The following is a 72,089-nucleotide window of genomic DNA, read 5'->3' as shown; positions in this document are numbered from 1 at the left end:
GTCTATGCATATACCTAGGAATTTACACTCACTGCAGATTTTCCCTATGCTATTGCTATCTTGAGAATCAATACAAGTTTGCAAATCACCAACATTGAAGGGGATTATATTTGTTTTTTGTAAGTTGACTTGTAGATTGTCATTTTCAAACTTTTCCTTTGCAATATCTATAAGTTTTTTTACCTCTATGCTGAGATTAAGAATATCATTTCCCCAACAAAGGCCTGAAGTGTCATCTGCATACATTGTAATGAAGGTATAATTTTTTACTATCTTTGGGAAGTCATTGACGTAACATATAAAAAGGAAGGGACCAATTATCGATCCCTGAGGCACACCAAATTTAATACTCCTGACCCTTGATGTATAACTTTTTAATGTTTCTCCACTATTGTGTGAGATTGAGGTACACTGTCTCCTGTTTTTTAAATATGATGTGATGAGGTGGAATAATTTTCCACTTATGCTATCTCTGGCCAGTTTTGACAGAAGTACCTTATGATCAACCCTATCAAAAGCCTTTGGTAGGTCTAGGAAAACTCCAGCTACTTGCATGCCTCCATCAATTTTGCCAAGAGCTTTCAGCATAAATTGAAGTGTTGCAGTCACGGTGCTATGACCACTTCTGAAACCGTGCTGAAAATTTCCCAGGATGTTGTGCATATTATAATGCTCTAACATATATTTCAGAATTATTTTTTCAATTAACTTGCTACTAGTTGTTTATCACCTTTTTTGTAGAGAGGTTTAACAATGGCTAATTTTAGTATGTCAGGGAACACTCCTTCTTTTAAGACACTACTTATTAGATGCACCAAAGGATGCGCTAGATTGTTTTCGCACTGTTTAAGTAAAAATGGAGAAATTTCATCCCATCCAGTGGATTTTTTGTTTTTACATTCTCTGATGAGCTGCAAAATATCCTTGATTTCAAGTTCATGGAGTTGATTAGCTTCAGAACTGTCCTCAGCAAGACTTCCAACAGGTACTTTATCTGTGGTACAAAAGTCAGATTCTATGATATAGTCATTAAAAATGTTACTGATCTCTTGAGGATTGGTGAGATCAATATTGTTATTAGATATCTGTATGCTGATATTACCTTTTAGTTTTGTTTTACTGTCTCTTATTTCATTTACTATTGACCAGCAGGTCTTGGAGATACGATCTTAATTTTGTATTTTCGAGTTAATCTTTTCAGCCTTCAATCTTTTGACTTTCTTGTAAAACTGGTACTTGTATTGTTTGTATTTATCCCTGTCCTCATTGTTTTTGGTCTCTCTTTGTATCATATACATTTCTTCCATTTTTTCTTTCAGTTCTTTGGTAGAATTATCAAATTCCACGGGCCTTGACTGTCTTGCCTTATTCTTATTATCATTTATCTTTCTGATGGGAATAGTATTATTTAGATGATAAGATAATGTATCTAGAAGGGCATCCCATTTATTATTCACTCCTTCAGCTTGAAATACTAGATGCCAAGATTCATGACCAAGGCTCTCTCTCAGTTTGGCAATGTTGATAACAGAGAGATTCCTTTTGTATTGATAAATTTTCTTTGGTTTTATACAAGGATCTCCCTTTAGCACTAATAGTTGGCCTAGATGATCAGAGATGTGATCATTTACAACAGCAGCTGTGGCAATATTTTCACAATTAGTAACAACATGGTCTATAGAGCTTATACTAGTTGGAGTGATTCTAGTGGGTATGTCTCCCAACAGATCTTTTGCGCCATAAGAACAGATACAGTCTTTGAAGTGTTTGCTTTCTTGGGAATCTTGTAACGTGTTGACAAACATTTATATGCTCTTGTTTGGACATTAATTTACATAATACCATATCAAGGGAATTAAGCAATAATTCAAAATTTCCATTTGGTGATCCTTACAATGCTAAGATAAAGTATACAACAGACAAGAATTTTAACATAATTGCTACAATTTCACAGTGCAAATCAGTGGAATACTCTTTTACACAAGTGATATTTTCGTAAGATTCTTCTAGGTTATTTGTTCTCAGGTAGATAGCCACTCCTCCACCTTCATGGTTAGAACAACAGTAAAAATCAGTCAATGAATAATTTTGGATTTTAAACAGGTGTATCTGCAGATTTTTGGTGTTCACTGACAACTAGTATGTGGGGTGTAATATCTAAAAGATAGTGGTCGAAAATAACAATCTTATTGCCTAATCCCTCTACATTATAATGAAGGGAAGAAATATTGCTTTCTTCAGGCACATTTTGTGCATGATCATCCCCTCTTCTGCTTTTTAGTTTCCCTTATTATTTATAATGTTGCAAATATCAGTGATCATCTTAGTGAAGATCTTGGAGCCTAACCTGTTTAAGTGAGTACCTTCTTTCCCCAGACATTTGTTGCTTAAAAACTTATTTGGATCGATAAATATTACTCCTAGATTATTACAGATCTCATGAATATTACAATTTATCCTCTCTATATAAGTATCACTCACAGACCTTCTGTAGATTATTCCACTGACTACAATTCTTGAAGACCTGTATAAGTTTCTTGCTAATTGGATTAAGTTTCTAGTTTCACTGACAATTTCTTCCTTGGTGGTGGTGCGTAGTGAATTTGTTTCTACATGAATGTAAACACCTTTGTAGATTCTTGTGGCTTCACCTTAAGATCTCGGATTTGAATTTCGAATATTGATTAAGTGATTATTTAATTGATGGATCCTGATACCAGGGCAAATGTCGAGTCTTGATTTTGACACATCAAAATTTTTTAGTAATGAGTCACCTATAATGAGAGAGTCTTCTTGATTTTCCTTTTCAGTACTGTGATGACAAATTGGTTTTTTTTCTGTATGTGTTGTTGTTCCAATGATATTTGTTTCTTGAATGTGTGTTTTCACTTCACACCTCTTCACGAACAGTGGATATTAACGGTTCAGAAAAATGAGTATTGTCACTTCGCGACTTTTCACTGTTAAGATTGCTTACAACGCCTTTCCTGCTTTTGATAGAAGATTTTACAGTTTCAGTATGTCCATCACAAACCGTGGCACTTAATGATTCAGTATACTGGATATCATCACTTTGCAAGTTTTCACCGTTAAGTTTGCTTACCACACTGTTTCTGCATTGGGAGGAGGGTTCACTTTCATTTTCTACACATATAGCGCAGCTAGAAGATTCCGTCATCTGGGTGTAGTCTATTTGCAAGTTTTCTCTGTAACGTTTGTTTACAGATCTGTTACCGCTTTTGAGATGGTGTTTTTCATATTTGCATTTTTCACAAGTACAATTATGAGCTATAATGCTGAGATTGCTATGGATCCCAGAATCTGATGACACTTCCCTCTTTGATTCTGGCTCCTGAGGAAGAAAGGACTGTCATTCCTCCACATACATTCAGACACCTCACTGTAAATGGCTCCAGCAGAGTTCAAGCCATGGTAAAGGTAGGGAGTAGACACACTCCACATTAATGTCCATTAATATGTGTCCAGATACTTTTGATCATATAGTACACATGAAAGCAGGTATCATCACTGAACGCTGGACATCACACTCTGAGTCTGTGTCTATACATGACTTCGTTGTGTGAGGCACCTTTCTAATCTTTGCAAGTATGTGTGAGTGGTTAAGAAAGGTCATCATCAAGGGCATTGGTGCAAAAGTCATTATAACTACTTTTTCCCCTTGCAGATATGTGAGCACATCACAAACTGCTATTTGTCACATGGAAGCTATGCAGGCATAGTGTGTATTCACAAAAATATATGACTCTGTGTTTGCTGATAGTAACACAGAGTGCACAGTAAATTCAGTTGTGTGGTGAGCATTGTGTGACATGGAAGTAACCCATCTTTAGCAGTGCACATACATAAAAATTCTCTTAGTGAGTCAGTGGAAGCCCTTGACAGTGATGGTTTCCATACTACGCACTTGCATGGTAGATGGGAAAATTTCAGCAAGGACATGTTGCACCTGTGATCAGCAATGCTCAAGGTGACCTGTCAGTGTGCAGACCAACGAGACATGTGGAGCCATTGAGCAGCTCCTGGAGGAAGACAACAGTCGGTGTTACTGGAGTTAGAGAGTGCAAGTAGCATCAAGAATTGCACCATCCACAGGATATCACAGACAGAGCTGTAACTGCATGAAACTGAATTGGAGTAGTTACCGCATGAACTGACAGAAATTCATTGGTCAATGTGGTTTTGTGATGTGTTCCAGCCACTTACCACATAGGCAAGAGGACAGAAACCATTTCCTGACATGAATAGTCATCGTCATTGAACTTTGTGCCTGGTCATATAACCAGGACATCAGTCCTTGTAGTGGCAAAATGCTGGACCACTAAGTTGGCAGAATTCTTCAGTTTTAGCATTTTGTTGACAGGAAACCAGCAAATTATTTATTAATGATTCTGTCAACAGTTGCAGTATTTTTATTTGGTGTCTAGTTCCAAACTTTACAGGTTCATTTTCAAGCCTGGTCTAAATTGGGGAAATAGCAGAGTTCATGGATCTTCAGTCTAAGTTACAATTACTTTACATTTAATGGTAAGGTATACCCATAGAAAAACAGTCTTGCAATGGCAGTTGTCTCTCTGGTATCTTGGCTGATATTTTCATTAACAGCATTGAAACTAAGGTTTTTTCTGAAGGCTCTGTTTTGGCACGAAAGGTAATATTATACAAATGATATCTGGACAACACATTTGTAGTACTTGAGGGTGATCAGAACAATCTGGTGTCTGTGCACTCAGTTTTTAACAAACAATTTAGCGGTGTCAGGTACACACTAGAGGTTGAGAAAGACAGGAAAATTAATTTTTTAGACTTGACAGTGACCAGGCTTGATGATAAACTCAATTTATCATAAACCAATGCATTCTGACACAACAATTAATGGTATTTCTAACCATCCCCAGCAACATAAGAAAGCCTACTTCAGTGAAATTATATCAAGTCTATTGAAGCTATACTTGGAGGAGGAAGAAGTACAAGGTGACTTGAATATCTTAAAGCAGTTAGTGGTGTCCAGTGGATTTAAAAGGAGAATGATAAACCAGGTTTTAGATAAGCATGAACACAATTGGCAGGATAAAAGTAAGAAATTTAACACTTTACAGTGTCATTGCCCCTTATATCAAAAACTGGCATATGCATTCCGTTAGAATTATAGAATCGCATTCCATACCTCTGGGTCATTACAATACTGGCTAAGACACAAAGTTGTGGAAAAAGTTAGGAATAGTAGATCAAAATTTGAAGCATTAGGAGTGTATAAATTGAAATGTGGATTGTGTGAAAGTTATTACAAAGGCCAGACTGGACAAAAATTTCTAAAATGATTTGGGCAATACATTGGCTCCAATAACAATACCTTCTCTGGACAGCATTTAATTGCCACAAAACACAAAGCAGGTGGAAATGATATGATCTGGAAATATTGCACAAGGCACCAAAAGGAATCAAACTGGTTATTTTAGAGGAACGGGTAATTTATACATGTAAAGTAGAGGAGCCAGATAAACTGTTCAATGAGCAATCTGTTTTTAGGTATAATAACTACTGTGGCCTTTTTAGAAGAGAAATTCAGGGCAATAAAGCAGAGACCACTTAGGAAGCACCATGACAAGCTATGTCTTGAATAGAGCGTTCATGAAATCGCCACACACAATATTCATCTACAGTACATTTTAATTTGAATATTGGGTTCAAGTTATTGCATGAGACACAGGTTGTCTGTTGTATCATTAACAACATTATGTAGCTGGGTTCCTACATATTAAAGTATTGGTCTAGCACTTTTTTGAGGAGCAGCATATTTGGTCAGAGATTATAGTGAATGGGTCCCATATTAGGCACACATGCACATGGTGTATTGACAATCATGATGATGTAGGCATGAGGCATGATGTAACCATGCTACTGCTTCACGTACAGGCCACTAGCAGGTACATTATATTATGGCTTACCACTAGGATAGGTGCCACTGTGTATGAAGTTTAGGATGCTGATCCCACAATAGGCTGGGTTATGCATTGGTGATACACAGGCAATGAACCCTCCACACACAAATGTTTCTTCTTAGTGTGTTTGCATGTTTTTGAAAGTGCAACTTAAGGATTAGAATGAATTTCCAGTCTGTAGCAGATTGTGTACAGATATGAAACTTCCTGGTGGATTGAAGCTGTGTGCCAGACAAAGACTAAAACTTGGGAGGACCTTTGTCTTTCATGGGCAAGTGCTCTACTGACTGACCTACCCAAGCATGACTCACAATCCGTCCTCACAGCTTAAATTCTGCCAGTACCTCATCTCCTACCTTCCAGACTTCACAGAAGCTTAACTTAAGGATTAGTTTCTGTTAATAGTACTTTGAGTACAATAAGAGATATATATATATATATATATATATATATATATATATATATATATATATATATATATATATATATATATATATATAATAGAGGGAAACATTCCACGTGGGAAAAATATACCTAAAAACAAAGATGATGTGACTTACCGAACGAAAGAGCTGGCAGGTCGATAGACACACAAACATACACACAAAATTCTAGCTTTCGCAACAAACAGTTGCTTTGTCAGGAAAGAGGGAAGGAGAGGGAAAGACGAAAGGAAGTGGGTTTTAAGGGAGAGGGTAAGTAGTCATTCCAATCCTGGGAGTGGAAAGACTTACCTTAGGGGGAAAAAAGGACGGGTATACACTCGCACACACACACATATCCATCCACACATTTACAGACACAAGCAGACATATTTAAAGACCAAATGTCTGCTTGTGTCTGTAAATGTGTGGATGGATATGTGTGTGTGTGTGTGCGAGTGTATACCCGTCCTTTTTTCCCCTAAGGTAAGTCTTTCCGCTCCCGGGATTGGAATGACTCCTTACCCTCTCCCTTAAAACCCACTTCCTTTCGTCTTTCCCTCTCCTTCCCTCTTTCCTGACGAAGCAACTATTTGTTGCGAAAGCTAGAATTTTGTGTGTATGTTTGTGTGTCTATCGACCTGCCAGCGCTTTCGTTCGGTAAGTCACATCATCTTTGTTTTTAGGTATATAAGATATATATAGTTGTACAATGGAAGGACACTAACAAGTTAACCTGATTACTTTATATGTTTATTATAGTTGCTTTCCCTGAAGGTGTCTTGTGAGCTGGATGAAAAACTATTTGCTGCAGTAAAGATAGTAATTCTATAAATGGATGTGCTGGTTGACCAACCAGGGCTTAGCGTCATACAGTCATGCTCCCCAAATTGGTTTTGGGTGTGTAGTGACTTCCGTTTTATGGTTTCCTGAAATGCTTAAGGCCGTGCACATTGACAAGATTGGTGGAATGTAAGTACTCCACGCCTACCCATTATAACAGAACGTAAAATTATGTATGTCTGTAATTTCTTTACATGTAATGTTTTATGTAACTATGGCCTTTGACTGCAAGTTTAACAACTCAACAACGAAGAGACTGTTATCTTTGGTCATGCGGGAAGGAGGTGGATCTTTGGAAGAGGTGGTTGGCGGTCTTTTGATCTGGAGCGGGGGTTGCAGGAGGTGGAGATACAGATATGGTGGAAAACAATGTCTTATTTCATATTAGCGTAGAAGTGTTAAATGTGAGTAAATGAATTAAATAGTGATGTGCAAAACTAATGTAATGCTTGCTCTCTAAAAATCAAAATACCACATCACCCTACACATCAGTCTCATCCAAACACAAAGAAACAAAGAAAACTGTGGGAACTTCACACTGGAATCACCTCTAGACTTCATGAATACAACAACGCAGCCATCGATATGAGTTAAGTACCAGACTGTTCGTACTTGTTAATGACCTTGGACTATAAATTTGAATCTCCTGTAGTTCCTGAAGTCACCATGTGGACAAAGGAGTAGGACAACTTATAGACTGTGGAAAATTTAGGAAGAGATCTGTTAAACTTGGGGGCTCGTTCGGGATATTACAGTTAAGTGTGATGAGACTAATTGTGCTTTGTTTGCAGGACAGTATAAACTTTATAATTCGTAAAACATGAATAGCATTGTACACATTTCCTGGACCAGAAACAGTAGTGTGAGAACCAACAAAGTGCTGGCTTACCGGAGAGGTGGACCTGTGATTGATGTCATGATGTGAAAAGATAAGTACAATTCTTCCTTGTTTTAAACTTTTCGTCAAGACTGTCCAAACACGTGGTGTCATAATGATGCTATCAGAAGAAATTAAAAAGGAAGTGGGAGAGATATTAGACTCGAACATTTGTGGTGTAAGGGACGATCCAGGTGACTCATAAACCAAAAGAAAACCGGAACAACAGGACTGGGTAAGGTTACTCTTTGCCAGAATGGGACAAATGCAGTCCGAATTAACAATGGCAATGAATTCAAATAGTGAATTCATAGAATTGAAAATAAATGCATCCAGTGAATCGCTAGAAGCGAAATTAAACTTAACTAGTGAATTGCTGGAAGCAAAAATGAAAAGAAATGGTGATGTACTGAAAGAAGAGATCTCAAATTTAAAACTTCAATTAGGAGAAAGTTTGAAGGGCGTTAACTCCAAAATTGAGGCTATAGAGAATAAATTTGTGATCTTAGAACATAAATTGGCCACAGTTAGCTCAAGTCAAGGGAAAGAGATTGAAAGGTTAACGTCAGCTCAAACAACTGTGGAGGACAGGGTAGACAAATTAAGTCTAGATACAGAATCAAAAGTTAATTTCTTAGATGCTGAATTAAATAAGATACAAGAGTCTGTAACATGTAATTTAAGTGTAATAGACAAGAGATTCACTGAAATGCGAGATAATTTTGTGTCTAGAAATTTATGTATGAATAGTGGAAGTGTGTGGAGTTCACCTGTAAAAAGTTTTCCTTGTGATAATTTACATCCTGTAGACTTCTTACAACACTGCTCTGACAATCTTGTTCCTGGTATGTCTGATAATCTAAAGATTAAATTTTTCAAAAAATTTCTTGAGGGAGAAGCTTTGTCTTGGGCAAACCAACATTTTGATGAGTGGAAAACATTTGATGATTTTAAGAAGAGTTTCTTAAATAAGTTATGGTCTGAGACTGAATAGGGTAGGATAAAAAGTGAATTTTTAAATGGGCCTAGTTTCAGGGGCAGAAACCACTCAATGAAAGACTTTGCAGGGATCAACTTAGGAAATTGGTGCATCTAGATAAACCCTTTGATGAAATGACGCAAATTGATGCCCTTAAAAGAAGGTTACCTGAAAGAATACATTGAGAATTAGTGCATGGACCTGACGACTGTTTAGACCAGTTTCTAAAATATATAGACAAATTAGACAGGGGAATGGAGAGAAATGTGCAACAGTTTAGTAATGGAAACCATTATGGTGGGAGGTGGAATTCTGATTAGCTTACCATGGGGAGAACCCTAAAAGGGACGATAGAGATTTTCGGAATGAACACCAATATGATAGAACAAGAGAGTACAATGGTGATGGGAGAGGAAGAAACTGGGAAAACAATGGTGTAACTAGGAACAACAGATGGGAAGGTAACAACAGAATGAATGCAAATTGGAGGAGTGACAATAGAGGTAGCCATCCGGAAAACTCCGGACCACCTCAATGAGGGTCCACAGCTTTGGGGCGAACAGATTTAAACATAATAGGACCACTAACTTTCACACAAAACCAAATAGTGTAAATAACTGTATCATTAACAAACAGGTTAAAAACCAGGAATATCAAGTGAATTATATAAGTTTTGATAAAAAAATTTGGGATGCTATGTGGCACAGTAGACCACCACAAAATAAACATAGGAGAGATCAAAGTTCTGATTCAATTCTGGATGAGGAGATGTTAAGTGATTTTTACAGCGTGGCAAAAAGGGGAGATCAAGCTAATAATGAAGAGAGTAATAAATGTTTTAGTTCAGAATTGGGGGGGGGGGGGGGGGGGTTGTTCATACAAGATGGTAATAGTGAGTCAGCAACAGGAAAAAAGAATCAACCATAGAAAGTGAGAAACAGAGAGAAATAGATGAAACTGGTAGTAAAGTTTACCATAGTAGTGATTATGCTAGTATTATTGATGTGAAAAGTATGGTAAGCAAACCAGAAGGTGAGTACAATGTTTTTATTGAAATAAATAATGAAGTGTTGAAACTTGATGATAGTTGTGGTGACGAAGCAAAGAAATATGATAAGTGACAGTTGAAAATCAATTGTTACATGTCTGTCCTGATCAGTTCATGGTTAATCAAAGTGGTGATAACAAAAGTGAAAATATTGTGAAAGAATTAGATTTGCGTGATATTATTGAAAGTAAAAGAAGCCAATTTTTAGAAATTCTGTGGAACCAGTATAATGAGACTAGTAGTAGCAAAGTGTTTTGGTATCATCTAGGTATAATTAGTAGAAAGAGTCTGAGTGAAAGGTACATAAACAGTAGTGAGTTATTTTGTGTGCAGCCAAAATGTAAACTTGATACTAGTAACTTAGAATCTGAAACTCAGGTAAACTTGATGAAGACTGAAAGGGAGGAAGTAGATGGAAATTACAAAGAAATTGAAAAAGATTTATTATATGAAGTTCCCAAGGGGAAGGCAGATGAAAATGAATTAGGCTGTCCATACATTAAGAGTAAATCAGTGGGAAGGAAATTGCCTTATTGATACAGGAAGCCCCATGTATGCAATATCAGAAAAATTTAGAGATAAAATTAGGGATGGTAAGAACTCTGTAGAAATGCCAGTTGTAGGGCCATTTTAGACATGGATTGGGTTTTAAAGTGGGTGTAAGTGTCTCAGTGTTATAATTACTGAACCTGAGAAAAATAGTATTCTGAAAACAGAAATGTTCATCCTTAGCTGTAGTAATTCTTGTAACCATATCAAAGCTGTTGTAAGTGAGGTAGATAACCAAGCCATAAGTGGTAACACATCCTTTGATCTTATAAATGAACAAAATTTCAAAGAATTAGTTGAAGTCAAATTGAAAGAAGCTGTAAATCTAAGCGAAACTCAGAAAAATCAGTTAAGAGAAGTGTTATGGGAATTTCAGGATACATTTAGTGAGAGACCAGGGAAGGTAAAAGACTATCAATGCAGACTTCAACTCAGAGATCATCATCCTTTCTCCCTAAAACCATATGGCAGTCCATTCTCCAGGAAAAAAGATGTAGAAAGAGAAATCCAAAAAATGGAAACTTGGGGGATTATAGAAAGAAGTGCATACAACAACCCATTAGTAGTTGTGTCTAAGAGAAATGGTGGGGTTAGACTTGTACTTGGTTCTAGGCACCTTAATAAGTTTTTGGTTAGAGAAAATGGCCTTCCTGACAATATGGATGAACTTCTGCACAAATTTGATAATGTAAAATTTATGAGTAGCCAAGATTTGACATTTGGTTTTCACCAAATACCACTTGAACTTGATTCTAGGAAGTATACTGCCTTTTTGTATGGTGGCAAAAGTTACCAATATTGTGTTGTCCCTTTTGGATTGAATGTATCTGCGGCTGAATTTATCAGAGCACTGGATTTTGTATTAGGTGATGAATTGTCTTCAAAATTAATAGTATATGTAGATGACATTCTTGTAACTGGAAAAACCTAGGAAGATCATCTAAACCTGCTGAAACAAATCTGTTCAAAATTGAGGGAAGGGGAATGACTGTAAAATTGGAAAAATGTTGTTTTGGAGTTAATGAACTGAAATTTTTGGGGCATAATATTTCAGAAAAGGGAATCTTACCTGATAAGCATAAACTTGAGGCCATTGTAGACTTCCCTACTCCCAAGAACAAAAAACAACTCAAGTCCTTTTTTTGGTCTCACTGGATTCTATAGAACATTTTTTAGTACCCAAGCTTTAAATGCAAACTGCTTATGTAACTTACTAAAAAGGAATACTGTTAGGGATTGGACACAAGAATGTCAGGATGCATTCGTGGAAATAAAACAACAACTGTCCCAAAGTCAGATGTTGTATAGACCTGTTATGTCGTTACCATTCTGTATAATGACAGATAGTAGTGAGACAGGTTTAGGGGCACACTTGTTTCAAAAAATAGAAGGAAAATTAGAAAACCATTCTATTGCTTTTGCGAGCCATGTTTTACAAAAGAATGAAAAATCATATACGGTCACCAAGAAGGAACTACTTGCCATCCACTGGGCATTCAATAAGTTTAAAAATTTTCTGTTAGGGGACATGGTAATTGTCTTCTCTGACGATAAAGCTCTATCTTATATTCAGGAGTGCAGACTCTATCATGACCATATAACAAGATGGGTTTTATTCCTTCAACAGTTTGACTATGAGAGCAAATTTATTCAGGGTAAACATAATGTCATTGCAGATGCCCTTTCCAGACTACCAGTAGGTGCAAATGTTGAAAATATTTATGGAAAAGAGGAGAAAGAGTTCAAACTTATGTACTTAAGGGGTGTAAAAGATGAAGCTGAAATACTAAAAATCTGTAATGATATTCGTAGATGATGTGTCGGCAGCTGGGCCAACACCTTGTAGATAGAGGTGGCTTAATGCACGCTAGACTAACGCAGACGGGCGTGAAGTACTGGAACAGGATACGTAATTAATGCTATGAAGAAAAGTACGTAGCTGGTATAATACTTATCTTTACTCATTCATTGTGGTACATCGCACAAAGGAGACTTTATATACAATCACTGTAAGGCTAATGGCGCCTTGCTAGTTCGTAGCCATTAACTTAGCTGAAGGCTATTCTGTCTCTCGGCTAATGAGAGAGAAAGGCTTCGTACGTCTAGTCGCTAGCTCTGTCGTCCGTACAACTGGGCTGAGTTCGAGTCAGTCTCTCGAGACCTGCCTTGTGGTGGCGCTAGGTTTGCGATCACACAGTGGCAACACGCGGGTCCGACATGTACTACAGGACCGCGGCCGATTTAAGCTACCACCTAGCACGTGTGGTGTCTGACTGTGACACCACATTCCTCCCCCGCAAATCGGCAAACGGTCGTGAGATAAGGCTTCCGCCTGCCGTGGGGAGGACCCCATGTTGACGTATGCGATGAGGAGGGGAGCCTAACAACAGGCGAGGCTGTGCCACCCGCACCCGGCCATTCGGTCCGAGGGGAGCTAGGAAACGCCTGAAAACCTAGTCCAGGGTGCACGTCAACATGCGGTGTATGCGCCCGTAAAGAGACAGGAGGGGCCGAAGGGTCGACCTCCATGTGGTGGGAGAATCCAACGCGCGATGACGACATCTGGTCCGGAGCGGGCAAGAGTTCCATGGCGGAGGACAGCTGGTCACGGGAAGCGATCGGCGGCGCGTGACCCAAGGAGGCGCGTGGCGGCTGCAGCGAAGCGTCCACTGCGGGTGGCGCCGGAGGCGGCTGCGGCGGCTGCGGCGGCGGCGTGACGCCATGAGGCAAAATGGAAGGCAGCGTCGGTAACACCTGGGGATGAGGCGAGCCAGTAGATGGGTCCCCAGGGCGCTGACCTGACGGCTCCGTCGCTGAAAGCAGACGGGGAGCGGCAGAACCCGGGCGACGACAGAGGTGCAGCTGATTGAGATGCCGACGCACCTCACCAGAGGCCCCCAAAACCAAATACATCGCGCGGCCGAGGCAGCGAAGAATGCGCCCTGCGAGCCAACGCCGTGAACCGCGATAGGTGCGATAGAAGACAACGTCGCCAGGAGCAAAAGCAGGAGTCTGCCGCTGCACAGGAACCTGATGCGGCGGATGCAGCAAAGACATCAAGGTTCGATGAGAACGACCATGGAGCAACTCAGCCGGCGAGCGACCATCGCGGGGCTGAGAGCGATACAAACCAAGATGCGTGTTTACCACCAAGACGCGCTGGGATTCTTCGTCCACCGGTATTTGCAAGTACGCATCTGCTAGGTCCAACTTTGAAAAATATTTTCCCGGGCACAGTTTGTCAAAAAGATCTTCCAGGCGGAGCAAAGGAAAAGTTGCAGTCACAAGTTGTGGATTCACAGTTGCCTTGAAGTCCACACAAAGTCTCAATTTTCCGGAAGGTTTTGGCAAAATTACTAAGGGTGAGGCCCAGAGAGAAGCCTGCACATGTTCAATTACACCTTGAGATTCTAAATCGTGTAATGTTCTTGCGACCTCATCACGCAATGCGTGGGGAACATTGCGTGCTCTGAAAAATTTCGGTTGCGCGTTCTCTTTCAGTTCCAATGTGCTGCATAGTTCTTAGCGCAACCAAGGCCCGGTGCAAAAATGTCTGCAAATTCTTCACATAGACTAGAAACACTGGCGGAAGGCACAGTCTGAATCACTGAGAGGACCTGATTTACTATAGACAAATTAAACAACTGAAATAAATCTAAACCAAACAAGTTCACTGCAGTAGAAGAACGAAGAACGTAAAATGACACAAGTTTTGTTTGTCCCTTGTATGTTGCAAGAAGGCTGCACTGTCCTAACACTGGTATTTTCTGGCCTGAGTAACTAGTGAGCTGAACATTTGCGGCACGCAACGGAGGTTTGCCCAGTTGGTTGTATGTGTCGTGATTGAGCAATGAAACTGCAGCTCTGGTATCGAGCTGGAATGGTATCACTTTGCCTGCAAAGTCTAAGTCTACAAAAAGTATATTGTCCTGTTGACGACAAAAGCGACTGTGTTGTGCAACTGGAACAGACACTGGGACAGAATCACGTGCGACGTGACGGGACTTCCGTCGACGTCGACGCACACTTTTTGTGGAATGAACACTGTCACCGGACGGGGTGGAATGAACTACATGAATATCCATGGGCGAAGGGTCACGAGCCTGAGTTACCTTGGTTCGATTCCGGCGCGAAGCAAAGGGCCTGGAATTGGTGTGAGTGTCTGATCGGAGCTTTTTCTGGCAAACACTTTGGACATGTCCTTTCTTATGACAGTAAAAGCAAAGAGCTTGGCGTGACGGGCAATTTTCACGCGAATGTCTACTTGCACACCGCGGGCATGATTTCACTGCATTAGCTTGCTTACGCGGCGCACGTGTTTGCGAGCTAGGCTGCCGCTGCGCTGACGGGCGCGAGGGCCGCCTAGCGTCCCGTGCAGCGGGCCCGATGGGCCGGTTAATGTGACACACTGCTGGCGAAGTTTCAAACGAGTCCTGAGCAAAGTCAAGTGTGTCTTGCCTATCCAATATGTCTATCACTTGTTGAAGGGAGGGATTAACTAGTTTCAAAATCTGTTCCCGTATGCGAACATCAGAAACGTTCTGTGCTATTGCATCACGCACCATAGTATCTGAATAAGGAAGTCCACATTCGCATTCAAACGCACACTCCCTAGTAAGTCCTTGCAATGTCGCAACCCACTCCCTATTAGTCTGACCGGCCATACGTTTTGTATGAAAGAACGTATACCTTTTTGCAACGACATTTACTGTTTCCTTGAAATAGGCATCTAAAGCAGACAAAATTTCTTCGTAGGACAGAGTTGCTACGTCGCGCCGGGGAAACAACTTCACTATCGCTCGGTAGGTGGACACACCGACACAAGAAAGCAAAAACGGCTGCCGCTCATTACCTTGAATTCTGTAGGCGGCGAGGTGAAAGCTGAACTGACGGGACGACTCGTGCCAGGACTCTTGGGTTGCGTCAAAGGGTCTGAATTGAGGTGCAACCGCATGTTGTGGCGGCGGTAGCGATGAAGCGGCGGCGGCCGCATCGGTGTGCAGCGCACGTTGACCCTGGACGAGCTGTCCAAGAGCATCCAATAACGCCTGCGTCTGCTGATTCTGCAAGCGACAAAATTCGGACAGTACATCTGGAGATTGTGGCGAAGCCATGACACAAAGAAATTAGGGCAAAGTAAAACACAAGAGCCTTTGTAGACTCGTCGCCATGTGATGTGTCGGCAGCTGGGCCAACACCTTGTAGATAGAGGTGGCTTAATGCACGCTAGACTAACGCAGACGGGCGTGAAGTACTGGAACAAGATACGTAATTAATGCTATGAAGAAAAGTACGTAGCTGGTATAATACTTATCTTTACTCATTCATTGTGGTACATCGCACAAAGGAGATTTCAATTACAATCACTGTAAGGCTAATGGCGCCTTGCTAGTTCGTAGCCATTAACTTAGCTGAAGGCTATTCTGTCTCTCGGCTAATGAGAGAGAAAGGCTTCGTACGTCTAGTCGCTAGCTCTGTCGTCCGTACAACTGGGCTGAGTTCGAGTCAGTCTCTTGAGACCTGCCTTGTGGTGGTGCTAGGTTTGCGATCACACAGTGGCGACACGCGGGTACGACATGTACTACAGGACCGCGGCCGATTTAAGCTACCACCTAGCACGTGTGGTGTCTGGCTGTGACACCACAGTAGAAACCAAAATCATGATGAAAATTGAAAGTTGGTTAAAAGTTGTATAGGGAAAAAGGGAGGAGAAAAGGTAGATCAGTATTATAAAGTACAAAAAGGGATTTTGTTTAGGAAACCTATACCTGACTTAGACAATTGGAAACTATGCTGGCCTGAGCAATGTATTGACATGTTACTCAGTTACATACATGAAAGCTTCAGACACTGCGGAGCAACAAAATGTATACAGAAGATACAGGAAAATGTATACTTCTATAATATCAGTAGGAGAGTGAAGAAAAAACTTGAGAAACCTGTGATCGTTGTCAGAGAGTAAAAGTGAGTAACCAAACATCTAAAGGATTGATGCAAAACATTTTGCCAAATAAAAACCTTGAATTGACAGCTATCAATTTATATGGAACACTACCAAAATCCAGAGGAGGGTACAGTTACATCTTTGTTGTAGTTGATGTTTTCTCTAAATTTATAAAATTGTATCCATTAAAGAGAGCAACCAGTAAACAAATTTTCATCAAGCTAATGAATCATTATTTCACAAATGTTGGTATACCCCAGGCCATCATGTCTGATAGTGGGTCACAGTTTACATCTAAATTATGGAAAAATTTTATTGAACATACAGGAATAAAACATATTTTAATTTCGGTCTGTCACCCATCAAGTAACCCAGCAGAAAGGTACATGAGGGAAATTGGAAGGCTTTGCAGAACATATTGTAGTAAAAATCATGTTAATTGGATTGAAAATATTACTGACTTCAAGGATATAATGAACAGCCTAAAGCATTCATCCAATGGTTTTTCACCTTATGAAGTAATGTTTAATAGACGACCTGCAAATTTGATTTCTGAGAATGTTGATTTCCCAGCTTGTCAAACTATGACACCCCAAGAAAGGGAGACAGCTGTTAGGAACACTATGAAAAGACAAGGAGAGATAAGAAAACGGAGACATGATGCAAGAAGTAAAGGAGTACAGTTCAGGGCAGAAGATCTGGTTTTAGTAAAAACACAGGAAAAATCTAAATTGATGACTTCAGAAATAAAGAAAATTTTTGACATCTATATAGGCCCCTTTGAAATCAAGGAAAACCCGCACCCTAATACCTATAGGTTAATCTACCCAAAATCCACGAAGTTATTTGGACTGCGCAATGTTGCAGAGTTAAAACTCTACAAACATGACCCATAAAATAGTCATTAATAAGTAAAATGCTGCTCGTAAAGAACTTGTTGACTGGCCCAATTATATCACTTTACTGTTTTATCATTCAAGGAAAGGTTCCTGTCAAAGTGTGGTACTATGTCAGCTAAAAGTATGAAGTAGATTTTGTGTTAATGTGAATTATGTTTGTACTAATTTCTCTTTGTTCTCTAATATACCCATTCATTAAATTTGGTATGAGATCAGTGTGACAGGCTATGAACCATTCTACTGTTTCATAGTAATGTCTCTTAACAGCAACCAAAGTTAATGATGTGCACACTTTTAAAGTAATAAGATATGAATAATGATTGTGTGTAAGAGGACAAAACCTTGTCATTTGTAAGCTATGTCAGATGGAACATTATTTAATGGATAAAGCAAACTGGAGGTACTTGTCAGATTATGAGAGTGTGTTTTGAAAGACCAGGTATGTTGTAGTGTGTTAAAAATATGGTGGATAGTCATGAAATTTAATTATGTAAATTAAGAATGTATTGTGGTTTAGAGCATTATGGAGACAGTTGTTGATGTGTTACATTTGAAACTCTTGTGATGGATTGAAGGTTATGTGAGAGTTTAGATAATCTAATGTTAAAGTGAATGAAAAGCTGTTAGGAATTTATCCCATGATCTGTTACACAATATGAAATAATTTCTATTCATGGCAGTATGCTATTTGAGCACAGGAGAGTAAATCAAAATGAAATACTGTTTAATAATGATGTAAAGTTAAGGTATAAATACTAACAATCTTTCACAATGTAAGTGTAGAGTTTGTCATAATTTGACCTATAAAGCCGACATAGATGTACAATGTGAGGACACTGCAATGATAGAGACACAATCATATAAGGAACGTCTCAGCTACCTTATTATAAAGGAAACATTAAATCATAAATATGTAAACCAGTCTGACTCAGAAAATACAGTGCTGATCATGCATAATGGAATTTGCACTGGAATCACCATGTGATTACATTCATCACGTGAACATGAATTTGCCCTAAGAGACAACCATTTAACATTGTGTATAAGTATTGCATCAGTTTGAACTATGTCTATTTTGTGTATGTGGTTAAAAGAACTTGTTTATTTTAGAATGTGATTCCTTTAGATTTAATGGTTGTTTTGGGCACAAGCCATGCCATAAGGTATTTTATTGAAACACTTATATTAAAAGGTTGTGAGAGATGCCTTCATTCCACAGTTCACTTAATATATCCTAAAGAAACTGCTGACAATGTTTTTTGCTATCAGAAGAGTGAGTTTAACTAAGATGAATTAAGACAGTATTGAAGTAAACTTGAGTTTATACATATACTATATAATTATGTACCCATCTTAACACAGCTCTGCAGCTACCATGATCAATTAAATATAAGGTGCCATATTTTGTTGTTAGCTATAAGTCCATTACACCTATTTCTCAATACAGCCAATGTAACCTTTAAATTGTATATTATGGAGAGTATATATATAAGCTTTCGCAACAAACTGTTGCCTCATCAGGAAAGAGGGAAGGAGAGGGAAAGACGAAAGGATGTGGGTTTTAAGGGAGAGGGTAAGGAGTCATTCCAATCCCGGGAGCGGAAAGACTTACCTTAGGGGGAAAAAAGGACGGGTATACACTCGCACACACACACATATCCATCCACACATATACAGACACAAGCAGACATATTTAAAGACAAAGAGTTTGGACAGAGATGTCAGTCGAGGCAGAAGTGCAGAGGCAAAGATGTTGTTGTATGACAGGTATGAGTGGCGGCAACTTGAAATTAGCGGAGACTGAGGCCTGGTGGGTAACGGGAAGAGAGGATATACTGAAGAGCAAGTTCCCATCTCCGGAGTTCGGATAGGTTGGTGTTAGTGGGAAGTATCCAGATAACCCGGACGGTGTAACACTGCGCCAAGATGTGCTGGCCGTGCACCAATTCATGATTAGCACAGGGTGATCCTCATTACCAACAAACACTGTCTGCCTGTGTCCATTCATGCGAATGGACAGTTTGTTGCTGGTCATTCCCACATAGAATGCATCACAGTGTAGGCAGGTCAGTTGGTAGATCACGTGGGTGCTTTCACACGTGGCTCTGCCTTTGATCGTGTACACCTTCCGGGTTACAGGACTGGAGTAGGTGGTGGTGGGAGGGTGCATGGGACAAGTTTTACACCGGGGGCGGTTACAAGGGTAGGAGCCAGAGGGTAGGGAAGGTGGTTTGGGGATTTCATAGGGATGAACTAAGAGGTTACGAAGGTTAGGTGGACGGCGGAAAGACACTCTTGGTGGAGTGGGGAGGATTTCATGAAGGATGGATCTCATTTCAGGGCAGGATTTGAGGAAGTCGTATCCCTGCTGGAGAGCCACATTCAGAATCTGATCCAGTCCCGGAAAGTATCCTGTCACAAGTGGGGCACTTTTGTGGTTCTTCTGTGGGAGGTTCTGGGTTTGAGAGGATGAGGAAGTGGCTCTGGTTATTTGCTTCTGTACCAGGTCGGGAGGGTAGTTGCGGGATGCGAAAGCTGTTGTCAGGTTGTTGGTGTAATGCTTCAGGGATTCCGGACTGGAGCAGATTCATTTGCCACGAAGACCTAGGCCGTAAGGAAGGGACCGTTTGATGTGGAATGGGTGGCAGCTGTCGTAATGGAGGTACTGCTGCTTGTTGGTGGGTTTGATGTGGATGGACGTGTGAAGCTGGCCATTGGACAGGTGGAGGTCAACATCAAGGAAAGTGGCATGGGATTTGGAGTAGGACCAGGTGAATCTGATGGAACCAAAGGAGTTGAGGTCGGAGAGGAAATTCTGGAGTTCTTCTTCACTGTGAGTCCAGATCATGAAGATGTCATCAATAAATCTGTACCAAACTTCGGGTTGGCAGGCTTGGGTAACCAAGAAGGCTTCCTCTAAGCGACCCATGAATAGGTTGGCGTATGAGGGGGCCATCCTGGTACCCATGGCTGTTCCCTTTAATTGTTGGTATGTCTGGCCTTCAAAAGTTTCCCACCTCCGGAAAGGCAACTCACTCACCCTTCACAACCTTTCCAGCAAACCTCAACCTCCTCTCATTGCACACAAACCCAGTCTCTCCCATCTACTCAACCTCCCACTTCCACTCCCTCCAAAACCTCAAAATTCCAATCAACGCAATCTGGAACCACAACACCCTAATTCAGTAGCTAACCTTTCCTCCAAACCTCTCTCCCAATCCGAAACCTCTGTCCTATCCAAAGGCCTCACCTTCAGCCCCACTCCCAGATTCAACCAAACAGCCCTCGTCAAAGATTTACTGTCCTACACTCGTACTCTCTGCTGGAAGTATCACTTTGCCACGAAGAGAAATGATCCTAATCCTACTCCTAATGATCCAACTCCCCAAGACACTATCCAAATTGAACCCTGCCTGCAACAGTTCCGTCCTCCGTCACAGTGGGACCCACCTCCTCTTCCTCAAAATCACCCTCTCCAAACCTTCCAGGAATTTCTGACTTCCAGCCTTGCCTCTCAATCCTTCTTAAAAAACCTTAATCCTACTCCCAACATCACCACTGCTGAAGCCCAGGCTATCCGTGATCTGAAGGCTGACCGGTCCATCGTAATCCTTCCGGCGGACAAGGGTTCCACGACCGTGGTACTTGACCGTCGGGAGTATGTGGCTGAGGGACTGCGTCAGCTTTCAGACAACACCACATACAAAGTTTGCCAAGGTAATCCCATTCCTGATGTCCAGGCAGAGCTTCAAGGAATCCTCAGAACCTTAGGCCCCCTACAAATCCTTTCACCTGACTCCATCAACCTCCTGACCCCACCGACACCCCACACCCCTACCTTCTACCTTCTTCCTAAAATTCACAAACCCAATCATCCCGGCCGCCCCATTGTAGCTGGTTACCAAGCCCCCTCAGAACGGATCTCCACCTATGTAGATCAACACCTTCAACCCATTACATGCAGTCTCCCATCCTTCATCAAAGACACCAACCACTTCCTCGAACGCCTGGAATCCTTACCCAATCCGTTACCCCCGGAAACCATCCTTGTAACCATTGATGCCACTTCCTTATACACAAATATCCTGCACGTCCAGGGCCTCGCTGCGATGGAGCACTTCCTTTCACGCCGATCACCTGCCACCCTACCTAAAACCTCTTTCCTCATTACCTTAGCCAGCATCATCCTGACCCACAACTTCTTCACTTTTGAAGGCCAGACATACCAACAATTAAAGGGAACAGCCATGGGTACCAGGATGGCCCCCTCATACGCCAACCTATTCATGGGCCGCTTAGAGGAAGCCTTCTTGGTTACCCAAGCCTGCCAACCCGAAGTTTGGTACAGATTTATTGATGACATCTTCATGATCTGGACTCACAGTGAAGAAGAACTCCAGAATTTCCTCTCCGACCTCAACTCCTTTGGTTCCATCAGATTCACCTGGTCCTACTCCAAATCCCATGCCACTTTCCTTGATGTTGACCTCCACCTGTCCAATGGCCAGCTTCACACGTCCATCCACATCAAACCCACCAACAAGCAGCAGTACCTCCATTACGACAGCTGCCACCCATTCCACATCAAACGGTCCCTTCCCTACAGCCTAGGTCTTTGTGGCAAACGAATCTGCTCCAGTCCGGAATCCCTGAAGCATTACACCAACAACCTGACAACAGCTTTCGCATCCCGCAACTACCCTCCCGACCTGATACAGAAGCAAATAACCAGAGCCACTTCCTCATCCTCTCAAACCCAGAACCTCCCACAGAAGAACCACAAAAGTGCCCCACTTGTGACAGGATACTTTCCGGGACTGGATCAGATTCTGAATGTGGCTCTCCAGCAGGGATACGACTTCCTCAAATCCTGCCCTGAAATGAGATCCATCCTTCATGAAATCCTCCCCACTCCACCAAGAGTGTCTTTCCGCCGTCCACCTAACCTTCGTAACCTCTTAGTTCATCCCTATGAAATCCCCAAACCACCTTCCCTACCCTCTGGCTCCTACCCTTGTAACCGCCCCCAGTGTAAAACCTGTCCCATGCACCCTCCCACCACCACCTACTCCAGTCCGGTAACCCGGAAGGTGTACACGATCAAAGGCAGAGCCACGTGTGAAAGCACCCACGTGATCTACCAACTGACCTGCCTACACTGTGATGCATTCTATGTGGGAATGACCAGCAACAAACTGTCCATTCGCATGAATGGACACAGGCAGACAGTGTTTGTTGGTAATGAGGATCACCCTGTGCTAATCATGCCTTGGTGCACGGCCAGCACATCTTGGCGCAGTGTTACACCGTCCGGGTTATCTGGATACTTCCCACTAACACCAACCTATCCGAACTCCGGAGATGGGAACATGCTCTTCAGTATATCCTCTCTTCCCGTTATCCACCAGGCCTCAATCTCCGCTAATTTCAAGTTGCCGCCACTCATACCTCACCTGTCATTCAACAACATCTTTGCCTCTGCACTTCTGCCTCGACTGACATCTCTGCCCAAACTCTTTGTCTTTAAATATGTCTGCTTGTGTCTGTATATGTGTGGATGGATATGTGTGTGTGTGCGAGTGTATACCCGTCCTTTTTTCCCCCTAAGGAAGTCTTTCTGCTCCCGGGATTGGAATGACTCCTTACCCTCTCCCTTAAAACCCACATCATTTCGTCTTTCCCTCTCCTTCCCTCTTTCCTGATGAGGCAACAGTTTGTTGCGAAAGCTTGAATTTTGTGTGTATATTTGTGTTTGTTTGTGTGTCTATCGACGTGCCAGCACTTTCGTTTGGTACGTCACATCATCTTTGTTTTTAGATATATTTTTCCCAAGTGGAATGTTTCCCTCTATTTTAATATATATATATATATATATATATATATATATATATATATATATATATATATGTTCACTTTTGTTTGGTAAGTCTCATAATCTTTGTTTTTAGATATATTTTTCCTACGTGGAATGTTTCCCTCTATATATATATATATATATATATATATATATATATATATATATATATATATAATAGAGGGAAACATTCCACATGGGAAAAATATATCTAAAAACAAAGATGATGTGAGTTACCGAACGAAAGCGCTGGCAGGTCGATAGACACACAAACAAACACAAACACACACACATAAAATTCAAGCTTTCGCAACAAACTGTTGCCTCATCAGGAAAGAGGGAAGGAGAGGGAAAGACGAAAGGATATGGGTTTTAAGGGAGAGGGTAAGGAGTCATTCCAATCCCGGGAGTGGAAAGACTTACCTTAGGGGGAAAAAAAGGACGGGTATACACTCGCACACACACACATATCCATCCACACATATACAGACACAAGCAGACATATTTAAAGACAAAGAGTTTGGACAGAGATGCCAGTCGAGGCGGAAGTGCAGAGGCAAAGATGTTTTGTATGACAGGTATGAGTGGCGGCAACTTGAAGTTAGTGGAGATTGAGGCCTGGTGGGTAACGGGAAGAGAGGATATACTGAAGAGCAAGTTCCCATCTCCGGAGTTCGGATAGGTTGGTGTTGGTGGGAAGTATCCGGATAACCCGGACGGTGTAACACTGTGCCAAGATGTGCTGGCCGTGCACCAAGGCATGTTTAGCCACAGGATGATCCTCATTACCAACAAACACTGTCTGCCTGTGTCCATTCATGCGAATGGACAGTTTGTTGCTGGTAATTCCCACATAGAATGCATCACAGTGTAGGCAGGTCAGTTGGTAAATCACATGGGTGCTTCCACACTGGACCAGACTCTGAATGTGGCTCTCAAGCAGGGATACAACTTCCTCAAATCCTGCCCTGAAATGAGATCCATCCTTCATGAAATCCTCCCCACTCCACCAAGAGTGTCTTTCCGCCGTCCACCTAACCTTCGTAACCTCTTAGTTCAACCCTATGAAATCCCCAAACCACCTTCCCTACCCTCTGGCTACTATCCTTGTAACCGCCCCCAGTGTAAAACCTGTCCCATGCACCCTCCCACCACCACCTGCTCCAGACCGGTAACCCGGAAGGTGTACACGATCAAAGGCAGAGCCACGTGTGAAAGCACCCACGTGATCTACCAACTGACCTGCCTACACTGTGATGCATTCTATGTGGGAATGACCAGCAACAAACTGTCCATTCGCATGAATGGACACAGGCAGACAGTGTTTGTTGGTAATGAGGATCATCCTGTGGCTAAACATGCCTTGGTGCACGGCCAGCACATCTTGGCACAGTGTTACACCGTCCGGGTTATCCGGATACTTCCCACCAACACCAACCTATCCGAACTCCGGAGATGGGAACTTGCTCTTCAGTATATCCTCTCTTCCCGTTATCCACCAGGCCTCAATCTCCGCTAATTTCAAGTTGCCGCCACTCATACCTCACCTGTCATTCAACAACATCTTTGCCTCTGCACTTCTGCCTCGACTGACATCTCTGCCCAAACTCTTTGTCTTTAAATATGTCTGCTTGTGTCTGTATATGTGTGGATGGATATGTGTGTGTGTGCGAGTGTATACCCGTCCTTTTTTCCCCCTAAGGAAGTCTTTCTGCTCCCGGGATTGGAATGACTCCTTACCCTCTCCCTTAAAACCCACATCATTTCGTCTTTCCCTCTCCTTCCCTCTTTCCTGATGAGGCAACAGTTTGTTGCGAAAGCTTGAATTTTGTGTGTATATTTGTGTTTGTTTGTGTGTCTATCGACGTGCCAGCACTTTCGTTTGGTACGTCACATCATCTTTGTTTTTAGATATATTTTTCCCAAGTGGAATGTTTCCCTCTATTTTAATATATATATATATATATATATATATATATATATATATATATATATATATATATATATATGTTCACTTTTGTTTGGTAAGTCTCATAATCTTTGTTTTTAGATATATTTTTCCTACGTGGAATGTTTCCCTCTATATATATATATATATATATATATATATATATATATATATATATATATATATATATATATATATATAATAGAGGGAAACATTCCACATGGGAAAAATATATCTAAAAACAAAGATGATGTGAGTTACCGAACGAAAGCGCTGGCAGGTCGATAGACACACAAACAAACACAAACACACACACATAAAATTCAAGCTTTCGCAACAAACTGTTGCCTCATCAGGAAAGAGGGAAGGAGAGGGAAAGACGAAAGGATATGGGTTTTAAGGGAGAGGGTAAGGAGTCATTCCAATCCCGGGAGTGGAAAGACTTACCTTAGGGGGAAAAAAAGGACGGGTATACACTCGCACACACACACATATCCATCCACACATATACAGACACAAGCAGACATATTTAAAGACAAAGAGTTTGGACAGAGATGCCAGTCGAGGCGGAAGTGCAGAGGCAAAGATGTTTTGTATGACAGGTATGAGTGGCGGCAACTTGAAGTTAGTGGAGATTGAGGCCTGGTGGGTAACGGGAAGAGAGGATATACTGAAGAGCAAGTTCCCATCTCCGGAGTTCGGATAGGTTGGTGTTGGTGGGAAGTATCCGGATAACCCGGACGGTGTAACACTGTGCCAAGATGTGCTGGCCGTGCACCAAGGCATGTTTAGCCACAGGATGATCCTCATTACCAACAAACACTGTCTGCCTGTGTCCATTCATGCGAATGGACAGTTTGTTGCTGGTCATTCCCACATAGAATGCATCACAGTGTAGGCAGGTCAGTTGGTAGATCACGTGGGTGCTTTCACACGTGGCTCTGCCTTTGATCGTGTACACCTTCCGGGTTACCGGTCTGGAGCAGGTGGTGGTGGGAGGGTGCATGGGACAGGTTTTACACTGGGGGCGGTTACAAGGATAGTAGCCAGAGGGTAGGGAAGGTGGTTTGGGGATTTCATAGGGTTGAACTAAGAGGTTACGAAGGTTAGGTGGACGGCGGAAAGACACTCTTGGTGGAGTGGGGAGGATTTCATGAAGGATGGATCTCATTTCAGGGCAGGATTTGAGGAAGTTGTATCCCTGCTTGAGAGCCACATTCAGAGTCTGGTCCAGTGTGGAAGCACCCATGTGATTTACCAACTGACCTGCCTACACTGTGATGCATTCTATGTGGGAATTACCAGCAACAAACTGTCCATTCGCATGAATGGACACAGGCAGACAGTGTTTGTTGGTAATGAGGATCATCCTGTGGCTAAACATGGCTTGGTGCACGGCCAGCACATCTTGGCACAGTGTTACACCGTCCAGGTTATCAGGATACTTACCACCAACACCAACCTATCCGAACTCCGGAGATGGGAACTTGCTCTTCAGTATATCCTCTCTTCCCGTTACCCACCAGGCCTCAATCTCCGCTAATTTCAAGTTGCCGCCACTCATACCTGTCATACAACAACATCTTTGCCTCTGCACTTCCGCCTCGACTGACATCTCTGTCCAAACTCTTTGTCTTTAAATATGTCTGCTTGTGTCTGTATATGTGTGGATGGATATGTGTGTGTGTGTGAGTGTATACCCGTCCTTTTTTGCCCCTAAAGTAAGTCTTTCCGCTCCCGGGATTGGAATGACTCCATACCCTCTCCCTTAAAACCCACATCCTTTCGTCTTTCCCTCTCCTTCCCTCTTTCCTGATGAAGCAACCGTTGGTTGCAAAAGCTTCAATTTTGAGTGTAAGTTTGTGTTTGTTTGTGGGTCTATCGACCTGCCAGTGCTTTCGTTTCGTAAGTCACATCATCTTTCTTTACTAAAATCACTTGGGAAACCAATTTTATTACTAACTTTCAGAACTGGAAATTTTATTATGATGTGTGTATTAGAGATATTTTATTCCATAGCAACACACAATGCCATGCATGGCATGCATCGACTTTTTGGGGGGGGGGGGGTATTATAACAGAACGTAAAATCATGTATGTCTGTAATTTCTTTATGTGTAATGTTTTATGTAAGTATAGCCTTTGACTGCGAGTTTAACAACTTAACAACTAAGAGACTGTTATCTTTGGTCATGCGGGAAGGAGGTGGATCTTTGGAAGAGGTGGTTGGCGGTCTTTTGATCTGGAGCGGGGGTTGCAGGAGGTGGAGGTACAGGTGTGGTGGAAAACAATGTCTTATTTCATATTAGTGTAGAAGTGTTAAATGTGAATAAATGAATTAGATAGTGATGTGCAAAACTAATGTAACGCTTGCTCTCTAAAAATCAAAATACCACATCACCCTACACATCAGTCTCATCCAAACACAAAGAAAACCGCAGGAACTTCGCAGTGGAATACCTCTATACTTCATGAAGACAACAATGCAGCCATCAATATGAGTTAAGTACCAGACTGTTCGTACTTCTTAACGACCTCGGACTATAAATTTGAATCTCCTGTAGTTCCTGAAGTCACCATGTCGACAAAGGAGTAGGATAACTTATAGACTGTGGAAATTTTAGGAAGAGGTCTGTTAAACCATGTAGTTAGTAACACATGGACTTTTCATTGAACACCCACTTAATGTCATCAGTGTCTTTACCACACGTTCTGCGATGCCTGTGCCACTTCTCAATAACTGCTAGACAGTAACGCAAGGCTGTTAACAGAGGCTACTGTGTATAGGGCACGGTCTCTGAGAATAAATGGTTTTTAAGTAGTGTGTGCAGATGACATGCAAAAATGCTCATACATGGAGGCTCGACACAGTGACTTGTTTTTTTAAATTTTATTTCTTGACTTTTTAAATTTTAATTTGTAATTTAACGTTTATTTTATTTCATTTCTAGTTTAGGGTATGTAGGTTTTCACATACAGGCTACATATAACCTTGTTTTCAATTTTAATCACTGCTTCAGGTGCCCAAAATAGCGTGTGATGATTCCACAGCCAATAAATAGAAAATACTGCACACAGTATAACACATAGCACAATTTTTCCTATGAGAGTGCTTTGCAGTGGATTTCATATCATCTGAGAGTAATCCGTAATTAGAGTTTCATGTCAAGCCAGTAAATGTGTCCAATCATGATGTCTGAATTTGAAACAATGTTTCATAGGAGAGCACATAAGTGCATCTGTAATTGGATTGGCATGTCCAGTTAGTAAATTATGTCAGGTCATGATGTTTTTACCTGACTGGTGGCGCAATCATACAAGCACTGTATGAAAAAGGTTGCTCATGCAGCATGACCAGTAAAGCAAAATTGTTCAGAATTATGTAAAACACTTGAGTATCCATGTTTCAGTATTCATCCTCTGTAATTCAAAATGGGACTCGTATGAACAGATAAATACTTTGAGTACAGAACAAGGCAACTTAAAGGTGGTCATGAATCATGAGATGTCATCATGATTATGTGCTGTGAGACACTGCTTCAGTAGGACTACAAAACTGTTCTTCAAAAAACTTATTCGTTAAACAAACAGTATGTATTGTTTTTAAATATTTTATATGTGAAAACTATTTATGCATGTGGACTTTTGAAGACAACCATCTGCATCTACAATGCAAAATTTGTAATGGAACAGAAAATGTGATTTGTTTCATTGTACTTGTGACTGTTTAATAAAGGTGCTGCAGTGCCCTCTGTTTTAGTTCAATGCATCCATTGGCCACAGATGCACAGTTGAACATGAAATGCTTGTCTTATGTTCAAATGTGTAATGAGTACACATGACACTAGTACTTGTATTTGTGTAATACCTGTATATTTGCTGTTGTCATTTACTGTGTTGATGTCAGGTTAGATAAAGGTGCTTAGACACATCCTCATTTTAAAATACCGCATGCCCATTGACTGCAGACATGCACTTGTATGTGAGGCGTGATTCTAATGCCATCAAAAGTTTCCTGGTGCTGTTGACTATGTTGACTTCCAGTCTGATTTTGAATTGGTAGGAGGCATGTGTGGATTTGACATAGTAAGAGGCATGCATAAAAGACACATTTATAAACCATTTGTTGCCACTTGCCACTTTAATGTTTCTTATGAAGATCAGGCACACCAGTGCAGGCACGTTTATACTCAGATAATTAATTTCTGTTTTGTTTGAACCTTTTATTGTAATACCCTTTTGTATTGACTATTCACTGAAAGTATGTACTGCTTTTGTAGTCTCAGTAGGCCAGGCTTGAAAACAAACTTGTAAGGTTCAAAACAAATCACCTAATATAAATACTGTTACTGTTGACAGAATCATTAATGAACATTTTGAGGTGGCAGAAGTACTGCTAGAATCCTTCCACTGTGAAACTGATAGTGATTGTTGCTTATGACATGAGAGGTGTCATCATATCACATTCCATTTCACATGGCAGAACAGTGAGTGCAGAAATGTAAAGGCACTTTCTGGTGTGAAAGTTATGGAATGGCATTTGGGGGAAAGCATCCAGATCAGGTGGATAGTGAAGGCATACTGCACAACAATGTAAAACCACATAAAGCAGAAAGTATGCAACAGCAGCTACAATTCTGGGGATGGGAAGAATTGGAGCATTCACTGTACTCATCTTAGCTTTCACCCTGTGACTTTGATCTCAAATGAATGATAAAGAGACCATTATGCTGTAAGCAGTTAGTGACACAAGAGGACATTGCCAATGCTGTGTGACAACAGATGACCCATTTCGGACACAGTGTGGCACATGGTGATGCACATGGTGCTCAGTATCACCTACATGATTTGCAGCAGGTATTGAACATTGAAGGGAACTACTTTGAGGAGTTTTCAATCTAGTTTTGTCACATGAACTGTAAGTGTGCTACTGTAATTATTCTACATCAAAAAAACAAAATTATACTGCACACTACCATGGTAAATATGTGAGGCACAATGTTTGCACATGTTCTTCAACGTTTACGTAGATGTAGTTCCCACCTTGTCCTTTCATCTGTACATGTCACATTTTGCAATCTGATGGGGCGGGGGGGGGGGGGGGTTGAGGGTGAGGATGGGGGGGGGGGCAAAGGAAGGGAAAAGAAGTTGCGATGAATTTTGCCCTAACCCTCACATTTTATCATGGAGATGCATGTAGAATAGTTATTTGGGTGACCTGTGTTTATCTGCTTGTTATGCCTGCCAGGCATCCTCTTTAGGGATGGTCTATGTGGAAGAAAGAAGGAATCTCTGCTTTCATTCTTTGCTCTAAGCAATGCATTGTGCAATGGGTGCACATACCCAATCTATGTGATGTAGACTGCATGAAAAGGGCCTACCTGGTTCATATACACTCCTGGAAATTGAAATAAGATCACCGTGAATTCATTGTCCCAGGAAGGGGAAACTTTATTGACACATTCCTGGGGTCAGATACATCACATGATCACACTGACAGAACCACAGACACATAGACACAGGCAACAGAGCATGCACAATGTTGGCACTAGTACAGTGTATATCCACCTTTCGCAGCAATGCAGGCTGCTATTCTCCCATGGAGACGATCGTAGAGATGCTGGATGTAGTCCTGTGGAACGGCTTGCCATGCCATTTCCACCTGGCGCCTCAGTTGGACCAGCGTTCGTGCTGGACATGCAGACCGCGTGAGACGACGCTTCATCCAGTCCCAAACATGCTCAATGGGGGACAGATCCGGAGATCTTGCTGGCCAGGGTAGTTGACTTACACCTTCTAGAGCACGTTGGGTGGCACGGGATACATGCGGACGTGCATTGTCCTGTTGGAACAGCAAGTTCCCTTGCCGGTCTAGGAATGGTAGAACGATGGGTTCGATGACGGTTTGGATGTACCGTGCACTATTCAGTGTCCCCTCAACGATCACCAGTGGTGTACGGCCAGTGTAGGAGATCGCTCCCCACACCATGATGCCGGGTGTTGGCCCTGTGTGCCTCGGTCGTATGCAGTCCTGATTGTGGCGCTCACCTGCACGGCGCCAAACACGCATACGACCATCATTGGCACCAAGGCAGAAGCGACTCTCATCGCTGAAGACGACACGTCTCCATTCGTCCCTCCATTCACACCTGTCGCGACACCACTGGAGGCGGGCTGCACGATGTTGGGGTGTGAGCGGAAGACGGCCTAATGGTGTGCGGGACCGTAGCCCAGCTTCATGGAGACGGTTGCGAATGGTCCTCGCTGATACCCCAGGAGCAACACTGTCCCTAATTTGCTGGGAAGTGGCGGTGTGGTCCCCTACGGCACTGCGTAGGATCCTACGGTCTTGGCGTGCATCCGTGCGTTGCTGCGGTCCGGTCCCAGGTCGACGGGCACGTGTACCTTCCGCCGACCACTGGCGACAACATCGATGTACTGTGGAGACCTCACGCCCCACGTGTTGAGCAATTCGGCGGTACGTCCACCCGGCCTCCCGCATGCCCACTATACGCCCTCGCTCAAAGTCCGTCAACTGCACATACGGTTCACGTCCACGCTGTCGCGGCATGCTACCAGTGTTAAAGACTGCGATGGAGCTCCGTATGCCACGGCAAACTGGCTGACACTGACGGCGGCGGTGCACAAATGCTGCGCAGCTAGCGCCATTCGAGGGCCAACACCGCGGTTCCTCTGTGTGTCCGCTGTGCCGTGCGTGTGATCATTGCTTGTACAGCCCTCTCGCAGTGTCCGGAGCAAGTATGGTGGGTCTGACACACCGGTGTCAATGTGTTCTTTTTTCCATTTCCAGGAGTGTATTTCACAAGTAGGTCCCTCATGAGCAGATATAAGAGCTTATATGGCATGCACATATTTTTCTGAAGCATATTACAATTCCAGAATTGCTCCCACCATGCACATGTGAGTAATACTAATATATCTATGCCACAGAATACTCTCTTGAAGTCTTTGGTGCCTGCTTTGTTGTGTGACGCCTACTTTTAGTGACGTAAGCATAAATACTCCTCATAATATTTTAATTCATTTCATTTAGCACTGATACCCATTTTAACATGATGATATGAATAACAATTAATTTCAGCATCAAAAGAAAAACTGTTTCTTTTTTTTAGACTTACTCACATCACTGTTGAGTTGGCACAGTGTTAATAAAACATTTGAGGTCAGTACTTATCTTCAGAAGGCAAAATGTTTAGTAATGCCAAAAGACACATGTAGAAATAAAAGTTGTGACACTACCTTAGTTTTGGGACCTATTAGTTCATTCCTCAAAGGCGAGACAGGAATGGAATGGGGAAGGTTAAATTGAAAGAGTAGCTAATTCAGACCAAACATGAGAGGGAACCAACTGTAATGAGGATAAGAAAAGACAAAGATAAAGGGGAAGGTGTCAAAGTAGGTCATAGATGGTATAGTGGTAAACACTGTGCCAACTTCGGTCCATGGATAATAAGGACAGAGGAGGAAGTAAAGAGAGATCAGGGCAAACTGACATGAGTAGTGCAATTAAGACCAGAGAGAGCAGGAAAAAACCCATAGGCGAGGTGGGAGGGCATGAATATGAGGAAATAATATTTACAGGATATGTGAGTTTTGTTGTGTATGATAAAAAAAATTAATGATCACCATATAATTCATAGCTGACCTCTGGTCCCAGTGGTACCATCTGCAAAAATCATGATAAACATGAATCATAGCCATGGAAAAAACATGTCTCTTCAGTTATGAATATGAAACCCCATATTAATATCTAACTTGAAGACATAAAGGTGAGAAAATTCACTCCCTGCTTGCATTTTTTTATGTTAAAAAAGGAAAATCTATTGCTAGGTCAGAGAGAGGCAAGGAAGCATAGCAATCAGGAAACAGATTTCCATTCATGCCGGCAGGTACCAGAAGTGATTCACACTTGAACCTCCCGTTGGGTGGCATGTACCACTGGTGGCTAGTATTCAACTCAGCCAATTATGATACCAGTAGAACTCTAATGTATAAACATGAATCATAGCCATGGAAAAAAACATGTCTCTTCAGTTATGAATATGAAAACTCATATTAATATCTACCTTGAAGACATCAGCCAGGTGCAACAAACATCTGTAAGTTCAGTTCTGTATGACCCTTTGTAACAAAACAAGCTGGGACCCATTCCCATTTTGGTTTGTTATTTGTCTCCTTGAATGATATTTTTCTGCTTTCTTAGTTATCATTTTTGTTAGTGAGTCATGTGCCATATGACAAAGTTGTCATTCTATAACTCTGAGTATAAGACCAGGTCCAACTTTGTTAAATTACATTAGTCAGAATAATTTGCTGATTAATTTGGACCATTTGAAGTAACAAGTTTAGATAAAGCTCATTCCACTTAACTAACAGTAATTATTTCCTATTCCATTCACATTGTTGACATGTAAACAGATGTAAACAGCATATTACTGGTAAAGTTACGAAGATAACCCACAGAAATCTTCAAAGTATTCAGTAAGCTAACATGCAAAACATGGTAGAAACATTGGCACATAATTAGTTTCAAGGTAATTAACACTTTTAAATATGGTATTGTTTATTTTGCTATTTTTGCAGTTTTCATCATGAAGAAGACCCATTTCAGTTGAAACTCTTATTGTAACATAAAGTTCAGACGAAAAAGAATTTTTCAGCACTATTCAACTAGCAGCCATTTTTGCAAAACTGTTAAGCACTGGGCTTGAAGCCATTTTGGAAGTCAGCCTATTTAGAGATTTTGAATGTGAAATGTGTCAGTCAAGACAGCAATAATTTAATGGTGCAATGATGAGTTGTTGTGAATAAGCAGATGGACAGTGAAGAAGGACAATTAACAATGTTCACTGATTAACTACAATATAAAAGTGCCACACACATTATTCATCAGACTGATAAGTTGTCAGTTGGTAAGGTTATAGTGTACAGTGACTATCTAATATATAAAAATGAATCGCAAAATGTGTTGGTAAGCGCATAACTCAACAACGCCTCGACCAATTTGGCCAAATCTTTTTTTAAAATGTTCGTTGAAGTTCAAGGATGGTTTTTACGGCGAGAAAAATTAGAATTATTGCTGGAAAAACCCTAAAAATAGCCCTTTTGTTTTTCCTATACAAATGATTTGTAACTAAAACGTAGTCAATTTGAGCTTTATTGCTATGGTATAAAGTTCATATTAAAATGAATCGCAAAATGTGTTGGTAAGCGCATAACTCAACAACGCCTCGACCAATTTGGCCAAATCCTTTTTTAAAATGTTCGTTGAAGTTCAAGGATGGTTTTTACGGCGAGAAAAATTAGAATTATTGCTGGAAAAACCCTAAAAATAGACCTTTTCTTTTTCCTATACAAATGATTTGTAACTAAAACGTAGTCAATTTGAGCTTTATTGCTATGGTATAAAGTTCATATTAAATTACAAGCACACACTGTTGTCTAAGCAATGTAGGTGTGTTCCTAACGTCAAAGATCATATCTATCAAAACAATGTGCGTGTGTGCGTTGGAGCACAGAATACATAGTTGGAGAAGTTTAATATCGCGTTCCGAAACTCGCGTTTCTTTTGTATTAGTTTCGGCACGCGAGATAAAATGCATCAGTTTCCACGTCATTACATCAGTCAAACAAAAATCGCGTTACAATTCGTACGGCTTAAAAGGATTTGACTTCAAGTCATATAAAATGTAAAAAAAAAAAAGTTGTCTGTGACCTAATCTACTGAGTTTGCTTTTGTCAACTGATACACGAAACAAATTCGTGTTTTGTGCAGAGTGTTTACTTAGTTAGTGTTTGTTTAGTTCGTGATTAGTGAAAAACTAATTTATATTTCATATGCCTCCTATACGACGAAGCAATTTAGGTAGAAGAACCAGAAATGCTACAAACCAAGCTAATTACCGATCTAATCGTACGGCACAAGAACGTGACGACGGAAATGAACGTGAAAGAATTCGGATATCACAAACGCGTGAAGCGCGAGCGAGACATTCAACTAATAATCGCACAAGTTTGAATCGAGCTGCTTTCAGTTACGATGTGTCAATTGACTACAGTAACTACCAATGTGTTGTTATTGGTTCTATGAACTCGGTTTGCTCACACTGTAAGGCATTAAAATACAAAAACGAAGCCAATGGATTGTGTTGCGCAAATGGTAAAGTGAAATTGATACCATTGGACCCACCACCAGAACCATTGTACTCATTGGTTTCAGGAATAGGAACAGATTCTATACACTTTTTGACACATATCCAACAATATAACAATTGCTTTCAAATGACTTCATTTGGGGCAACAAATGTAGTTCGGGAAAATTTTATGCCAACTTTCAAGGTATGTATTATAGCAGTTACCCATAATTATTTTAGCGAACAAAATTTTCTGTCACAAAAGTTAAGATGTGTCACTAATCTTCAATTTCTTAATCACTTATATATCACTTAGTCATCATATTATATGGTGATTCAGTTTCAGTGACACTTTTATTATATTTTATATTACATAGATATTAGTTCAAACTAAATATATACTTTTTAAGATCAAATATTATTTAAGTTTGATCACTGACAATCCATTAATTTATACCACACCATAATATTTTATTTTATTTACAGATACAAGGGCAAATATATCACAGAGTAGGTTCACTGTTACCAGTGTCAGATAGCGACAACAAATTCCTGCAAATTTATTTTATGGGCAATTCACCACAAGAAATTGATCTGCGTTGTGCACATAACAATTTAGTAAAGAGGTCTATTGTAGAACAATTACAAACTTTATTTCATCAACACAATCAATTGATTATATTGTTTAAAACTGCCCTGGATCTGATGCCATCCGATAATCACAAAATTGTAATCAGAGCTGATAAAACACCTGCAGGTCAACATACAAGACGTTTTAATGCACCAACTATTGATGAAGTTGCTATCGTTGTAGTTGGAGAAAACTTGGAATCCCGTGATATTGTTTTACATCGTCGGAATGATCAATTACAACGTATAAAGGAAACACACCGCTCATATGATGCACTGCAATATCCCATTATATTTTGGCAAGGTGAAGATGGCTACGATTTCTCAATAAAAATGATAAATCCCATTACAGGTAACTAAAATATTAATTTAGCTATGGCGATAATATCTCAGTCATTATATTATGTATTTTAATTTTATATTTGAATGTTATTAAAAGAAAATCTATTTACAGGTTCTGAAACCAACAAAAAAGTCAGTTCAATGAACTATTATTCATACCGCCTAATGATTCGGGAAAATGAAGAAAATCACATATTGAAATGTCGGCGATTATATCACAAATATGTTGTTGACGTGTATGTAAAAATTGAAACGGAGAGATTAACATTCATCAGGTTGAATCAAACCAAACTCCGATCTGAAGAGTATATTCACCTTCGAGATGCGATTAATACTGATGGAAATGCACAGAATGTCGGTCGGATGACTATTCTTCCAGCAACATACATCGGAAGCCCTCGGCATATGCACGAATATGCTCAAGATGCCATGTCGTATGTTCGTCATTATGGTACAGCAGATTTGTTCATCACATTTACATGCAATCCGCAATGGATAGAAATCAAGCAGGAGTTATTCCCTGGGCAATCACCCATTGATCGTCATGATATTACAGCCAGAGTCTTTAGACAAAAGTTGAAATCTTTAATGGATTTCATCGTAAAACATAATGTGTTTGGTGAGACACGCTGCTGGATGTATTCTGTGGAGTGGCAGAAACGAGGATTGCCACATGCACACATTTTGATTTGGTTGGTTGAAAAGATAAGGCCAAATGAAGTTGATGCAGTGATATCAGCTGAAATCCCTAATGTACAAGTAGATCCTGGATTGCATGAGGTAGTTATCAAAAACATGATACATGGTCCCTGTGGAACTCTTAATCAAAATTCACCGTGTATGATGGATGGTAAATGTTCAAAACGATATCCACGGACATTAATATCGGAAACAATTACTGGTAATGACGGTTATCCATTGTATCGTCGCAGATCGACAGCAGACAATGGAAAATCAACAATTGTCAAATTAAATCAACAAGATATTGAAATAGATAATCGTTGGATTGTTCCATATTCACCCATTTTACCAAAGACATTCAAAGCACACATCAACGTTGAATCTTGCCATTCAGTGAAATCTATTAAATACATTTGCAAATATGTAACCAAAGGGAGTGATATGGCTGTGATTGGAATTGGTGCAGAGAATTCCAATGATGAAGTTACCCAATACCAAATGGGCCGCTATGTCAGTAGTAATGAAGCAGTTTGGCGAATATTTTCTTTTCCTATTCATGAGAGACACCCTTCTGTTGTTCACTTAGCTGTGCATGTAGAAAATGGACAAAGAGTGTATTTTACAGCACAGAACGCAGTACAAAGAGCTGCTCAGCCACCATCTACTACATTAACCAGTTTTTTTGAGACATGCCAAAACGATCATTTCGCACAAACATTGCTATATTCTGAAATGCCAAAATATTATACCTGGAATCAATCCTCAAGGAGATTTATACGACGGAAACAAGGAAAACCAGTTCCAGGATATACAGATGTATATTCCACCGATGCAATTGGCCGGATTTATTCAGTACATCCAAGCAATGATGAATGTTTTTATTTACGACTGCTATTAGTCAATGTACGTGGCCCAACATCATTCCAACAGTTACGAACTGTTCATGGTGAATTGTGTGGATCCTACAGAGAAGCCTGTCAACGTTTGCAATTGCTTGAAAATGACGCTCATTGGGAGCAAACTCTCAATGATGCTGTAATATCATCACACGCTCATCAAATACGAACATTGTTTTCTATAATCATATCTACATGCTTCCCATCAAACCCAATTGATTTGTGGATCAAGTACAAAGATTATATGTGTGATGATATTTTGTATCAAATACGGAATAGAATGGGAAATCCAAATATACAAATCAGTGAAGAAATTTACAATGAAGCATTGATTTCAATTGAGGACATGTGCTTTATAATGTCAAACAAACTATTAATTCAATTAGGCCTGACCGCGCCCAATCGTCCAATGCATGACGCTTTTAACCAAGAGTTGCATCGAGAAAAACTGTATGATCTCAACGCTTTGAAAGAATTAATTCAAACAAATCTTCCACTGTTAACTGAACAACAGAAGTATGTATTTGAAACTCTTATGAAAGTAACAAATGATGAAACTGGAGGGATTTACTTCTTAGATGCACCTGGTGGTACAGGAAAAACTTTTTTGATTTCATTAATATTAGCAACAATTCGCTCACAAAATAAAATTGCACTTGCACTCGCTTCGTCGGGAATCGCAGCAACTTTGCTTGAAGGTGGTCGAACAGCCCATTCAGCACTAAAATTGCCATTAAATATGCAAAGCAATGAAACTCCAACCTGCAACGTTTCGAAGAACTCTGCAATGGCAAAGGTTTCGCAGCAATGTAAATTGATTGTTTGGGATGAATGCACGATGGCACATAAAAAATCTTTGGAGGCTTTAGACAGAACCTTAAAAGATCTACGGAGCAATAATAACCGATTTGGTGGTGCAATGATTTTATTAGCAGGAGATTTTCGTCAAACATTGCCAGTGATTCCACGATCAACGCCAGCTGATGAACTCAATGCATGTCTAAAGTCCTCCAATTTGTGGAAACATGTCAAAGTACTTCATTTAAGCAAGAATATGCGTGTCGAGTTGCGAAATGACCAATCTGGAAACATATTCTCTAAACAACTCATTGACATTGGTAATGGCAAATTTCCTATAGACATGTTGACTGGCTGCATTAACTTTCCTCAAAGTTTTTGTCAGTTAACTCGATCAAAAGATGAACTTATTCAGAAGGTGTTTCCAGATGTTTCTCAAAATTACAGAAACCATGATTGGTTGAGCGAACGAGCTATACTGGCTGCAAAAAACATAGATGTAAATGAATTAAATCTCAAAATTCAAGAACAAATTACAGGCGAATTGAGGATATATAAATCAGTTGATTCGGCTACTAATCAAGATGATGTAGTCAACTATCCACCGGAATTTTTAAACTCGCTGGATTTGCCAGGATTGCCACCTCACAATCTTCAATTAAAGGTTGGATCGGTGGTTATAATGTTGCGAAATATCAACCAACCGCGTCTTTGCAACGGTACACGGTTAGCGATAAAAAAATTACTAAACAATGTGATAGAAGCAACTATACTCAAAGGAAAGTATAAAGGAGAAGATGTTCTCATACCGCGCATCCCAATGATTCCGACTGATGTGCCATTTGAGTTTAAACGACTACAGTTTCCAGTGCGGCTTGCTTTTGCTATGACTATAAACAAGTCCCAGGGGCAATCATTAAGTGTTTGTGGTATTAATCTAGAAAACCCATGTTTCTCACATGGTCAATTGTATGTTGCCTGTTCCCGTGTTGGAAAACCATCAGATTTGTTTATCTATGCGCCAGGTAATCAAACAAAAAACATCGTATACCACAAAGCACTACAATGATAATAATAATAATTATGATTCACATGATTAACAATAAAGCGATTACTTACTTTTAAATCCTTATATATGTTTTATTTAATTATTTTTTATTCACAACGCCCCATCACCAGGGTGACGGTTCTGTTCAGGAGAATTCTTTTAAATACGTAGGCAAAAAAACTGCCATATTACAAATCTTTTTGACAGGACGAAGTCTGTCGGGTCAGCTAGTTGTTGTATAATAAGAAGGTGCAGTATGTGTATATCTTGTAAATGAGACTGAATTACATGATTACAACACTGATTGGCCATAACTAATGCAGTGAAGGCATCTCTCATTTATGGAAGTAAAAACTGTGAAACCAAATGTATGGATGTCGACCACATTATTGTATGCAGGTAGTGTCATGCTTACCCACTTTTACAGCCAATTCTTCACTGTGATCACTGCCACTGAAGGGCTGCAAGTTGATATATGACCTGGTATGTCACACCTTCGGTGAGGGAGCTTACTGAACAAATGTAGGTATCACATAAATTGTGGTTAATTTAATGTAAAATTATTTTAGCTGATTTCTTGTTGTTTTGAAAGAATTGACTTTGAAACTAAAAATCAGTATATTAAAATAGGGCATCTGAATACGAGTGCTACCCCACAGAGAGAAACAGGAAAAGCAATGCCACCAGATCCTACTACAGACACACACTACTTTTTCCAATCACTGTGAGAGGAGACTGTTGCAAACAAAACAGTACAGATGCATTTCTTCTGAACAGAAGATTTTAACTGCCACCCAGTTGAATTTCTGTAAAGGACTTTTCACTGAGGAAACCTTGATCAGGTATGTATAAACATGAACAAGTGTACATCACAAAACTTTGATACCAGCTATAGTGACCACCTTTCACAATTACTGACCATACCTGTAGATCACATTTCGACCAGTATAGGAAATGTTATCCATAAAAGAATTTATAGGTGGAAAAATACTGAATTCTTCCAGTACCTAATCAGTGAATAATCTTGGAGAGAAGTATATGGTACCTCTAATACCAACAAAAAGATGGAACATTTTTTGAACATTTTCAAGCATAATTTTGGCATAGCTTTTCCACAAAGGAAAGTGATTTCCAAAAGCACAGATAGATTCAAAAACTGGATTACACCAGGCATCAGAGGATCTTGTAAAAGGAAGTGGGAACTTTTTCTGCAGTCAAAACCTCACAGCAGTCCAGAATTTATTGATTATTTCAAAAAATACAAGCTAGTTTTGAAACGTGTCATAAAATAGGCAAAAATTAAGGAAAATGACAAATGTATTATGAAGTCATCCAATAAAACTAAGTCCATGTGGAAAGCTGTGCAGGATCTTATGGGGAAGAAGACAACTCACAAAAATATTGTCATATCACATGATGGCAAAAATGTCACTGACCCTAGGCCAGTTGCAAACAGTTTCAATACTTACTATGAAACTGTTGCTGGAAAATTAGAGAAGGAAAAATTTGGAAATACACCTGATACAACATGGAAAGAACTTTTATCTATTGAAGTAAATAATATATCCATGTCCCTCAGTCAAGTAAGCCCAACAGAGCTCCTAAATACCATTAATTCACTGAAAAGTAAGTATTCAACTGGTATTGATAATATTCCAGATTATATTATAAAAATAACAGTAAGACAAATATTTTCACCTTTATTGGACATATGCAATTCATCCTTGTCATGTGGTGTCTTCCCTCAGCAACTGAAAATGGCAAAAGAAATACCCCTATATAAAAAAAGGTGATCATCAATGTATGGGTAACTATAGGCCTGTGTCTCTATTGTCAGGGTTTTCCAAAATTATTGAAAAAGTCTTCCTTTCAAAACTAATTACATTCTTCAACAAGAATAATATTATTTCTGGATGTCAACATGGCTTCAGACCACAGAGATCAATTGAAACTGCCACTATCAATCTGATACACCATGTCTTAAATTCAGTGGACAACCACAGAAATATGTCAGGTTTATTCTTGGACCTACCAAAAGCTTTTGATGTGATTGATCATTCTATACTCCTGAGGAAATTTGAATGGTATGGTGTAAGAGGTGTGCCAAATCAGTGGATTAAATCATATTTGGAATATTGCTCTCAGGTAACTGAAATTAAGTACATGGAAGGAAATGAACTCCAGGTACACGTTTCAGAACTATGTGGACTAAGTCACGGTGTGCCACAGGGCTCCATTTTAGGTCCCTTCCTTTTTTTGGTCTCCATTTACGATTTCCCATCACACGTTAGGGATTCTGAACCTGTACTGTTTGCAGATGACACCTGTCTATTGAATGAAGGGAATAAAGAAGAAAATCTTACTGCATCTGCAAAAGATATTACAAAAGGAGTGTCTGAATGGTTTACCAGAAACAGGCTAATAGTTAATCCCCAAAAAATGGTACTCATGAATTTCCACACTGATCAAAATAAAAATCTGGCACAACCTGTAATATGAATAGATAAGCAAAACATTAGTGCTGTCAAAGAAACTAAATTTCTTGGGATTCATATCCAGGAAAATCTTAAATGGAGCACTCATATCACATCCCTAAATTCAAAACTAGCAAAAATGAGCTATGTAGTAAGAATTCTCGGCAACAGTACTAGTGCAGAAACAGTTAGGGCTGTATACGTTGCTCGTGTACATTCAATACTGAAGTATGGTATCATTTTCTGGGGAAATATACATCAGGCCATAACAGTTTTCAGTAAACAAAAGGCAATTATAAAAATAATGAAACAAGTGAGCAGCAGAAAATCATGCAAACCTTTCTTTAAAGATCTAAAGATCCTACCCCTTCCCTGCATTTATACATTGGAAGTAGTCACACATGTCAAAAAAAGCATACTGAGAAAAGAAAACCTTTTTCCTCTAAACAAAAGTGTCCATGATTACAGTACCAGTTCAGACAGTGACATACATGTTAATCATTGTAACACCACATTATGCCAAAAATGTGTATATCATGCAGGAACAAAACTTTACAACAGATTACCAAGACATATAAAATCTCTTCCTGAACTACAAAGCTTTAAAAAGTCTGTGACATCCTACCATCTGAAAAACTGCTACTATTCAATCTCACAGTATCTTATGCAAGAAAAAATGTAATTTGTATCTTTAATTGTAGAAATAAGTTATAAATAACAGGTTTTCAAAGATTTGTTATTATTAACTGTATAGATCCAATTTGTCATAAAAATTTATAAAATGTATGTTTGACATTTGAAAAACCAATAGCTAAACAGGTTTTCTGTCCAATATCCTGTGTACAATATATGTACTGAAAAAGAGATTTATATGGACAAGTAAATAAATAAATAAAAACATATGTGACCTCTGAAATCAAGTAATAAATTGTACCCATTATGTATTCCGTGCCTTCAAAGATCTTTGTGCACATTATAAAACTATAATTGAGAAGACAAAATGTTTTAGTAAGAATCTATCATAATTACACTAAAAGCTAAAATATGGTGCCCCAGATGGTTCAGTACTAAGTTTACTACTTCTCTTAACCTACATAACTGACTCTCCATTCATTCTAAGCAACTCACAGAAGACTGAAATCTTGGCTGTCAACAAAGCATACCAACCAAATGTCTGAATGCAGCCATACCACACACAGTCCCTGTGTCAGTTCAACAAGTCTATAACTGCTTCACAGCTTATGTCGCAAAGACACAAATGTTATGGTATTTCAAACAGGCAAAAGTGATATACGGATATCAGATGTAGATAATAATTGCCACACAGTAGGCAAAAAATTATGTGTTTAATTACCTAGAGCCCACTTATTTAACAAAGTGAAGTAAACTTAACATATAATAACTCATAAAGAAGCTCAGATCGCCTTGTTTTGTACCTGAAACTGAGAGAGTTTATTTACCCCATTTTTACTTTCACTTGTCTTATGGAGTTATCTGTTGAATCAATGCAGTCTAAATGAATTAGGTGCTAAATCAGCGACAGTGAGCAGTACAAGCACTGCATAGTGCAGGTAACCATATGTCTTGGTGAGGCTACTTATAGCCACTGATAGAATCAGCTTCATCTAGTCTATGTTTACAGCATTACGGTACAACACGTAAGTTTTATTTAGATTTTACCTCCTAACCTGTGTTTCAGAAAGGAGATTATGCATTCTTTTACCAGACTTCTAAGAGCCTGTATAATACATAAAGTAAGAAATTGAGGCTCTCTCAACTTCAAAGGAAAAGTAACAATGTAACCTGATAGCTGTTCTTCTACTAATTATGTAGATTCAAGAATGGAAAATTCCTATTAGCTTTATTATGAGTAACAACATTCACTGTAATCAAGCCTCCATTTCTACAGTATGCAGATGATTGTGGTTCTTTGATATATACAAAGGTGGTCACATAAATATTAAGTTGGTACCAACTGATAAACATCAACTGTTTAATTTAAAGTTTTTTGATTATGGTGGTCTAGCTGCTAATTTTACAAATTTTCGTTTACTCTGGGTCAGAGTCAATATGAAATGACACTTTAGTGTTAATTATTTGCTCATATAGCATATAGGCTATGTTTTTGATAGCTTATTTGCTTTGTTAAAGTATTCCTTGACTCATTTCACATCCCATGTGTGATAGACCTTAGAGAACAATTTGAATCAATTAAAATGTTCATTCCAGCACTGAGACTTGTTTTTCTTGCTGTGTGGCTGCATGCATATTCATGATTTCTGCCATCTGCTTATTTTCATCTTTATGGATAGGTAGTGGTACTGGTTACTTCAGTGTGTCACAACATATTTCTTAAAGCATCAGCTGACTGCAAAGGCATCTCGAGCTTGATTCTATCTAGCCAACACAATGTTGTAATATTCTGGCACACAGACCATTACAATCAGAAGAATTACTGGTCTTTTAATAATTTTCTTAGGGACTGTATGGGAGGAGTGGAGGGGGGAGGAGGAATTATGCTCACCATGTTTGTGGTATTTTTGATAAGCTTACATGTGTCCCCTGTGTTGTTCTAAATGATGAGCTACTTAGGGAGCTCAGCATTCATTTATGGGCTACTGGGCTCGTGAATCCAGATTTGCTGAGTTGAGGACTGGTGAGTGCCACCACTCCTCTGCAACCATAAGCTCTGGAGACGCTCATGATGTGGTGATGGAATATTATGTGTCACAGGGATTGGGGATCTTGACTTCACTGTCTGGATCATGCATACTGTACAGACCTCTCTAAAAGCCTGTTACCTCAAGTTGTGCTACACACCAATGAGATAAATGGCTGCTGACGTGGAACAGTTATTAGCAGACAACCACTGAGGGACCTGCTGTACTTCAGTTGTGTAGGGCCTACCCAGGCAAGTGGGGCTCTGTCTGGATGGACACTTACTTCTGTAGCTGCTTGTGCCACTTCCTTGGAGCCTAAATTGCTTTCATTTACACCCTGCAGTTTGGATAGTCCATTGGACAGTATTAACATCGAAACCTCAAAGAAACCTCATATGGCTAGTCCACCTGAGACATCTGCACATCTGAAAACATCAAGTATTATCAATGGACCACATCCTGTGATTAATGATGTATTTATTGTTGTAAAGTCTGTAGAACGTTCATTTGAAAGGTTGTCACATTTCTACATCCACGTAACTCTAAAGGGGATTACAGGGAAACTTAAAATTATCAAGAGGCTTATAATGGTGCGCTACTGATCAGAACATTGTAGGCTGACCAAACAAACAAGTTACTGAATGCTAAATTACTTGGAAAATATCCTACAAACAGCGAGTGTCAATCACTCTCAAGTCTGTCCTATTTGGAACACAGAATGTCTTGCCAGAAGAGAATAAAATCCAGGAGATTAATGTGACACAATGACTCTCATACTTCAATGTGTAAGGGATGTTTAAGGCCTCACAGTCACCTAATTTCTTGCAGCTGTTTACCATAACACTGAAGCAGAAAACTAATGTTGGCACTCAAACCTTGACATCTGATTAGCACACCTCTAGTTCCACCTGTAAATTCAGCTGCAAGCCTTTATCACTAATCACACAAACAAGCCTACCCAGCAGAACCTAATGTGGGAAAGGATAGTGGGCCCTCATGGCAGACAATAGAAGAGACAATAGAAGAGACCCAACACACTGTGTGTGGTAAATCAGCATTGCTACCATCTCCAAAATCCAGGCTATGGATGTAAACTGTTAAGCCAAAACATTCAGATCTGAAGCGATAGGACCATGTGACCTTGGCCCTGTCGGATGGATCAATTGATGAACATACTTTAGATGGTATAGACATTGATGTCTGCTTGTGGGAACAGACATCATGGAGGAAAGACAAGGAGAAAGACAAAGGAAAACCTCCCCGTTAACATGCCTTCCATACTGCAGTGCAACTTGAGTGGTTTCAGGACTGTGTGGAGGAACTTCACCTATTTACTCAGGGTAGACCAGTGTTTGTCTGTCTTCAAGAGACAAATTTTAAATTCTCTGATGACCCTGAGTTTTTTGGCTACATTCTCTATCAAAAAAGATTACCTTAGTGGAGTGAGAGCTAAACTGGGACTGGTTATTTTTGTAAGCAACACATACCACTCCCAGCTTCACTCCCTCACAACCAGCCTGGAAGCAGTCACTGTATCAGCCAGTATATGTGTGTGTCATCAGTTGACAGTATGTGCACTCTACCTGCTGCTACATGAAGTGCTTGATGAAGACGTTCTCCATGATCTCCTTATTCAGCTCCTCCAACTCTCCATTCTGTGTGGTGATTTTAATACACTTAGTATGCTTGGGGCTCTGCAACCATCTGCCCCAGTAATAGAGCCACTGAGTGCTTTCTCATGTCCTTGTGTGTGTATTTGTCAAATATGGGGCAGAGCATGCACTTCAGCTCTGGGAAAGGGTCATTCAGTGCTATCAGTCCTCTGGTATATTTTCCAGCCTTCACACATGCCACTCATTGTGAAGCAGTCAATGACTTGTACGCAAGTGACCACTTCTCAATCTGATTTCACCAGCCAGATAGAGTGGTGCCCAAAAGACACCCATTACAGTGGCTGTTTTGAAGGGCAGACTTGATGCCTTACAGCCAAACTGCTGTGTTTGAATACTGTGGTGGCATTCAGGAATGTGTGTATGATATTATCCAAATGATCCATCATGCTGCTGATGTTTGCATTCTGCAGTCTTCAGGCAAGGTGAAAAGGCAGCCTGCCCCTTTGTGGAGTGGCAAATGCTGCTCTGCAATTGGATCCAGGCAGGTGGCTCTGTGAAAGTTCATTGCTGGCCAACTTGAGGGAACATCATAGCCTCTTAGATGGTGAGGGTGAATTATTAAAAGAGTAAGAAGAGACAATGGTGACAATTCCTGACCACAATAAACCATTCCACTAAGAGTTGAGTCATATGGGAGACCATCAGGAGGATTTCTGGGAGAGGTGGGAGGTGCCCCATGGCTGCTGTAATGGGAAATGGCAGTCTCCATACCAACCTAAGAGACACTGCCTAAACTATGGTGAACTGTTTTACCACAGTTATCATCAATGCTAATTATGATTCAGCTTTCAGGTGCTACAGAGTGGCTGCAGCGATGGGTGCTTGGGACTTCATTTCCACCACTGATTAAAAATGCAACTGTCATGTCTCCATGTGGGAGCTGGATTCTGCATTATGTGCAGCTCATGAAATGTCACTTGGTAATGATAGGGGCCATTATAGTATATTACAGCACCCCACAATGTGTACCAAAGTAATCCTTCTCTTCCTTTTTAACTTCATTTGGTCATCAGGTCAGTTTCCTAGTTCATGGCAAGAGGCCATTTTAAATCAGTTTTGAAAACCAGGGAAGGACCTACCATACCCGGGTAGTTACTGTAGTGTTGCCCTCACTAAATGTACAGGAGAGACCTTGTAGCAGGTGGTCAACTGCCACCTTGTCTGGATCTTAGATTCCGTGCAGCTCCTTAGCCACTATTAGTTGGAGTTCAGTAGGTCAAACAATGGAAACTCCAGGTTGGAATATTAACAATGTAAGGAAAAGTTTATTGCTACTTACTGTAAAGATGACATGTTAAGTTGCATACACTTATGCACTAGCTTAACAATGTAAGGAAAAGTTAATTGCTACTTACTGTAAAGATGACATGTTAAGTTGCAGACACTTATGCACTAGCTTTTGGCCCTGTCTTCACCTTAAAAAGAAAGAGAAACACACACCAGTTGAATATTGTCTGAGCTGCTGGAGACGATGGTCATGTGTACATGAGGTGTGTTTACTTGTGTGAATGAACATGTGTGTGTTTCTCTTTTTTTTCTGATAGAGTCTGTGGCCGAAAGCTAATGTGTGTAAGTAACATTTAATTGTGCCTGTCTGCAACATAATGTGTATCTTGATGGTAAGCAGCAATCTACCTCTCACACACATTGTTGTGTTCGGCAGGTATCCCTCTACCTTTGACAACACGGCCCTCCTGGAAGCTGTTATACAGCAGGATTGGCTGTACCAGCAACATCTCCAGAGCATATTTTTTGACGCTGAGAGGCTGATGATAGTTCTTGGAGGCATATTATCCTCAGGCAGCTTTGTGACAGGAGATTTTCAGGATATCTTCCTATCTTTATATGATACTTCCTCCCAACCTGCTATTTTCAATATAGAATCAGTGACATCCTCTGTGATCACTTTGAGCAGGAGAGTGGTGTCCCTCAAGGTAGTGTTTAAGTTGACTATCTTTGCTACTGCTGTGTCCATTTTTAAATCTTCTGTCCAGTGTTTTTTGTTTGTTGATAACTTCTCTGTCTTTTGTTCTTCTTCAAGCCTTGTACAACAACTAATCTATTGAAACTGACTCTTTGGCAGTTGAATAAATGGGCAGAGAAGAAGAGTTTTAAATTCCCCATTGAGAAGTCTGTGTGCATTCTTTGTGACTGTTCCCTATTGTTTTTAAACTTTCCTTAGCTGAGGATGAAGGGCACTGTTAATAATGCAAAAGAAATTATGAGGTTTCTGGACTGAGTCTCACACTTAAAAATTCAAACTTATATGGTTGCCACAACTTAGGAATCCAAAAAGATGCTCACTGAAAGCACCCAGTATTTTAAGCTGTTGTAATCACAGTTCATGGGGAGCAGACCAGACTTCTCTGGTCTGGTTTTACAAAGACTTTCTGTGATCTTGGCTTCATTATGGGCTCATGGTGTATGGGTTTGCATGAGCATCTTATTTAAAGATATTGGACATGGCGCACCATGGCCATAGGGGCCTTTCAAAACAGCCCCATACCATGCCCCTATGTTGGGGCTGATGAGCCACCACATCAGGCAATGTCTCCTCATGGTGTTACAGGCTTATAAAACACAGTCCACACCATACACACCTGCATGATGTACTGTTGCTCAGCTGCCAATGGGAAACCACTTTCATACTCAACACTGGGCAACTATGACCTATAGATTCATGTGGAGAATTGCCTTTTAAAAATGGATGTTGCCCCTTTTAATGCTTTACACCAAGGTTGGAGTATATTTCCACCTTGGCTCCTACAGACACCCAGAATTATTTTTGACTTGAAATATTTGAAGAAAGATTGCACTCCAAATTTTATCTTGCAATCTTTGTTTTTTAACATTTTAAATAGGCATCATGGTTTTACAGATGTTTATAGAGGTAGCTCACACTAAGAGAACTCCCTGGCTATTCAGGCATATTGCCCTGACCATGTCTTCAGGATTTCCTTTCCCCATACCTATACTGTATTTTCTGCAGAGCTCCATGTGATCCTGAAGGCAATGGAGCTTATGAGGTGTCATCTGGGCAAACAGTTTCTCATCTGCTCTGATTCTCTTAGTGTACTACAATCTTTGCAGCATTTGTATCCAGTAGTGAAATTACCCTGGCTCATACATTATCAACTGTACTTCCTTCAGCAATGGGAGAAGATGTCATACTACTCATTACCAGGGCACATGGGAATTTGGAGCAGTGAAAAAGCTGACAAAGCTGCCAAGGCAACCTGCATGAAATGTAATGTTACAGAATGCACCATTCCCCTGCAGTTTGTCATTTTGCCGGTGAGTCACAGATCAATACAGTTATGGGAGAAGGAGTGGCTGGCAGAACCTTCAGTTGGTAAAACCAATTGTACAGGCATCATGACCTTCATGGCATTCACTCCATCAAGATAAGGTGACCCTGACCCCTCCCCAAATTGGACAATGCCACATAACCAGTGGCTTTTTGTCTTTTGAGAGGATCACCTGGCTGTGATGCCTATGGTGTGCAAGTCATTGTACACCAAATTGTAGCCGAGTGCATTTTATTTTGTGACTTATGGGCTGAGATGAATTTAGGTAGGGATCTGCCCTCCATTTTATCTAATGACAAGTTGAGTGTGGCCAAACTTTTAAAATTCTGTATTATGTCTGGACTTTGGTCTAAGCTTTTAGGCTGGGGATTTTAGTGTGTTACAGAGTGTCTAGCTCTCCTCATTTTATTTCAGCAATTAGCAAGCCATAAGTGTCTGCTGGCTTCTTTTAATTCTGATTTTGGTTGTGTTGTGTGTGTGTGTGTGTGTGTGTGTGTGTCTGTGCGTGCGCGTGCACACACAAGTTTTCAGGACTTTCTTTATGTTTTTATTCACAGTTCTTATTTTCGTAATTTTACGATCTTCCTTACATTTTCATACAGGCACTAAAGACCTTGCTGTCATGCACCCATAAAATCTTATCACCATCATCATCATATTAGGGACTGTATATGCCCCACTTAGATTTGTAACATTTTTGCGTTGGGTAGGGTTGTTTGGGGAAGGCGACCAGACAGTGAGGTCATCGGTCTCATCAGATTAGGGAAGGATGGGGAAGGAAGTTGGCCATGCCCTTTCAAAGCAACCAGCCCAGCATTTGCCTGGAGCAATTTAGGGAAATCACAAAAAACCTAAATCAGGATGACTGGACGCGGAATTGAACCGTCGTCCTCACGAATGTTACATTTTTGTGTAAATGTTTTATTTTATTTTAATTTATTACTTATATGTTTTCAGTTCTTGTGAAATAGGTTTTGATTTTCTCTTTTTACAATAAATTGGAGACTTTTACAAAGCCTAGCAGTAATAAGGTTTCAACACTAATGTATATGTATTTCTTCTATTTCAAATATTGTCAATATTTCATTTTACTTTCATTGCAAGATTGCATATAATATATGTACATCAAGTTTTCAGACAAGATGGTTGCAGCATGAGTGAATATGTCATACAGAACAGGCCTGTTATCATAACCTTATGGAGGAATTGTTAATCTGATATAAGCAATAATATTTTAATTACCTTTTGAAGAGTGTATAAACAAACATACAAATTTGTGTAGACAATTTGTTTTCATGGTGCAATAAAAAAGTACCCTTTTCATACTCAAGAAATGATAGAGTGAAAGAAGGAAATTACAAAGCAAGTTAGTTTGCCTTGAGTAGCCTGGCAGAAAAAAAAGAGGTCAATGATCATGTAATAAGAACTGATGTTGTTACAGTTTCAGGTAATACATTAGTTAGAATGCAGAAAAGGTAACTGCAAGAGGAACACCTGCATGTTCACAACTCAGTATGCAACAGGAAGCAAAAGAAAAACATACTATAAAATGTGAGAAATAAAGTTATGTTATGAAATGAAAATTCAGGTATTCCACCACTACCTACGAATATGCACAATACGAAATTTAGAATAATATACAATAAGAATGCAGAGCTATAATAATAATAATAATAATAATAATAATAATAATATGGGCTTGGGACTAGGAATGAAAGAGGGGAAAGACTAATTGAGTTCTGTAACAAGTTTCAGCTAGTAATAGCGATTACCCTGTTCAAGAATCACGAGAGGAGGAGGTATACTTGGAAAAGGCCGGGAGATATGGGAAGATTTCAATTGATTAAATCGTGGTCAGACAGAGATTCCGAAATCAGATACTGGATTGTAAGTCGTACCCAGGAGCAGATATAGACTCATATCACAATATAGTAGTGATGAAGAGTAGGCTGAAGTTCAAGGCATTAGTCAGGAAAAATCAATACGCAAAGAAGTGGGATACGGAAGTACTAAGGAATGATGAGATACGTTCGAAGTTCTCTAACGCTATAGATACAGCAATAAGCAATAGCGCAGTAGGCAGTACAGTTGAAGAGGAATGGACATCTCTAAAAAGGGCCATCACAGAAGTTGGGAAGGAAAACATAGGTACAAAGAAGGTAACTGCGAAGAAACCATGGGTAACAGAAGAAATACTTCAGTTGATTGATGAAAGGAGGAAGTACAAACATGTTCCGGGAAAATCAGGAATACAGAAATACAAGTCGCTGAGGAATGAAATAAATAGGAAGTGCATGGAAGCTAAGACGAAATGGCTGCAGGAAAAATGTGAAGACATTGAAAAAGATATGATTGTCGGAAGGACAGACTCGGCATACAGGAAAGTCAAAACAACCTTTGGTGACATTAAAAGCAATGGTGGTAACATTAAGAGTGCAAAGGGAATTCCACTGTTAAATGCAGAGGAGAGAGCAGATAGGTGGAAAGAATACATTGAAAGCCTCTATGAGGGTGAAGACTTGTCCGATGTGATAGAAGAAGAAACAGGAGTCGATTTAGAAGAGATAGGGGATCCAGTATTAGAATCAGAATTTAAAAGAGCTTTGGAGGACTTACGGTCAAATAAGGCATAAGGGATAGATAACATTCCATCAGAATTTCTAAAATCATTGGGGGAAGTGGCAACAAAATGACTATTCACGTTGGTGTGTAAAATATATGAGTCTGGCGATATACCATCTGACTTTTGGAAAAGCATCATCCACACAATTCCGAAGACGGCAAGAGCTGACAAGTGCGGGAATTATTGCACAATCAGCTTAACAGATCATGCATCGAAGCTGCTTACTAGAATAATATACAGAAGAATGGAAAAGAAAATTGAGAATGCGCTAGGTGACGATCAGTTTGACTTTAGGAAAAGTAAAGGGATGAGAGAGGCAATTCTGACGTTACGGCTAATAATGGAAGCAAGGCTAAAGAAAAATCAAGACACTTTCATAGGATTTGTCGACCTGGAAAAAGCGTTTGACAATATAAAATGGTGCAAACTGTTCAAGATTCTGAAAAAAAGTAGGGGTAAGCTATAGGGAGAGACGGGTCATATACAATATGTACAACAACCAAGAGGGAATAACAAGAGTGGATGATCAAGAACGAAGTGCTCGTATTAAGAAGGGTGTAAGACAAGGCTGTAGCCTTTCGCCCCTACTCTTCAATCTGTACATCGAGGAAGCAATGACAGAATAAAAGAAAGGTTCAGGAGCGGAATTACAATACAAGGTGAACGGATATCAATGATACGATTCGCTGATGACATTGCTATCCTGAGTGAAAGTGAAGAAGAATTAAATGATCTGCTGATCGGAGAAAGACGAAGGTAATGAGAAGTAGTAGAAATGAGAACAGCGAGAAACTTAACATCAGGATTGATGGTCACGAAGTCAATGAAGTTAAGGAATTCTGCTACCTAGGCAATAAAATAACCAATGACGGACAGAGCAAGGAGGACATCAAAAGTAGACCCGCTATAGCAAAAAAGGCATTTCTGGCCAAGAGAAGTCTACTAATATCAAATACCGGCCTTAATTTGAGGAAGAAATTTCTGAGAATGTACGTCTGGAGTACAGCATTGTATGGCAGTGAAACATGGACTGTGCGAAAACCAGAACAGAAGAGAATCGAAGCATTTGAGATGTGGTGCTATAGACGAATTTTGAAAATTAGGTGGACTGATAAGGTAAGGAATGAGGAGGTTCTATGCAGAATCGGAGAGGAAAGGAATATGTGGAAAACACTGATAAGGAGAAGGGACAGGATGATAGGACATCTGCTAAGACATGAGGGAATGACTTCCATGATACTAGAGGGAGCCGTAGAGGGCAAAAACTGTAGAGGAAGACAGAGATTGGAATACGTCAAGCAAAATAATTGAGGACGTAGGTTGCAAGTGCCACTCTGAGATGAATAGGTTAGCACAGGAAAGGAATTCGTGGCGGGCCGCATCAAACCAGTCAGTAGATTGATGAAAAAAAAAATTATTAATAATAATAATAATAATAATAATAATAATAATAAAAGAAGACCACCATGAACTGTTAAATCAGAGAAGTAAGAGTTTATTTACTAGCTGCCATAAAAGAAAGAACTGGGGAAAGACAGCCATATGTTAAAAAAATTCAAAAACACTTGACCGAATCTGAGGATTAACTTCTGATTTTTAAAGCATTTGTCACGACAGGAAAATATGTTCAGATAACAGTTTAATCTGTTATAGTGTAGTAATATCACACTTGACAAATTAAACAACTACGTTCAAAGTCTATTTTTCAGTAATTCAATCATAGCCCATAGCTTGATACAGCTTTTAGGATCTTTCTGTCTTGGCTTGTAAACTTACTTTCCCACACACCACCAATAAATTTTCAGTCTCTTCATAAAAATCAAATTCATTTCAAAAGCTTCAAGAGGCATAAGGTGCACAAATACAGTAATTTTTTACTATCTTCATTTTCTTGTTGTTTGCTGCAGTTAGTCATGTCTAGGGGCAGATTCTTAAGGCTGGCATTTTTTTAACTTTGTGGGTTCCAGATGAGTAGATAAATATTAAGTAAGCCTGTTGCATAATTTCTGTTTGCACTTTTTTTGTTACGTCACATTGCTCTATATCACACTGACTTTACAATCTCCACTTGCATAAAACCCAAATTTCATTGTTATTGCCAAAATTAGAAACACGTCTGATTCCATCAGAGACATGCCCACAACTCTTAAATCATTCTGCTGTACTAACAATATTCCAAAGAGTTTGCAAAACAAAAGAGTTTACAAACTTTCTTGACAAAACAAGAATCTTCAGCATGTTATAACATTATTTTATAACTGAGTCCAGAAATAAAGTTAATAATTAGCATCAGATTGCATAAATAATAACAGAAATTTTAAGTATACCAGATATTTTGTAACTTCAAATATTTCTGACAGCAGAGTGACTTTAACTGTACATACACAGTTACCACATATTGATTGTAACAAATTAATTTCTTTTTATATGTTTTAGCCAGAAAAATAATACATTGGATACAAAATCATATGAAATTCTTTTAGTGAAGCAGCTGAGACAATTTTAACCTATACGGGATTCGAAAATATTCCTGGTACTGACTATTTCTGTAAAGAAAGATAAGGTTAGAGGAGGTGTTAGAGGAAAGTGTCCCTTCATAGGCAACAACTGAAAATTCTTACATGAACAAGGAAAAAAGTAATTTATACAGCTGTTTACTGGATATGGAGTCAAAATATTTGTTGCTGTCATCATAAACAATATGAAAGTGTTAAATCAAAAACTTCCTTTTAGGTTCTTAGGCTAATTGAAGTTTTGGTTTCAGCCAGTAAATTGTGTGAAGTTTTGTGGGTTTGGTATTAGTTGTGGTTTAGTAGTATTAATAAAAGTGGTTGCTTTCTTAGTAGAGAGAGAACTTTGAGATCACTATTATTAATTCTTCAATAGTTCTACTGCTGTAATTGAACTTAAGTAACATAGACGTTTATTTTTTCTCAGTAACTGTAAAATTTTACCATGAGTGAGAAGTGTGGGCTTTGTGATGGGTTTGGGAGTAGTAGGTTATGGTTTGGGATTAGTTCAAAGTATTTTCATTGGGGAGGGGGGATGCAGTAGGGAAGCCAGTGGGCGTTCTCGTGATACCCTCTCCTGGGAGCAAAAGAGGGAACTAGATAGGTTGAGGAGGTTGAAGGGTGTTGGGGAATAGGAACTGGGAGCTGGTAAGAAGGCAGATAGGAGAAGGACATATTCAGACAGTTGTACTTTGCATACATCTAATAGATTTGACCAACTGTCAGAGTTGAGTGGAGAGAAGCCTCTTGTAGCTGTATGTGTAGGAAACATGCAGCAGTTGTCAGCAATTAGGAGGCCTAAGTCTAACAAAAAAAGAAGGTTCTGATGTTAGGTAGTTTGCTAGATAGAGATGTGGACCAGCAGTTGCAGGAAGTGTTGGAGAGTAAGTACCAGGTCACTAGCATTGTGGAGCCTACTGCAAGGTTGGCTCAGGTGACTGACAGCATAGGGGAGTCATGTAAGAATTTTATGAAAGAGGATCAGGTAGTGTTTGTGGGTGGAGAAGTGAACAGTCTTGATCTTGATAGGTACGGGGAATATGATGTAGGTGGCGACCTGGTAAAGACAGCTACAGCATCATGATCAACCTCATCTTAATGCGGCTGCTACGCATGTTAACATGGGGCTGGAGAAGGCACTGATGGCAGAGGGCATGGGTCATATTGCAATGGTGTCAGATGAGTTTATCAGGACATCAAGTTTCACTAGACATGGCCTGCACCTCAATAAGCAGGGGAAGGGGAGGCTGACAAGACTTATTGGTGACAGAGTAGTGGGTGGTTGTGGAATCACTCATAGAAAATTTCCTGCCATAGTTAGAGCAGCACCTTTTTTTAGACTGAATCAGCTGATAGATATACCTTCTTAAAGGAAGTGCCTCTAACTAAGAAATCACCTTCAGAGGAGGTTAGGTATCCAAGTAGAGAAGAAATTAGCATATTTCATCAAAATATAAGAGGTATTAGAGATAAAGATAGTGAACTGTTACGGATGTTGCTGACATTCTTGGTATATTGGTACACCACTTAAATAATTTGATGTTTCAGAGGCTTTCTTTACTAGGATACAGATTAGCTGGCTGTTTTTCAAGAAGTTCCTTGTGGAGTGGGGGACTGGCCATGTACATAAAAAACAGTACTCTGTTCGAGTCCATAGATGTATCATGGCACTGCACTGAACAGAACAGATATTTTAATGTTGTGAAGGGGCAGTTGAATTTTGTGAGACTAAACTTCTAATTGTTGTTGTTTATAGGTCCCCCAACTCTGACTTCTGAGCACTTCTGCTCAAGCTAAAGAGGGTTCTTGGTTCACTTTATAGGAAGCACCAAAAGTTAATGATATGTTGTGACTTCAGTATTAATTTTGCATATGATTATGCATGAAAAAGGATGTTGGTAGAGCTCCTAATCTCATATGATCTAACGCAGACTGTGTTTTTTCCAACTATTGTGCAGGGAAACAGCAGTACAGCAATAGACAATATTTTTATTCATTCTACATTACTAGATGGGCATTCTGTTGGTAAAATGGTGAATGGCCTTTCAGACCATGATTCACAAATTTTAACACTAAAAGGCTTTTGTACACAAACAAATGTCACATATAATTACAGACTATGTCAGAAAGCTAATCTAATGGCAATAGAGAGTTTTTAGACCTTGTTAAGGAACAAGAGGGGCAGGATGTTTATATTGCTGATAATATAGATGACAAATGTAATGCTTTCCTTAACATATTTCTCATGCTCTTTGAGAGTTGATTTCCATCCAAACATTATAAATGTGGTACAAGCAGTAAAAGACAGTCTGGGTGGCTAATTAGTGGGATAAGAATATCATGTAGAACAAAGCGGGATTTATATGAAAATGTTAGAAGTAGTCACCATCAAGCTACAGTAGCCCATTACAAACAGTATTGCAAGGTACTTAAAAACATTATTAGGAAGGCAAAGAGCATGTGGTATGCAGCTAATTCACAGGATAAAATCAAAACCATATGGTCAGTTGTGAAGGATGTGTCTGGTCAGCAGCACAAGGTCAACGACATATGTAGTAAAAATATTTCTGTTACTGATAAATCAGATATATGTACAGGATTTAAAATCACACCCTGATAATTTCTGGTGAACTAAATAAAATTTAGTTTCTGCAGGGAATCATATAGCTCTCTTGGAAAATGACTTTCTGATACTCCATGTCTGAAATACTCTGAGATAGTGACAAGGGGGACACTGAGTCAGTCAACTGGAACTTTTTTATGACTACTTATGAGTCATTATTTGTCTTCTTATATTAAAAATACTCCATACCCCCGCTCTCGACATCTTCCCTCCCCCTGCAATAAACTACTGTAAGGGCGCCCTTGAGTGTACTGGCTGGAGAGTGGTGACAATCCAGTCTCTCGAGAACCCACACCCAGAGGTTTACAATGGGGGAGAGATATGGAGAAGGCGAACACCTTCTGTATAGAGATAGGTCATGACAATACAGGTGACATGGGGCCTTGTGACATTCTTAAAAGATGATAGTACAGATTGTGATTATATAAGGCGCATTCAAAAAGGAACGACCCGGAGGCATAATTTCAGAAACCAGTACCTGCATTTTAGAAGTATTGACCCTGGCTGTTGAGACACTTGTCTCACTGACACAAGATGGTGAATGGCTGTCTCATAAAATTCCTGAGGCTGCGATGTGAACCAGTTCTGCATGTACAGCTGGACGTCGTCATCCACACGAGTGCAGGGAAGGTTATACTGACATTCTTCTTTGACCAGGATGGTCCCTTCTCATTCACTTCATGCAGCACTGGACAACAGTTAATGTCCAGTGTTACTTGTAAACCTTGACCACCCTTCACCAAGCGATCAAATCAAAACGATCAGGCAATCTCACCCATGGGGTCATTCTGCTCTGTGACAATGCAAAGCCTCATACTGCATGTCTAGGACCATAAGTGGCAATAACGTGTCCCCAAATCACTGGTGGCTTTGATGTGATCTGAGGCTAACACGTGGTGACAAACATTTGTCAGTACGAGTGACGTGGAACTGCGAGTGGACGGGTGCTTTTGTTCTCACGTCTGAATAATGCTTTGTAGAGAGAAACTATCAATTTTTTTGGTTGGACTTATGCTCCTGTCACGAACATTGTAGTATTTTTTATGTGTTTTTCGTTTTTCGTTGTTATTTTTGTGTGTTGTGTTATTTCCATTGTGTGCTTTCCCCCTGTACTTGAACTTGGCTCTAAGCCAAGATGGCGAATTTAGAAGAACTACAAAAGATTGCCCTGCTCCACCTAGTTCACAACTTTCCCGCACACATGGCAGCTCTCACCACGCACATTAACCAATTGGCACATTCATGGACAGAGGGCAGTAGGCACCATACTGGCCGCAGATCCAGCCACTATGAACTGGTTCACGCAACTTGCAACATAGCTCCAGCTGTTCTAATCATACTCCACTGACAGCAGAGCAGCTGCTCAGTGATGTCTGCATGTACCATCCATGCTTTGGCAATGAAGTGACAGAGTGTTGTCCTCCCTGCATACACCCAAACACCAGCTGCAAGCAGGCCTAGATCCAGTCAGCTGCAGTTCAGTATCAAGGTCACACTATACAGTGCAAAGTCTGTGAAGCACCCAGGATATCATGCCAACATACTGGAAAAATTTCCTGAACTCACCTACCCAGCTGCTTCACCGAAGGACATCAAGCATTCAACATTGCACCACATAATAATTGTGCCCAGACCACCCACAGTGTGAAACACATGTTGATTCACACTAACAAAAGCAAAGTTTGAGGCCATGCTGTAGCAAGGCATCATTCAGCCACCGAGCAGCCCATGGCTGTCTGCGTTGCATTCATATCCAAAAACAGACAGTTCATGGCACTTGTATGGGGAATAACACACCCTTAATTCATTAACAGTGCCTGATGAATATCCATTACTGCACCTTCAAGATTTTAGCCATGCGTTGGTGAGCTGCATTGTATTTAGCAAGATTCATTGCTCAAGGGCATACTCACAAATTCCAATGGTGCCCAAAGACATTCAGAAAACGGCTCTCATCTTGTCCTTTGGGCTTTTCAAAAGTCTGTTTATAGCATTAGGTCTTTGGAATGCCCAGACCTGGAAATGTTTCTGGACAGCATCTTGCAAGGCATACCATGTTGTTTTGCATACCTCGATGATGTCCTGGTGTTCTTGAAGTCACCTGAGCTCCACGGCCACCAACTAATGACTGTCTTTCAGCACCTGAATGAAGGCATCATCATTATCATCCCAGTGAAGTGGGCATTTTATGTGACAGAAACTGAGCTCTTGGCCATTTAGTCACCCTCACCAGATTAATGCCAATGCTGGAGAAAATACAAGAAATTCTGAACTTGCCGCATCCACAGATGCACAAAGAATTATGCCACTACCTGAGCATGTCAAACTTTTATTACCACCATCTGCCCAATGCTCCATTCATGCACAAACCTATGACTAAGGTACTGCACTGTCACAACTCAAAAGGAAAAACTCCTGTGAACTGCATGGACGAACTAGAGAAGAGCTTCACAGAGTCAAAACAGAATCTTACAGAAGCGACACTGCTCACACAATTGTTACATGACACTAACTTTACCATATTGATAGATGTTAGTCAGATCACCATTGGATTGATGCTACAGCATGTGGGTGGAAGCTCGCAGCAGCTTGTTTTTCTCAAAGCAGCTATCAGAATTGCAATGCGCTTGGAGCTCTTATGACCAGGAGTTGCTTGTGGTACATGCAACAGTGAAATACTTCCACCCATCAGTAGAAGCCCAACAATTTGTCATTTTAACTGACCATAAACAATGAACTCAAGCATTTTGGAACAATCACTCCAGTGATTAGAATGTGTGACAATTTATGACAGACATGCACCATATTACTAAGACAGACAATATAGTTGCTGATAGCTTGTCCCAAGCATGTGCCGTTATCTTGTCCCGTGTGAACTTTGAAAACATCATCCAAGTACAGGAGAGTAATGAAGAATTGCAGTTTGTGTCACAACACTTCCAGTGGCCTGCAGCTGGAGCTAGTGCCTGTCCCCAGGTCTACACAGAAGATTCTGCACAACATTTCCACTGGCACATACTGACTGTTCCTTCCAGAGAAATTGTGGTGCAGTGCCTTTGACTGAGTCCATGGATGATCACTGCCCCGGCACCAACACCACTGTCATGTTTGTAGCTGTGCATTTTGTCTAAGTTTTAGAAGGACTACCATAAATCGGCATGTACTTGCACCACACGCCAGTGTGTTAATGTCAGAATGTACACCCACTCTCACTTAGGTGTTCTCTTTGGTGTCAAAATAAATACCCAGTAATTTTACAGAAGTTTTGAAATGATAGTCATGTAGGGAGAACATTACACTTTTAGTTTATTGTTGTTTAGCATTAAATTATTTGCATGAAACTATGAGGACACATCAGTTCATTTCTTGGGTCTAATCTAAGACTAATGAACACATCATGTACACAGTACCTACATACAACCTACATAGAAAACAGTAAAATCCTGTTAGTTGAGCTGCTACAAGAATATCAAAAATCTTGTCTTTCATCCATGATTTTGTTGGCAAGAAATCTGGATTTTTAAGCCTTTCAGATCATCTGGCTACAGTTGTGTACATTAATGATCGCTGTGTATTAGCTGAAACACAAATATTGTTCCGCAATGGAAACCTCACGTATATTTTTGTGACTGTTCAATATTTTCACGATGCTGCCACCTGTTGGGCATAACTATAAAAATATCAGCAAAGTGAACAACAGTATGCAGCAGCTTGTGGCTGCCATATTAGACATTTGTGGTTGGTCAGTTCCATTCTACTGTATAACTGAATATTATTATTGGTTATAATAGAGGGAAACATTCCACGTAGGAAAAATATATCTAAAAACAAAGATGATGTGACTTACCAAATGACCTTTCACCTGACTCCATCAACCTCCTGACCCCACCGACACCCCGCACCCCTACCTTCTACCTTCTTCCTAAAATTCACAAACCCAATCATCCCGGCCGCCCCATTGTAGCTGGTTACCAAGCCCCCACAGAACGTATCTCTGCCTACGTAGATCAACACCTTCAACCCATTACATGCAGTCTCCCATCCTTCATCAAAGACACCAACCACTTTCTCGAACGCCTGGAATCCTTACCCAATCCGTTACCCCCAGAAACCATCCTTGTAACCATTGATGCCACTTCCTTATACACAAATATTCCGCACGTCCAGGGCCTCGCTGCGATGGAGCACTTCCTTTCATGCCGATCACCTGCCACCCTACCTAAAACCTCTTTTCTCATTACCTTAGCCAGCTTCATCCTGACCCACAACTTCTTCATCTTTGAAGACCAGACATACCAACAATTAAAGGGAACAGCCATGGGTACCAGGATGGCCCCTTCGTACGCCAACCTATTCATGGGTCGCTTAGAGGAAGCCTTCTTGGTTACCCAGACCTGCCAACCCAAAGTTTGGTACAGATTTATTGATGACATCTTCATGATCTGGACTCACAGTGAAGAAGAACTCCAGAATTTCCTCTCCAACCTCAACTCCTTTGGTTCCATCAGATTCACCTGGTCCTACTCCAAATCCCATGCCACTTTCCTTGATGTTGACCTCCACCTGTCCAATGGCCAGCTTCACACGTCCATCCACATCAAACCCACCAACAAGCAACAGTACCTCCATTACGACAGCTGCCACCCATTCCACATCAAACGGTCCCTTCCCTACAGCCTAGGTCTTCGTGGCAAACGAATCTCCTCCAGCCCGGAATCCCTGAAGCATTACACCAACAACCTGACAACAGCTTTCGCATCCCGCAACTACCCTCCCGACTTGGTACAAAAGCAAATAACCAGAGCCACTTCCTCATCCTCTCAAACCCAGAACCTCCCACAGAAGAACCACAAAAGTGCCCCACTTGTGACAGGATACTTTCCGGGACTGGATCAGATTCTGAATGTGGCTCTCCAGCAGGGATACGACTTCTTCAAATCCTGCCCTGAAATGAGATCCATCCTTCATGAAATCCTCCCCACTCCACCAAGAGTGTCTTTCCGCCATCCACCTAACCTTCTAACCTCTCAGTTCATCCCTATGAAATCCCCAAACCACCTTCCCTACCCTCTGGCTCCTACCCTTGTAACCGCCCCGGTGTAAAACCTGTCCCATGCAACCTCCCACCACCACCTACTCCAGTCCTGTAACCCGGAAGGTGTACACGATCAAAGGCAGAGCCACGTGTGAAAGCACCCACGTGATCTACCAACTGACCTTCCTACACTGTGACGCATTCTATGTGGGAATGACCAGCAACAAACTGTCCATTCGCATGAATGGACACAGGCTGACAGTGTTTGTTGGTAATGATGATCACCCTGTGGCTAAACATGCCTTGGTGCACGGCCAGCACATCTTGGCACAGTGTTACACCGTCCGGGTTATCTGGATACTTCCCACTAACACCAACCTATCCGAACTCCGGAGATGGGAACTTGCTCTTCAATATATCCTCTCTTCCCGTTATCCACCAGGCCTCAATCTCCGCTAATTTCAAGTTGCCGCCACTCATACCTCACCTGTCATTCAACATCTTTGCCTCTGCACTTCTGCCTCGACTGACATCTCTGCCCAAACTCTTTGTCTTTAAATATGTCTGCTTGTGTCTGTATATGTGTGGATGGATATGTGTGTGTGTGTGCGAGTGTATACCCATCCTTTTTCCCCCTAAGGTAAGTTTTTCCGCTCCCGGGATTGGAATGACTCCTTACCCTCTCCCTTAAAATCCACATCCTTTCGTCTTTCCCTCTCCTTCCCTCTTTCCTGATGAGGCAACAGTTTGTTGCGAAAGCTTGAATTCTGTGTGTATGTTTGTGTTTGTTTGTGTGTCTGTCGACCTGCCAGCACTTTCATTTGGTAAGTCACATCATCTTTGTTTTTTGAATATTATTATTGTTATTCTGCATGGTAATTATTAAATGATGAGTTTCTTTATTAAAGCAGTGAATATTTCAGAACAAATTAGTTTAGTCCTTAAAAAGAAGCCAAGTGAACAAAGTATATTTTGAAAATGGTTGCATGTTTGTGTCTAAATATAGCATTTAAAATCATCAGAAAATCACTTATGATGTGTGACATTCTGTTGTCAACTGCACAGAGTCTTGCACTCAACCTGTGATGTATCACTGCCAGTTGGCGAGAATGCAGCACCAAAACTTATAGGAGGAAAGTGTAAGTGGAGATAGTTATGGACAGGCAACGGATGTAATGGTTTACAACCAAGCAGACTGCAGTGCTTTGTTGAAACTGAGTTCACAGCAGGCATGAGATGGTATGGTGTCAAAGCACAGTTTAAAACTTGTGGTAGCAGTGTGACATGTTGTTAAGCCATTTTGTATGGGCCTACATGTGGAGGTGGCACTCAGCATGAAGGAAGTGCCTCATCCCAGCAGATTTGTTGGCCATGGTAACCATACTGGGCAGCGGCACTTTTGTGGGTCACTTAAGTGGAGTAAGATAGGCGTCAAGTGCTTTTAGTTGCTGTCACACTGGGACAGTGATGTACACTGATGGAAAGGTTATTTTATGTGGGTGAACAAAAATGAGCTTTGTGTTGGCATGATGTTGGCGAACATCTGCAAGCAGGTAAAGCTTTGTTCATTGCCTTTGTTTAATCGTTTATGGTGTTTTTCCCTTCCCCTAGTGGCACTAAGCTTTATTAGTTTTATGTGGATTTGGTACATTGGTGTCCTGGTTGGTTTTCAAAAATAGTGGTTTTATTTTCATATGAGTGTTAAAGTTCCTTTTAAAGCTTTTGTGTAGTTTCCATTTTACTAAGTTATCTTAAGTGGACCAAATTTATCGAAACAGTCTTGCTCAGTAACATTAAATCTGCAATCGTTGGCTCATTAGCTTATCACTGCAGCTGTTCACTAATTGCTTGTTATTGCATGGCTGTTGCTAGATTATATTGCCTATTGCTGTTTTGAGAGTGTATTGCCTTTTTCAAATAAAGTAACTTCTCAGTAATTTTGTGGCACCAATAAATGGCACAGTGCATATTTTATTTAATGTTGGGCCTTTTTTAGTTATGAAAATATTTTATTAATTGTAGTTAGTGCCATTATGTTGTACAATCCAAAGCTTGAGGGAGAGGGGTATTGTGGAGATGTGAAATCATTTTGTTTGTCATTACATGTATGTTCACTTCTTGTTTTACAAGTTACCTACATGATATGGTAGGTGGTCACTATTGGCATAATGTCGGGTCTGGGGTGTGTTGTGCCTGTTTGTAACAGCCTTTCTAAATAACAATGTTTTTTGGTTACAGCTATTTATTTGATGTAAGAGAGTGTAATAAAGTGTTCTGGAATATACATACATATATATATTCTATAAGTCAGAGAGTGGAATGTAAGAAGTTGGAATATAGTAGGAAATACAAAGGTAGTTGTTAGCATCAGACCTATCCCCACTTTTATGCAATGGCTTAGCAATAGCATATTTCAGTCTATCTGGAAAAAATGCCCTGTTTCAGTGTACTGCTACATATGTGACTGAGAATCTTACTTATCTTCTGGAAAAAAGCTTTTAGCACTCTGTTGGAGTGAGCTTTTACTTTTGAGTGAATTTCTTATATTCCTAATTTCAGTAGGAGAGGTGGATTGAAATTCAGTTTTACCAAACTCGTAGGTATTGCCTCTTCCCGATACTGCTTTGCATTTTCTAATAAATAGCTGGATCCTATTCTCTCTAAAATACTTAAAAATGATTATTAAAAATATTTTCTACTTCTGACATTCTGTTGACATACTTTTAATTGAGTTTGATAGAAATACAGCCTTCCAGTGCTTTTGGTTGCCATGTTTTCCCTTTTAACAACATTTCAAGTTGTTTTAATTTTATTATCAGAGGTGTAATCTAAGACATAATGTAGACACGTCTTGACCTTTTAATAACTTTCTTGATACAGTGAAGTAGTTTTTATAATGTTTCACTGTTTTTGAATCATTACTCCTTCTAGCTATAAGATACATTTCCCTTTTCTCTTTACAAGACATTTTTATCCCTTTAGAAGTTATGGCTTCTTACATGCTTTCTCAGAACTATGTTTCACTGTTTTCTTAGGGAAACTGTTTTCAAATATACTCACAAAAGTATCGTGAAATAGATTAAATTTTAAATTAGCATCAGGTGCCCTGTACACCTCATCCCAGTCTAACTGTTGCAAGCTTTACCTAAAATTGCAATTGTTAAATTGTTAAGTAAATGCATTATTTTGGAGGATGGTTTTGTGTTAATGTTCGGAGCTATGTCATGTACTGAAACTAGCTGTACATCATGATCAGACAGATCATTCTTAACACGAAAAGTTTTTGGTTGATTGAATTTATCTTAGCATATAAAAACATTATCTATAAGTTTGCTGCTTTCCTGTACCACCAGAGAAGGAAAATCAATAACTGACATCAGATTGAAAGAATCAAGTAACATTTCAAGGTCAAGCTTTCTATCAAACTCTTCCAGAAAGTCTACAGTGAAATCTCCACAAACAATAATTTGCTTCTCTCCGTCTGACAAATAGCACAACAAAGAATCAAAGTTTTTTAAAAATAGTTGGAAACTTCCTGATGGGGACCTATACACAGTTACAGTTATAAAAATACCTTTATTTAGTTTAAGTTCACATGCACGTGTTTCTGTGCCTTGCTCTCCACAAAAATTTTTAGTTCCTAAATTTTTCACACTATGATAAATTTTAACACATGTGGCAACTCCTCCTGTCTCCATAGTGTCTCTACTTACATGTGCATAAAGTTTACATTACCTACATTTATCTTTTTGATATCTATGATTAGTATATGATATTCAGACAGGCATAGTAGGCCACATCTATTCCATTCTCAGTTTCGAAATCTTCTAGATAAACAAGATGCTCATCTATTTAGTTTTTTTAATCCCCTGATATTCTCATGCAATATACTAACGTTATTTCTCACTGTGCTTTTATGAGAATCTTGTGACATACTAACGTTATTTTTCACTTCACTTTTATGAGAATCTATTGATATTTTAACGTCTCTTTTAGCTGCCCGTCTGAGCTTCTCATTAAGCTTAACTTCATTCAACAGTGAATCATTGGACATTGATCTTAGCTTAAAGAAGAGGTCCTCCCTGAGTTTAAGTGCCCTGCCCCCCTTAAACATTATGCTACAATCCCATTCCTATTTAGATGCAGGCCATGTCTTGCACGCCACACCACACTACAGATGTGGTGCAATAGAAGAATGCTGAAAATCAGGTGGACTAATAAGATAAGTACTGAAGGGGTTTTCTGCAGAATCGGTGAAGAAAGAAACATATGGAAAACACTAATGAGAAGAAGGGACAGGATGAATGGGTAAAAATTGTAGGGGAAGACAGAGGTTGGAATATGTCCAACAAATAATTGTGCATGTATCTGAAAATGCTACTCTGAAATGAAGAGGTTAGTGCAGGATGGGAATTCATGGTGGCCCACATCAAATCAGTCAGAAAACTGATGTCGGAAAGAAAAATTAAAACCCCATTTAGTTTGGAGCTCGCACGCATGTGTGTGTGCGAAGGTGGTTGTGTTTTACGGGAACTCAACAACATCGTTATCAGTGCCCTTACTAAAATTGGTACAAATGAATGTGATTAAAAGTCTAAAATATTAAAAAATGAAGTAAAAGACCATCGTACATAAAGTTGCACTCATTCTCTCTCAACCTCACTCACTTTCTGCAACCCATTCACACAATCTCGCATCCTATAAGATACCATTACTTTTGTTAGTTATTCTGACTTTCTGTTAAAACTGAAGAAGTAAGCTGAAATCTTTGCACAACTCACAAAACGTTGATGAGCCAGCTATGCTAAGAGCAATGCATTAAAAACTTCTCGCTACAAATTTAGTGAGCAAATTGGTCATCGCAAAGAATCTCAAAAGTCGTACTATCATCATCTCATTGTGAGCTAAAATAGAGAGAAAATCTTCAGGTAAATTAGTCCTTGCCCTCAAGTCCTAATACAAAATAGAGGCAACTAAAAGTTGGCGTACTACGATGTGTGTGTACAACAAGCACTACACACTGAAGTGTACTCACCTTGGAACAAGACGCCATTTGTCAAAAGAGTGGCCTATGCGAAGAAGAGTGAGAAGGATTTAGTTTGTAAGCCTCATGACCATTTAGACATGGTTATTACTGTAAAAATCTGACACATTCAACACCCTGGCTATACACTCACATCAAGGATCTATAGAACACGAAAATACATAAATAAATAAATTAGTCAACTGTGTGGGTGGAAGGAGGTACATCACCGCTCCGTTGTTGACCTCACTAGGTGCAGTTTATTGTCTGTCACTTTCAGCCATTATTGTTACCATCTACGCGAGACTCTGTACTTTGACAGGAGGTGATAACATGCATGAGAATGACACACTATCGCTACACGTCTCCCTGGATGCTACATCTAACAGTTCATTTGTTTTAATATCCATGTGCCCTGGTACCTAGCAAAATGGCACCTCCTCTGCAGGGGAGGAATGGTGTCCTGCATATTCTGGACTATTTTACCTGCTGACTACAAGAGTTGTAGACAGTTAACAGAACTCTGGGATACTGAGACGGTGAGAAATGTTGCAGTCTCAACATAACTCATCCGCTCCAGTGCCTTCAAAATCGCTTATATTTCTTCATAGAGCACAGTTAATTCTTCAGGTAAATGGATCTTGAGAATACAGTCAGCAAAAATGACCGAGCAGCCAATGTTCAGGACCAGCTGCGCAAACAGCTGTATGGTTTTGGTTTTCATTTAAAGATTTCATATCATTGTATTAAAAACATGTGCAGGAATGCAGTCTCTCCTGCACCTCAGTAAATCTAAAATAACTCTGGGTCTCTTCAATAACTTTGGTGGCAGTCGAGTCCAATTCTGGTTTTTTTTTTATTGTACTTGGCCCATATCAAATGTTACAAGTGGACCCCAATTGGTCTTGCCGCTATATTTCGGCTTCACGATGAATCACACAGATCTACATGCTGTGAATTCAACTGAATACTTCCCTAGGGATTACAACTACGAATAACTTAAATTTTGACGGTGACATTGACTACGTTACAAGGAGAGCTGATCAAAGACTGGTAGTTTTTGGATTGGATGTAGGCTTCATGTCCATTACACTAGCAGCTAGCGAAACAAAGGCTCTATACAGACAGAGTCCTGTTTGCCTGGGCAAGCGTTATACAACTGGGGAGCGTCAGGTTTCCTAGAGGTTGACCGCTGGTGACTGTGTAATCAGGAGACTTTTCAGAAACATAGAGAGAAGAGAAGTCTTTTCGTATCAAACACACACCTCAACCTGGGGAAGAAATTTTTGATAATGTACGTTTAGAACACAGCACTGTATGGTGGAGAAGTCTCAGGTGCTGTCCAGTCCAATCCCCAGAGCTGACTGGAACTATAATCGCGTTTCTATTCACAAATTCGCTGTAGGACAGTAACCACAAGTTCGATGGTAATAGGATCAGGCCTGCAAATCAATTAATTAAAATGTCAATGAATTTAATCTGCCAATTTAGGCACTAAAATCAGGTTTCCCTTGAAAACTGAGTTCGCCTGAACAAGGGACTATCGAATGGTGGATGTGGAGCAGTTTTCATGATCCCCAATCATTTCAAATTCAAGCCATAGCAACGGTAGCGCGTAGGAACGATGGCCCGGCCCGTGTTTGGAGAACTAATGACGCCACAGAGTCACTAATTTGAGCAGAGGGAGGCCGAAAGCAGTAGGAACTATTTGCATTGCCACACCCAGTCAAGTTGACTACAGGTACCTTTTTCTATCGGAGGAGGAACACTGTTGCGTTACGTCCGTGGTTACAAAACTACTGGGAGACGCTCTCTCGCCCCCATTTCATTGCAGTTCTTAGTCGGCTTAAATTCGAAAGTAGCTGACATACGGTAGTTGCAGCCATTTCGCGACACATGTATTGGCTTCCTTCATCTTGGAAGTAACTATAAGTAGATTCAGACAGCTTTAGTCAATACGTTTCGCATTTGAATGGTCGTGGTAACTTCGTCTGTGATTAAGACGCAGCTACGTGGTTTGCACTGAGACCAAACTAGCATTATGCCCCCACCAATCTTAAAAGTGGTAACCTTTGTCAGGCTGCCCTGTATGGTGTTCGTATTACGTGACTCCTCAAGGTTAATGACTTCCGTTGGTGATTCTCAGTTCACAAAATTCATCCCTCCTTTTCCGATTATCACTCTCTCTCTAGGGACTGTTGTTTCTCCATTGATTCCATATTTCTAGCATTCCAAAAGACTTTTGACACCGTTCCTTACAAGTGGCTTATAATCAAATTGCGTACCTACGGAAAACCGCCTCAGTTGTGCGACTGCATTCGTAATTTCGTGTCGGAAAGATCACAGTTGATAGTAATTGACGGAAAGTTATCCAGTAAAACAGTAGTGATGTCTGGCGTACCCCAAGGAAATGTTATAGCTCCTCTGCTGTTCCTGCTCTACGTAAACGACTTAAGACGACAGTCTAAGTAGACCTCTTATATTATTTGTAGCTGATGCTGTCATTTATCCTCTAGTGAAGTCAGTAGAAGATCAAAACCACTAGCAAAATGATTTCGACAAGATATTTGTATGGTATGAAAAGTGGAAATTGTCCATAAAAGTAATGAAAAGTCTGAGGCAATCCGCATTACTAAAAAGAATTAGTTAAATTTCTGTTACGCGATAAATCACTTAAATCTAAAGGCTGTCAGTTCAGATAAATACCAAGGAATTACACTTATGAAGAACTTAAATTGGAACGATCACACATATGATGTTGTGGGGAAGGCAAACGAAAGACGTTTTATTGGCAGAATAGTTATAAGATACATCAGGTCTACTAAAGAGACTGCCTACACTACGCTTGTCCGTCCGCTACTAGAGCACTGGTGTGTAGTATGGGATCCTTACCAGATTGTATTGACTGAGGATATCGAACGAGTTCAAAGAACGACAGCTCGTTTTCTGTTATCATGAAACTTGGAGGAGAGTGCCACGGAAATGACTGGCGATGTGGTTAACTTCTGAGAGTTAATGATTTATTTCCATATGTTACATTACATTAATATTCGCACGTATAGGTACGTCAGATTCCCTAATACATGAAGCATGGAGTATGAAACTAGTTACAATCAAAGACTAACAGAACACACAAAGTTGTACTCATACACGTCACAGAGTATTTACGCACACTGCCATTGTGCTTGTCGTCTTGGTGTGATGCTCTACATGACTCCACCCCCCCCCCCCCCCCCTCCCACAGAGCGTCATAGGTATCTATCTGAGGATGAATCGGACATGACGTCCAGCAGGCGTTGTCACTGTTTTCTGGAAACCAGGTATTTTATTACTGAATTCGGTGGTACCAGCTTTTCGTGGAGCAACCTGATTGGGCGACACTGTCTTCGTTACAGCGCCAGTTGGCTGTCACATCTTGTCGGTATCGTGTTGGGTCTGTGTAGTTACAGGTACTGCATCTTTGTCTTTGGCGTCTTGGGGCTGGGCATCTACGTTGCATCTTGTATATCATAGAAGGCAGATTTGAGTGTTTCAGTGGTTACGTTGGTAGACATACCTCTGATGTCTGTCTTAAAAGTGTTTTTTCTTCTACCAAGCACTTTATATGGCCCTTCGTACAGCGGCTGCAGTGGTTTGCGCACTGTCATTTCGGATGAATTCATGGTTGTACCTGGAGAGGTCTTTAGATAAGAAGAGGTGTCGTCCAATTTTCTCTCTAGGTGTCACTGGCCGTAGTTGTCGGATGAGCGATCGTAATTTGGTGACAAACTCTGACGCGTCAAACGCATCATCCATCACATTATGCACGAACTCCCCTGGTAGACCCACTGTTTGTGCACATACTAATTTAGCCGCTGTAGCCTTCAGGTCGCTCTTAAATGAAGTAAAGAAACCAAGGAGCACAGTGGGTAATGTGTTCATCCAATTTTGTGTTGCGTGACACCAAACAGCTGGCTTCAGTTCGCGATGCAGGCGTTCTACTATTCCATCCACTGTTGGATGATAAACAGTACTACGGATGCGCTTAGTGCCCGAGAAAGTGGCCAATGTTTTGAATATGTAAGCCTGAAATAGGCGTCCTCTATCTTTTGTAATGCGTACCGGTACCCTAAACCGGACGATCCATCCACGGAAAAACGTTTTTGCTACCGTCTCGGCTGCAATATCTTTCATAAGGAAAGCTCCAGGCCATTTAGAAAATCAATCCACGACTGTGAGTCACTAGCTATTGCCATCCGATGCTGGGAGGGGACCCACAATGTCTGTATGAAAATGTTCAGAACGTTGA

Source organism: Schistocerca nitens, chromosome 6, assembly GCF_023898315.1.
Source record: "Schistocerca nitens isolate TAMUIC-IGC-003100 chromosome 6, iqSchNite1.1, whole genome shotgun sequence".
In the NCBI taxonomy this organism is placed as follows: domain Eukaryota; kingdom Metazoa; phylum Arthropoda; class Insecta; order Orthoptera; family Acrididae; genus Schistocerca; species Schistocerca nitens.
This window is presented reverse-complemented; position numbering follows the sequence as displayed.